The sequence below is a fragment of the Mixophyes fleayi genome, chromosome 4 (genome assembly GCF_038048845.1).
Source record: "Mixophyes fleayi isolate aMixFle1 chromosome 4, aMixFle1.hap1, whole genome shotgun sequence".
NCBI lineage: Eukaryota > Metazoa > Chordata > Amphibia > Anura > Limnodynastidae > Mixophyes > Mixophyes fleayi.
The window spans coordinates 206,630,108-206,702,196 of NC_134405.1; positions in this window are offsets into that span (position 1 = coordinate 206,630,108).

Sequence of the window (72,089 nt, forward strand, 5' to 3'; positions counted from 1 at the left end):
TTGTGCCTTGCTACCTAGGGGCACTAGCCCCTGCCTACTTAGGCCTTGTGGCCTCCCTAACTCTGCCTAGCTACTAGGGCTTTGTGCCCTTTATAGTCTATGGGCTATCAGCCCCCTACCCAGGCCCTGTGGCCTCTCCTATGGCCTCTAGGCCACTACCTAACTAAGGGCCTTGTGCCCTTATACACCTGGGGCCTCTAGCCCCCTACCTAACTAACTAACATTTATCACAATTGGGCTACTTGCCCGCTACCTAATAGGAGCCTAGTGCCCAACTCCTGGGCCTTGGGCCCCTAATACATGTCCCACGGGCCTTATGCCCGACCGTGGCCACGGGCCTAGTGCCCGACCTTACCTGCTCTTCGCAGGAAACTCATCTTGCCACGCCGTCTTCTCCCTTCTTTTCCGGGTCTTCCAGACCCTCCATCCAGAGGCGCCTCTTCTCCCGTTCGGCGTGGGCTCTGCTGCTGCTCCGGAGGAGGGGACGCTCTCAGCCCTTGCAAGGGCTCCCCGGCGGCGATTCCGCGGTGAGTGATTACAAGTGGCAGGGTCGTTCCTAGCCCTTACAAGGGCTCCCTGCCACTTCCGGCGTTCTGTTGCTTGAAGTCTTCTTCTGGTCTTGGTCCGCCGCTCCTGACGTCCCACGACGTCCTTCTCTCTGCTCCGCCGGACTTCTTCTGCCAAGATGGCGCCAGTCGGCGACTTATATAGTCGCCGGCGTGGCGACATCACCAGATGTCTCCGCGAGTGCTGATTGGCTCGCCCGCGGCGCCAATCTTTCAAACGGCCAGGCGCGAGCCGCGATTTGTCTCGCGTATCCGGCCGCTGATTGGCCAGCGGAGAAAGGTGAGCCCTGATTGGCTCAATCTTCCTCCGCTGACAGGACCTGAAAGGAAGAAGCGATACTCACCGCTGGAATGCTGGATCGGTGAGTAGGCTCCCCTCTTCTCCTTCTTCACCCGCTTGAAGGGCACAGCCCTCAGGAACATCTTCAGCCCCTCCAGGGGCACAGCAACGCCGGGCATCTTCGCTCTCTTCTCGGGCACCGAATCCGGGGACATCTCCACACAGAGCAGGATTGTTTGGAGGATGGAAAAAGCACCTACATCAACTGCCAAACAGATTCCCGCTGTCCTTCATACCCATGGTGCGACAGTTATATCTAGAAACATACGTCGCAACTCAATTTAAAGGGATTATATGCTAATAGGCCCAGGAGGGACGTAAGACGAGTCATAATAAAGCGTAACTGTAGTTTACCAAAACACACCTGCCAAGCCAAATTCCTTCTGAGAGAATTTCCTTTGGACAGATGAGACCAAATTAGAGCCTTTGGGTTGAATCACACCATCCCATGCTTACAGAAAGCAAAATGAAGCTTTCAAATAAACAACTATTTCCTTACAGTTAAACATGTAAGAGGTGCCTTGTGTTCATGCATCATGAAATCTGGAGATTATCAGGCCATTTTGAAGTGCAGTCATGGACCTTCCAGCCGGACAATGACCCCAAACACACTTCAAAAAGCGTCCAGGAATGGTAATTTGGTAATTTCAACTTTTGTGTAATTATTATTTAAAAAGAGTGTAAGGGTGCCAATATTTTTGGCCACGACTGTATATGCACCGTTCATTTGTTTATTACAAATCAGGAATATTGAAAATACGAATTCGATCACAAAATTTTACACATTTACAAATCTGTTACCCATCTTAGAGTGCTTCTATATGCAGGGTGTTTCAAAAAGGTGAAACCAATTTGAAATTGCTATGTCTATGCAACCACAAACTGCCCATGAATAATACTCTTACCACTTGAAAGGGCAGGGCATAAAATTTCAAATGACTAGCGTACCAACAGCCACTAGCTTCAATCATTCGCAAGATGACAACCCCACAACAAAAGGTGGTTTGCGTTCTGCAGTTCAGCAAGACTGAATCCGTAATTGCGGTGCATCATGCGTTTCAACGCATTTTGGTATTGATCCGCCAATGCCAAAAAGCATTAGTCATTAGTTCCGACACTTTGAGGAAACAGGCTATTTATATAAGGAGAACAGCACATGGCGACCACGAACTTCAGAGGAAAATGTGAGAAGAATTCAAGAGAGTTTTCTGCGTTGCTGGCCCCTAAGATCCTCAGACATTACATCCTGCAACTTTTTCTTGTGGGGATATCTAAAAAAATTTGTTTTTGTGCCACCATTATCAAAATGAATGACCTCAAAAACAAAATCACGGCAGCAGTGATTTCAGTGGTAGAAGACACTCTGAGAGCCGCTTAGGACCTCGATGTTGTCCATACAACAATTGAAGGACATATAGAGCATTTATAAAATGGTTAGTAAAATTTAATAACTCTTTAAACTGTTTGTAACTTTATAAATAAATGGTGATGATGATGATGATGATGATGATGATGAACTTTTTGTGTAATTGTAACATGTTGTCATCGTGAAATATATTGCTTTGAAATTGGGTCCATCTTTTTGAAACACCCTGTATTTTAAGGCAGATCTGTAGTCTACATGCTTTACTCAATTTCCAGTCCCTTGCAATGCCCCCTTCATTGAAACATTGCCAGAATATGCATTTTCTCAAACCTTTCTCACTCTGCATATTACCAAAACACTAACTACTGCGACCTCCTGCTATCTGACCTTCCCCTCACCCGTCTATATCCCCTGTGAGAATACCGGGTTTAACGCAACCTTCTGCGCCACACAGCTGCCTACCAGGTACCTACCCAAGGTTCAAAATCACCAAGGCAAATATCCGAAATAAAACAAACAAGTTTATTTAACAAAATGGTAGCACCAAACAGCAGTAAACATATTTCAATAATAACTTGAAAAACTACAGTCTGGCACAGACAACATACAGGGTATAATGAAAACAACTTACCAGTATCCTTGTCACTTTCAGGGACTGCTGTCTATCAATCCAAGCTTCCTTCCCTCTCTCCTTTAAGGCTACCCAGCAAAGGTAGCGGCCCTGAGTCACTGTCACTCAGCTTTCAGCGGACACATAGCTTCCCAAGACCTGGAGAGGTAGATAAGGGCAATGGCAGTAATCCAGGGTCCAATTGTCCCTTTCCTGTCAGTGGCAGAGATCTATTTCTCAACACTATACTGACTTCAGCTATCACTTGGTAGTGAACGCCAATTTGCTGTCCTCTGGAGCTTTCTTTTAAGCCTAAAAATGACCTCATCAGCAATTTCAGGACCTGCCTGATTGGTCCTTTTCTGTGCTTACTTTTTCACAGGTAAACATACAGACAAATGGATAGCAGATGAGTCACTTCTGATTTAATTAGGGACAGGTATTGTTCTATGGCTATACAATAGAGTTTGTTTAAACAGGAGAGATCACAATCCATACACATTTACATTTAAATACACAATGCAGTCCTCTGTAATTTAACATAGAGTCTGTTTGTGGGCCTTTTCCCTATGCTAGCACACACAAACTCACAGCTAAACAAAGACAAGAGACCCCCTGGTGGGATGTACATTCATACAGGACTGGTGGACAATAATCCTTTTTGCCTCGGCTGAAACAATGGACTGCAAGATAACAATACATGCTGGCAGACATTTTAACTACTTTCAAAATAGAATATATACAAGCTTAAATATGACTGAGAAATATGGGAACCAGAGGGCTAGAAAATTATATGTTTTTATAGTCCGCAGTTTGTGAAAAACAAGGTGCAGACAGGTTGAGGTGATATTAACACCTTGGTTCCCCACATCCGCTATAATCCATCCTTAATGCTACAGCAAGACTGACCTTTCTTCATAACCACTGCACCACAAGCACCTGATCCTTCATACGTGGTGAAGTGATATCCTGCCTCTCGCCCTCTTAGGCCTGCCTGTGACCTGTGCCTCGCCTCTCCTCTGTTGTTATAGATAGATTTCTCTCATATTGCTCCCCACTTATGGGAAACCCTATCCCACCTGACCAAACTCTCCATCAACCTTCAATCTTACAAGTTTTGCCATTCCACAAAATGTCATTCTGCACTGTATTTTTAAATTTCCATTTCATTGAATGAATAGAGGTGGGCCGAGTATGGTCAATCTTTTCTTCTGTGTGGTGTGGTTGGGGAAGGAGTGGAAACACTTAAGACCAAATTCTGCTGGCAAAACAAGTTCAATTTTGTAACTATGAGTCACTCATCTTATAACCCGGCGGTTCCCAAACTGTGCGCCGCGGCTCCCAGGGGTGCCGCGGCGCTCACTGGGGTGCCGCGGGCCAAGCATTGAAAAAAAGAAAAAGCACAGAAATTTACCAATCCGCCGGGCGCCGGGACCCAGAAGACTCCTCTCTCCCGCAGCTGTCACTGAATATCGACGTCAGTAACAAGAGAGGAGGCTGCTGGGTCCCGGCGCCCGGAGGATTGGTAAGTTTCTGTGCTTTTTCTTTTTTTTCTATGGCTGGTGCGCGGCAGAGGAGAGAGGGAGCGTGACAGTGGGGAAGAGAGGGTGACAGCTGGGGCAGAGAGGGTGACAGCGGGGAAGAGAGGGTGACAGCTGGGGCAGAGAGGGCGACAGCGGGGAAGAGAGGGTGACAGCTGGGTCAGAGAGCGTGACAGCGGGGAAGAGAGGGTGACAGCTGGGGCAGAGAGCATGACAGCGGGGAAGAGAGGATACAGCTGGGGCAGAGAGGGTGACAGCGGGGAAGAGAGGGTGACAGCTGGGGCAGAGAGCGTGACAGCGGGGAAGAGAGGGTGACAGCTGGGGCAGAGAGCGTGACAGCGGGGAAGAGAGGATACAGCTGGGGCAGAGAGCGTGACAGCGGGGAAGAGAGGGTGACAGCTGGGGCAGAGAGAGTGACAGCGGGGAAGAGAGGGTGACAGCTGGGGCAGAGAGCGGGACAGCGGGGTAGAGAGGGTGACAGCTGGGGCAGAGAGGGTGACAGCTGGGGCAGAGAGGGTGACAGCGGGGCAGAGAGGGTGACAGCTGGGGCACAACGGGGCAGAGGAGTGTAACGGGGCAGAGAGGGTGACAGCTGGGGCACAACGGGGCAGAGGAGTGTAACAGGGGCAGAGAGGGTGACAGCTGGGGCAGAGGAGAGTAACAGGGGGCAGAGGAGGGTGACAGCTGGGGCACTACGGGGCAGAGGAGTGTGACAGAGGGCAGAGGAGGTTGACAGCTGGGGCACAACAGGGCAGAGGAGTGTAACAGGAGCAGAGAGGGTGACAGCTGGGGCACAACAGGGGCTGGGGCACAACGGGGCAGAGGAGTGTAACAGGGGCAGAGAGGGTGACAGCTGGGGCACAACGGGGCAGAGGAGTGTCACAGGGGCAGAGGAGAGTAACAGGGGGCAGAGGAGAGTAACAGGGGGCAGAGGAGTGTGACAGCTGGGGCACAACGGGGCACAGGGAGTGTAACAGAGGGCAGAGGAGTGTAACAAGGGCAGAGGAGTGTGACAGAGGGCAGAGGAGGGGGACAGCGTGAGAGAGGGCAGAGGAGGGGGGACATCGTGAGAGAGGGCAGAGGAGGGGGGACATCGTGAGAGAGGGCAGAGGAGGGGGGACATCGTGAGAGAGGCCAGAGGAGGGGGACAGCGTGACAGAGGGCAGAGGGGGCAGTGTGAGAGAGGGCAGTGTGTCTGGATGCAGAGGGGGCAGTGTGTCTGTATGCAGAGGAGGCAGTGTGTCTGGATGCAGAGGGGACAGAGTGCCTGAGGGCAGAGTGTCTGGATGCAGAGGGGGCATTTTTGCATACAACTAAATAAGTATTTCTGTCCTGACCTAAATACTACTTCTAAAACAGGACTGCTCAATAATTATTTTGGAGGGGTGCCTTGAAAAAATTTGGAGACTCTAAGGGAGCCGCGAACTGCAAAAGTTTGGGAACCACTGTTATAACCATTAATATACCATGTAAGTGAGCCTCAAATGTGATCCAATCTGCTAATTGTACAGAGAGCTTCTGGAAAAAGAAAGGGAAAAAACAATCAAACATGAAAACACCCTTTAACATAACAATGTGCCCTAAATGTACAAGATATAGAAAACCAAAATACTGATAGTTTTTAATTAGTGAAGTGCACACATTTCCCGAATTCTACTGTAGCTATTCATCCAATCAGAGATGAACAGTGCAAACTTCCTTTCTGGTGTCAATTTCTACAACAATTCTACAGCTGAAACACATTTCCCTAGTCTTTATATAGTTTTAGGAACAGGCTGTTTAAAGCAAAATGTGGGCAAATGCTCCTTTAAATGTTGTTTTACAATGTCATAAAATAATAGATTTCTAGTACATATAAACTGAGTTGCATATAAAATATAAATAAAACAATTTTTTTTTTAAATCAATTTACCACTGACAGGTTCAATAACCCAAAATTATTGGCCAACTATGCAGAACAATAATCCACTTGCTGATTTTAGATTGTCATTAATCAAAAGCTGCAGCAAATACCTAATTACATACTGCTAAAAGCAAAGGCTGATATGAACTGATGTGTGAATATCAGTTTCCTCCACTCCTCTGAAGCGTTCTCTAACTCATCCTTTCACTTGCTTCTCTGTGATAACTGTTGCTGATAGTAACTCATCCTTGCATAAGTGTTTCATACCTTTCATGCAGGAAAATCGAGGATCACGTCATGACACCTCCCATGCCCCCGACTTTCACACCCTCAAAAATGAGTCCCTTCAGACAGATTTATAGATTGTAACCTGAGGCAAAATATCTAGAAACTTTTGATTTTGTTCATTTCTGTGCACAAACTACGGTTTCCACAAGTTTTTTTCTACTGCAGACATTTCATGTTATGTGTATTTGTTGTTTTACTCCATTATTCTATCTTTTGTTTTTCAATCTGGTCACTTTCAATTTACAAGTAGGTGTCCGCTTTGCAATTTGACAAGTGTCCACTGACAGGGCCAGTGTCACCATTATTCAAACCTAGACCATAGTTGCCAACATTGGCAGGTTAAGTTCCGGGAGGTCCGGGGGTCAGGTGGGCGTGTGGGGGCGGGGCTCGAAGAATCGCGCAGTTAGCCCTGCCCCCAAAGCTGTCACCACTTTTTCCGTCCAATAAAACAAGGGGGCGGGGCCACAATGATGCGCCCGTGACGTCGATAAGCCCCGCCTCCCCATTCAATTTCCACCGTCGCCCGGGAATCGGGAGAATTGCCCTTTCTCCCGGGAGCCCGGGAGCCTGATCCAGATTTCGGGAGTCTCCCGGATATTCCGGGAGAGTTGGCAAGTATGACCTAGACTGATCTAGTGTTTTGAATGTCTTTGCTGTGTCCCAACACAGTGCTGACTGCTGACATGAAGGAAAAGGCGCGGCAGCTTCTTACATGTGAAGCTGATGACTTTTGCTCCTCAATGCCAGTGTTACGATGGGAGTGTGGCGCTTGGCTATGATGCCACAGCCAATCATCACAATCACAGTCTTAGAAGGAAGGGATGCCAATACCACTCCCTGCTTTCCTAAGAAAGAATCAGCGAGAGTGGCGGTACTGCTTCAGAAATGGGTGAGGGTGACACCACCAGTTTATGCACCAGCCCTGCACATTGTACTCAACTGCAGTTTGGCCTTTGTACAGTTTGTACTCGCAGTTTGGCCTTTGTACAGTTTGTACTCGCAGTTTGGCCTTTGTACAGTTTGTACTCGCAGTTTGGCCTTTGTACAGTTTGTACTCGCAGTTTGGCCTTTGTACAGTTTGTACTCGCAGTTTGGCCTTTAATAAAACTAAAGTTTTCCAAACCACACATAAAATTCTTGACAAAACCTGCAGTTATTATACTTGAGTTGGACAATGTCTGTCACGCTTCAGCTACCAGCCAGATGCAGTTTTTGATCACTAAATAAGTAAAGAAACAAACAGCCAAACAAGAAAACAAACAGTAACAGTAATTAGAGGAGTAGTTTATCTAAATCATATGCAGTGCATATCTTCGAATTAAGAATCCTTGCGCATGGAGAGGCAGTACAGGGGAGGGACGGTAAGTAAGGGATTTTACAATAAGGGTATGTTCATGTAATTTTAGCTCAATTAGATGTAGACACAGATATATGACTATCAGAAGGCATATCTCTTGCGGGTGCTGGAGGGCTGGTGCAAACATTCAAATTGATGATGACTATTAACAATACTATCTAGCATCTTCTGATTGGTTGCGGATTGACCTACAGCTGATGGTACTTTATTCATTAGCCTTGTGGTTATACTAGATCAGTTAATTCAACTAATTGGTGGATATTTTTTTTCCATTATTTGTCATTTCCATACCAACTGCTGCAGGAACGACAATTTCCAGTTATTTTTTAAAATGATAAATAACAAGACTGTGTGCTGTATTTAACTGTTGTTATATATTTTAAAAGAGTCTCGCTTCTATTAATAAGACATTATTTGCTCTTGTTTATCTGATCATATTACCCTATTTGTACAAAACATAGTAATGTATTAAAATATATCTTTACTTTATTGGGTTATGTACAAATAGGGTAATGCCTCTTCTGCATTGAGCACACATATCAGTGTAATGTTAGCGTATTGTGTGCTCCCGTCAGACACATTTACACACACCTAGTGTAAGTACTACATTGTTGTAGTTTACTATATAGTTGTTTGCATGGCAAACGACATAAGGATGCAGCATTACTGTGCCTGAATGTTCCATTATTTTTTTAAATTTGTTTGGTGCATGTGAAGTTTTAATGTTATATATTAGTTTGAGAAGGATGTTAGATGTGTATAAAATAGTTAATTTGCCCAGTACTGCTTCTGGAACGGCTATAATTCTCAGCAGGTATTCCTATGCTGTATGTCTGAACAATAGCACAGAACCACTATTATTGTTCAGTACGCAATTCAGTCTAAAACAGTCCCTGAAGTAGACTTGGCATATGGAACAGCTGTTAACAGACCAAAAGGCTTCAATAAGAGATCAGATGGTATCCATCATATTTTAACAACCACTGTCCCTTCCAGTATAAAACTGAAATAAAAACAGAAACTACTTCCTAAACCTGACAAGAACTATAGTCAGCGATGGTCAAATGGCTCCCAGAGCTCCTGTCAGCTTGCATTAGCAAACATAAGTATGTGAGGGCCAAAAGAAATTTGGCCAGCAATACACTATGCAGATATTTGTACTGAAGGCTGCATGCACACAGTTAACAGTTCTGTATTAACTTATGCTTGACACCACACAGTCTTCCATGGTTATATACTGTCTATACACAGTCAGGTTAAATAGACACCTACATGTCACGTTGGTGGTTGAAAAGGACATAGTTAATTTACAAAAGTTTAGTCATGCTATACTTTTATGTAACGTCTTGTGCTTAGGTTTCCACAAATACACCTGGTTTTATGGCTAAGTACATTAATTTGCTGGATAAGATGATGACTCATCGTTGGTGCAAAATGACCTGGTGGATTAAGAGTATGAAAATACTCTCCAGTCACATGCTAAAATAAGATTTTATTTTTCAGGATGAGATTATTTCAAATGAGGTAGAGGGGTGAAAGGGAATCATTAAGGGGGACTAAACCGCTTAGTAAGAGGGCAAACAGCCTTTTTTTGATTGCAAAATTACATTTTAATACTACATTCAGGGTGGCAGAAAGTGTGGCTGGTATTTTAAAAGGGATTGAATTTGTGTTTTCCACACTTCTGTGGAAAAGTGACCCGTAATTCAGGGCCCCGGTACAACAAATTCATGGGGCCCCCCCTTATAGTCGAGTATGGTAAAGAAAAATTAACAGCGCAAACTTTTTCGGGTACGTGGTCATGCATTTGGGGGTGTGGCAAATGCACCATTGGGGTGTGGCTAACACATCAAAATCACTAGGCTCTCAATTCACCGGAGCGTCACATATGTCCAAACACTCCTGACTTTTAGGACATCTAGCACCACAGTGTAGTATAGAAACAATGCAGTGTGTACACACAGAGTTCAGTCTTGGCCTGCACCTTACATTGGGCACAAAACTCACCAAAAATTGCCATTGTCCCTACTAGAATCACAACATTTCACATACTGTCCTGCTCTCTCCTACCTGTTCTTCTCAATTTCACCACCTGTGGCTGCATGTTTCTTTAGTTTCTGGCTTGTCTGGATCCTGGAATGCTGGGGGCCCTATTTGGAAAAAAATGGCTACATTTAGATAATTCCAAACAACCCTGGCGTTAAATCACTACCACCCACGATTAATAATTAGGCTTTCCTCCAGCTCCAACATTACAATAATGTGCCCCTTCATCATCGCCATGCCTTATGATCACACTGCGCCCTCCATGCTGCTTTTGCCCCCTTCACCTGGCTCCCCTTCATCACACTATACTATGCTGCTCCCCACCTTTTCAATCCCACTGTGCCATGCCTCCCCCCTTTTTAATCCCACTGTGCCATGCTGCCACCCGGTTTTTAACCCCACCGTGCCATGCTGCCCCCGTTTTTTAACCCCACTGTGCCATGCTGACCCCTCTTTTTTAACCCCAGTGTGCTATGCTGCCCCAATGTTTTTTAACCCCTCTGTGCCATGCTGCCCCCTCTTTTTTAACCCCAGTGTGCCATGCTGCCACCCGGTTTTTAACCCCACTGTGCCATGCTGCCCCCGTTTTTTAACCCCACTGTGCCATGCTGACCCCTCTTTTTTAACCCCAGTGTGCTATGCTGCCCCCCTGTTTTTTAACCCCTCTGTGCCATGCCCCCCCATTTATTAACCCCTCTGTGCCATGCTGCCCCCCTCCCCGTTTTTTTAGCCCCTCTGTGTCATGCTGCCCCCCCATTTTTTAACCCCTCTGTGTCATGCTGCCGCCCCTGTTTTTTAACCCCTCTGTGCCATGCTGCCCCCCTCATTTTTTAACCCCTTTGTGTCATGCTGCCCCCCTGTTTTTTAACCCCTCTGTGTCATGCTGCCCCCCCTGTTTTTTAACCCCTCTGTGTCATGCTGCCCCCCCTTGTTTTTTAACCCCTCTATGCCCCCCTCTTTTTTTAACCCCTCTGTGCCCCCCCTCATTTTTTAACCCCTCTGTGCCCCCCAGTTTTCCTCTATTCACTTACCTTTTCTTCTCTCTTCTTTCTTGGTCTTCTCTGCTGCTCTGTGCTCCATTGCTCCAGACTGACTGAATGTTGGGCATGACATGATGACGTCACACCCGGCATTCAGACAGTCTGAATGGAGCACAGAGCAGCAAAGAGGAGGGACGCCGGCGCCACGATCACGCATGTTTTTTTTTTTTAACTACCCTGCTCCCCCCACCAATGACTGAGCCCCCCCAAACCCCCCCCGCCGCAAAAAAATAAATAAAAAATGTAGTTTGAAAAAAAAAAATGACGCAAGGGCCCGGGCCGGGCCTCCAGACATGCCTGGATCCGGGTAATTAGTACCCACCCCCCCTCTCAGCGGCCCTGCCCGTAATAAAGACAATCCAATAGCCCCTCACTGCCCTGATTAATTTAACACATAAATGAAGATAAACAGTATTTAGGGAGAAATATAGTACAGTTTAAATAAATCAAGGTACTAAAATATAGAAGTAACAAAGTAGGTTTGGCTTTTCATTTCATTTTTTCTACCACGTACAGTTTAAATCTACAGACCCACAAAATAAGGTGAAGATTGCTTTTTCGGGGCCAATTCCATGTTCTGGGAAGTATTTACCTTGTAATGAACAAGGCTTCTGTATACTGTATTCTGCACTTCTAAAGTAGGCACATTTTCTCAAAGAAATAGTACGTGTCCATATTTTTTGTGGTTCATAAGTTAGCCTCTCTGTTTCAGCTTACCACACCTGACTGCTGCCTATAGGTTGGACAGGGTAGGCTTGAAGAAGGACCTGGATAGCTCATAGGAGTTAGCAGGAACATTTCAACTCAACATGAATATCTTCATTCACCGTTAGCTTCCTCTGCCTGGTAGGAAGAAAAAGCACAATTCCTCCTAACAGGCACATGCATGGGTCTGATGAAGATATAGGGGTAGAGCGCTCTCAATGGGTTTATAATGCTGCTCTTTATAAATTATCAATATCATACAGAGAAAAGAGCACAAATATGATACTATACTGATCAATATATAGCACCAAGTAATTTAAATAAAAATAAAATGGAGACTATTTAAAGGAAAAATAAAATAAAAACAAAAATAAATATAAAGGGTAAAAATAAAAATAAAAATAAATATGGCAATAAAATAAAACAAAAATAAATAAAATAGAATGGATGTTCTTTTCATGCCTGCATTGACTTTCTCCAAGCACTTCAGTCTCCTCCCATAGTTCAAAAAGTTTGGTTAACTGGATGCTGAAAAAATGTATATTTAGACGGTAAGCACCAAAAGGGCAGGAATAGATGTGAATGATTAACTGTTCTCTGTAAAACACTGCATACTATGGTGTTACTATATAAGTAAAGAATAATTATAGTGATATTAGAGCTGACATTATATAGGAAGACTGTGAAAGAGCAAAGCAAAGATTTATGTCTGTGACCAATTTCTATGAGTTGGTGAAGTAATGGTTCAAAGCTCTACAGCTCAAGAATCCCTGGAGTCAAGGATGGGATTTAAGGGCATTTGAAGGTCAAGTTTTTATATTTAGCAATAATTTTTCACCGAAAGGTTCTACTGCTTTCTGTGAACAGGATTTGACAACTTTTCTTTCTTTTCTCTCTTGATCAAAGCAGGTAGTCCATATGCATTTTCCAACGGCCACTCAAGTGTTTTCCCACAATAGATACTTGTGAATTAAATGTGAAATTGAAATGAATGGAATACGCTTAGAGATTTTAAAGCATTGATGATGAAATTACTTTTTTTAAAATTATATGGAAATCTCTACGAATTGCATGAATTTGAAAGAAAATCTGTTTATTATATTGGTGAGTTTGGGCAGTGAATTCCCTTTTTCATGACTTCTATCAATTTAAAATGCTGGCACAAACTATTGTATTTTCCCACTTGGTGTTATCTTATCCATGAGCCCTATTCAGCCCTTAAGTGTCCACTAGATATGTGTCTTCACTTTGTGAGTCATTTTACTGTAATAGAGCTCTGCAGGAGTCTTTGTCTCGACTCCTGCAAGTGCCTTGTTTTTATTCCACACATGTCTATGAAGATGTGACAATCCTCTCTAAATGATTCTCCTATGGCTGTCTTGGCACAAAATGTTCTGGGAATTTCTACAGTCTTAAAATCATTTCAGTTTTATTAATTGAGTGCTGGGAGTTAAGATTTGAATCATTCAAATTTCAGGTCTCATGATTATTAGAATATATGGATTTGCCGTTTTGAGGTTTCTGTCTTCTAAGCTCAGAGCAGCAACGCTGTCCTAGATTTCCCTGTTGTGACTCTTTAGCTGAAGGCTATAAATGAAGCTGAAGCCTGCAGGCAGTTATCTCTTCACAAGAGCTTATTTGGGACATTTATGCTACATTTGGTCAACTCAATCTTCATGTGCTGTGCTGTTTTCAATGCTAAAGAGAGTTCATGAATTTTAATACCCAGTTACTTCAAGTGGGTTCTTTTTATTCAGATTAATTAACTAAAACTCCCAGATGATTTATCACATGGAAGCTGAGAACAAATACATTTGGTGTGAGGTTGCTGATGGTGAAATGTACTTACATTGTGTGGACAATGAGTTATAGCACCATTCCTTCTAGGTTCTCCACCAGGAGCGGCACTCACAAAAACAGTGTGGTTAGTATGGTATAGTTTTTAAAATTAAAAAAATCCATATTTTAAAAAAAGCAATGCAATGTAGAAATTATACTCAAACAGAAAAAAAGACGGAATAATAATTATTTCCTTAAATGTGGTAGATTTCCTATAAGTAATAACTAAATATTTTAATCCTTATTGGGACAATGATAAATGTGGAAAGCTTCATAGTTTCTAAAATTACAATTTAAATGTTAGGAAAAACCAAATGTGACTTTCTGTAAGTATATAACTCAGCAGATAAATAGCATATTTTTAGTAGAAATGGAGCTTCCAAAATAATTTGACCTTTATTACAATAGTAATAAAGAGTAAAATTAATCAGCTTCAGTTAGCTTTTTAGAAGTACTAGAAAAATATAATATCTTGTAGCCTATTTTTCCCCGCGGATCCATTAGGTTAGACTAGGCGTTGCCAGTGGTTAGTGGGTGGCTAAAACACTGGATGAGTGACATAATGTCACTTATCCAGTGTTTTAATACTCTTGTCACATCCCTGTCTTTTAACATATCTTCATACTCTCCTAGAGCTGTATATGCTGTAAAACAAATAATAGCATATATTATTGCAGCCATGGGCACAAAATGGCATTGTGGGTCCCCTAGCAAATTTTGGTGATGTCAGTCCACCCTCCTGAAGCCCCCAAATGTGGCTTAACTGCACATGCCTTGGCCCCATGCATGCTCAGAAGAGTAGGATGGGGACCTTATTTCATGAGCACATAGCAGCCCACCCCTAAATGCTGTAGTTCCACCATTGCTCATAGCATAACATGTGGTGGTACTGCGATAAAAAAAAATAATTGATTATTTCATTGTAGGCAGAACATGTTCTGGAGTAGACTGACACCACAGCGATAGCATGGTTTAGGGAGAATTTCAACTATAGCTGTTTTTAATACAATGTAATGTAAGCAGCATAACAGATACTTCCAATCCACAATTTAAATGAATAGTGTTTCTAGACAGTTGTTTCTCAGCTTGTCTCTGGAAATGTAAGGCTTCAGTGCAATTCCTGTTCAATTGAATGTATGGCCTCTAAGGCATATATTAATCAAATGAGTAATTGACAAGATGTTGCAGGACAGGGGAGTTTTTTCTCTCTAGATGTCAATGTGTATTACTTTGTATCTTAGATCAGAATCTCTTCTCATTGTTAGGTTCCAATAATTGATAGACGTGGCTCAAAGGTAAAAGTGGGATTGCATTTATTCTTATTCAATAGATGGCAGAATTCAATGACAGAAGTATTAAATTGCTTGGGGCTGCTGGAATCAAACATTTTACTTATAATATATACTGAATGAACAGATAATTTTGACACATAAAATTAGTAAAAGATAAATGAAAGTGACATTGACTTTTGGCAAACATTTGTTAATATTATATACCTACAGTGGAGGCAGACATTTTGTGCAATAAACCATAGTTAATAAGAATACAGCCTATGAATTCAAATATAATTAAAGGCATCCCAGTAACTACAAGCACCAGCATACCCATGGAAGCCAGGGCATGCTGTCAGTTGGAGAACCACAAGTGCCACCTAGGGCCTGCTGAGACATGTAGTACCCCAAATATAAAATGTTAAATAAACCACAACACCCTCATTATTACCAGATTACTTTAATAAAAATAATTAAACCCCTAAAATAAAACACAACTCCCTCTTTATAACCACATCATTTTAATAAAAATTAAAACACTCCAAATATTTACCATCAGATGTCTTCATCTGTTCTTCTAAGCTTGCAATCCAATTATGCTTGTAACCATGTCCAAATAAAACCATAGTATTCCAATGGTCCTGTAGCTGTCCAAATAACATTGTATTCCAAAAGTCCATGGAAACCATCTACTTGTCTTCAGTCCAAACACCCCTTTTTAAATGATATAGCCGCCAGACCAGCTCGCATTGCCCCCTTAATGCAGGCAGTGTGACTGTCCCCATTTTCAATGTAATCACACTGTCAGCATTTTCTTACATATAGGCATTTTGGGTTTTGGAATTAATTGCAGGTCACGGTTTATAACATGGTATTTGTTTATTGTCACTATTTTATGTGTCGCCATTTTACTGTCACTCTTATTGGCGTCAGCACCTTCATAGTACGAATTTCGAGCCCATCCCTTCTCAACATCACAAATAATATCCATAATATCTTTCTTTTTTTAATTCTTTCTCCCATAGCCTGACTCACTATCAACACACATATAATTCATATTTGCCTGCTCTGGCAGAATATCCAGGAGACTCTTGAATTTCGGGTAGTTACCCAGGATCCACATGAGAGCAGGCCATTCTACAGGATCCCGCGCACTTCCTAGAGAAGTAGGAGGTACAGGGGCTACAATGGCGCTATTTTTTGGTGCCAGCATTTTGTCATGGGCGACAAGGACAAATTAATGCCACGCCCCAATGCACTTGCTACTTGACTCCCGAAAGGAAGGTTTTTAAAGTGGGCAAGTATGATCTTATTTCTCTCAGATCACAAGAGTCTCTGTTGTTATGAGCTGAGAGAAAATAAGCCAAATACACAATTTCTTTTTCTTTTCCTTTCATAAATGTAACTAGGGGTAGGGGATCTGTCAGTTATTAATATTCAGTTTCTAACCTTCCGGCTGTCCTCAGTCTTAGAGATCCTTGGAATATCCACATGAGCAAAGTGCATGTTGGGAAGGAGTGTGTTGATCTTTTGGAGGGCAGCAATCTGTCCACTTGCCTATATTGCCCTGGTATACGTTCACTGACTTAATATTGATCAGTAGACAATCATGATATTTTTAGCAGACACTGGCTGGCTCATGAACACAACGCTTTGTATTTTTAGTTTGGCATTTGCAAAAATCTTAAATATTAAAGCAGTGTTTCTGACCGTGATCCTCCTCCTCGTCACTTATGTAAAAGTTTCCACAAATCTTTGCAACTCCGGACACTTGTTACAATAAATCATACAAAAACAAATCATACATAGAAACAGAACAAGGACATACGAGGTTGACAGAGAGGGTGCAGACATAAGACAGAGGGTAGAGAGGGCTCTGCTTATAAGAGCTTACAATGAAGGCCTGATTCATTGAGACACTTAAATGGCGTATTTGTTTCTGGACTCTGCGCATGTCCAGAAACAAACTATATGCCAGAGAATATAGCAGCATCCAATTCGTCTTCAAGCACAAAGGACCCTTACTACAGCTTACGGTTCCAGGGGAGGAATGGGGAGGGGACCAGTTGTACACATGTAGTTAATGTTCAGGTAGGGACGTGCCAAGCTGGAGCACACACAGCAGCATCCGATTTACACTTTGGGCATCTCAAATGTACACTTTTTTAGCCGTATCAGTTACATCAGCTGCAGGTCTGGTGGAAGTACCGATTTCTAATCATGACGGTCACATATGCATGCAAGAAAATGTGTTTGTAATCAGGAGCAATTGTAAAAATGCATTTTATGTTCAGTAGACATTAATCACATCCTAATTAATGTATTTTATGGAAATAAATTTAAGCAAAGAAAACTTATATTTTTTAATGCTTTGTCATTGATGACTATATTATTACCAGGTGACGTTGATTGTATAGTTTTTCATTTTCTGTGCATTCTTTTGTGACTTTATATTCCACATGTGTATTGAAAGTATCCTGCAGTGTATTGTCTGATAGAAGAGATCGGACCTAGACCTGCATTCATCATTAAAAGTATCTTTACATCATCTCCTTATTGAATATGAATGTGTGTGAGGCCAATTTATGTGTGTTTTTTTTTTTAAAAAAACCCTCACAATACGTTCGTTTAGCGTGCCTTAATAAACAGAGGGTAGAGAGGGCCCAGGACCTGACAGATTACTAGTTTTAAGAATGACATGCTGAAAAATCTGATCAGCTGATGACTATGTGTGTGTGTTTCCAAACTGGACAGAGATTTAGACTGGCTGGATATGCACGTATACTTTTAAACATGACAATTTTACTGTTTAACCACGTTAGACCCTGCATAATGTTTTCATTTGTGTCAAAATAAACTGATTAGTCATTTACTATGAAATGGGCCACACGAAAAGTGATATTTCAGAATTTTAGACGGTGGCAGACAGTTTATTATGGTGGGAATCATAGATTACACACTGCTTTAATGTCATTTACTGATACATTATAACTCTTTCCATCTGTTATTTTACACAACATTCTGTAGTCTCTGCTTCCATATGAAACAATAAAAATAAACAGAGATTTCTAAACAACTTAGTTAACATCTGTGCATGACTCCCCAGGCCTTTCAAAGTTATGATACATGTAATAGCAAAAAACAATTCTATCAATTTCCAAGGGAATTTGCCTAATGATGGTGACCACACGAAATCCAGTCTCAAAAGAAAGCTTTTAAATGTTTGATCACATAAAAAATTCACAATCTATGCAATCTTACATTCTACACAGCGACACAGCTGCCACTTTCCTAGCACACTCCCTGTTGTCATCTTTTGAATCTTCACCATCAGTTGCAGGGCTCACATAATGCTTCTTCTCAAGTGACAGCTGGTAATGAAGTTGTCCCACATGAGAGAACAGCTTATATTGGGAAGCTTTAAAATGGGGAAAACAAAAATTAGTATAGCACTTTCTAACAAGGAAAATATACATAATTTTGTGCCAAAGTATACATAAGTAGTTGATTTTGTGCACAATATAGCTATATTGCCAACATCAAGGTATCTCCTATAGGTGAGACCGTAACCTGTGTAACAAGTGTACTCAGGGTGTCACAGTTAAAGCCTTCCTAAGTTTCCATTTATAAATTATGCAGCACCTATGAAGGGAGGACTCTGACTCCCAAAAACAAGGATATTTAACTTATTTCTAATGGCGGACCCTTTTATGAATGCATTTTTTCCTCAAGTAAATAAGCTGGTAATTCATATGTTTTTCATATGTTCGGATACTTTCCATGTTCCACTTTCTCTTATAATTGTATGGACTCCTTAGAGTCTAGTAATACTGCTTTGTCCAAATCATTTATGCATTTGTTTTCACGCATGGAATATGAGAGGCTCATATGAAGCAAGTAGTATAGGGTAAAAATAGGATTGCAATATTGGGTCTGGGGTGGATTTTCACAATTGTAACAGATTGGCGGTTGCTTACTCTGGATCAATTTCAAATATAAGTGCAGGATCACAGGAGAATAGGTTGAACTTGATGGACTGGTGTCTTTTTTCAACCTCATCAACTATGTTATTATGTTACTAGTACACATAGGGTGCTGGACTGTTACTCTATATAATAATTGTGACAGTATCCCCTTGCTGGGCACCAGGGCTACTACCTTCAGATTAGGGTTGCTGTGGATCGTTCTCCCTGGCCTATCACACTGGCCAGAACTGCAGGGTAGCGGGCAGAACGTTGTTATTAGACACTGGATCCCAACCTCAGAACAGCCGGATAATGGATTAGAGTGGTCTAATCCGTAGGTCACAAGAATTACAGCAGGTAAGTAGGCATTAAATAGGATCTTGATGCAGTGATGTTTATTAGCTCAAAAAGTCCTTATAAAGGACAGTTATGCACTAGTTAATGGGACTAGTGATCTTCAGAAGCTCAGATACTATAATACATAACATTGTCAAACAAGGCTTTTTTATATAGTTTCTGACACACATGACAGGTGGTAACCCAGCCCCCTGATCCTAGCTGGCACCACAATTTCTGAGATATTACATTACATCAGATGTTTACCCTACAAATGTAATATTCTCTAGATTTGGAGATAACAATTTACATTTAACAACATTTACATCAATCTGTGATTTCCCAAATCACTTGCTGTTCTATTATTCAGGCAGGTTCTAAGACAAAGTATGAAAAACTACACAGGATAAAAAGTTAATGACGCCCCCGCTGTGCATTCAGACTAGAGATGCTCACTGACCCCTGTGTTTTAGTTTTGGTTTTGGATCTGGATTACTGTCGTGTTTTGGTTTTGGTTTTGCCAAACTGTGACTGCATGTTTTGGTTTTGGTTTTGTTTGGTTTTGTTTTGCTATTTTGTGGAAAAATCAATGTTTTTGGGCCCAAAATTGCCAAATTTAGTGCTCCACCTGTTTCTTGGATTAGTAATGTAATTGTAAAGCTAATAAATTATCCAAAAAACAGTTTAATTCCTGGTAGGCCTTCATTAATTCTACGCACAGACCAGATTGTCTTCCTCTCCATCTGTGAATATTGGCAATGCAGCCATCATCTTTGGATGTATATTACACCCTACACTTATACTTAAATATGTAAAGAAATGGACAAAGGCAGTTTAGATTCTGTCTCTCTAGGCCCCCCTCCAGTTGTAGAAAATGCAAAAAAATGCAGCCGTTATAGACTGTACAATATTAATTGAAATGGAGAAAGCCAGTTTGGTTTCTGTCTCTCTAGACTCCCCTCCAGTTGTATAAAATACCCAAAAATTCAGTCGTTATAGACTGTACAATATTAATTGAAATGGAGAAAGCCAGTTTGGTTTCTGTCTCTCTAGGCCCCCCTCCACTTGTCTAAAATACCAAAAAATTCAGCCATTATAGACTGTACAATATTAAGAGAAATGGACAAAGACAATTTGGGGTCACTCTGTGTATGACACCCTACCCTTAAGGAGAAATTGGCCAAACAGCAGCCTTTCAAGACGGTACGTGATAAGTCCCTTTCCTCTTTGGGGGTAGATTGCACCCTACACCTACATAGAAAGTTTTAAAAAGATGTTATCATCATGATCTTCAGCTTCATCCTCACCCTCATCAGTGTGTAAGTCATCATCACAGACTATCAATTCATCGCTGCTTGAATCCGCCATGATAGAACAGTCAGTGCTTGGATATCTAGGATGGTGAAGGCCTTCCTCGTGGAAAATGTAGTTAACTTTTATAAACATCATTTTCTCCACATTTTTGGGAAGTAACCTTCTACGGAGATCACTGACTAAGTTCCCTGCTGTGCTGAACACTCGTTCAGAGTACACACTGTAGGGTGGGCAGCTTAAGTATTGCAAAGCAAGTTTGTACATGGGTTTCCAAATGGCCTGCTTTTCTTCCCAGTAAGGAAAGGGACTGTCTGACATTTCCATATTAATTACCTCTTGAAAGTAATCCTCCACCATCCTTTGCATGTTAATACTCATATTGGATGGAGTTATGGGCAAGGTCACACATTTTTTTGAAAAATCCTTCAAACCAGCCCAGATGTTAAACTGTTCTGGTCTGCCCTCTGCGTCCTCCCTGCTTTTTTTTTTGGAAAATTCAATTTTTTACGAGCAGCAGCTGCTTGAGAAACTGAAGGAGGACACGTCATCAAGCCAAGGCCCAGTTCAGCGGACAACCTGCTGAGCAATAGCACCTTGCAAAAGTTCTCATCTCGTTCATTTTGAAGCAAAGACTCGATGTAGGTCTTAAGCCTTCGATCAAGCACAGTGGCCAAAACGTACTGATCCGAGCTCAAGATCTTAATAACTCAAGGATCATTGTGAAGCGAATTAAGTACTTGATCGACAAGGCCAACATACTTTGCGGAATTGCTTGCTTTCATCTCCTCCCTCAGTTTCTCAAGCTGCTTTTCCAATAGTCTAATTAAAGGAATGACTTGGCTCAAACTAGCAGAATCTGCACTCACTTCACACATCAAAACTTCAAATGGTTTCAGCACCTTGCACAGCACTGAAAGGATTCCCCACTGTGCAAGAGTGAAATACATGCCCCCTCCTTTCTCAATGTCATGGCTTGTGCAATACGCTTGGATGGCTTTGCGCTGTTCCTCCATCCTCTGCAGCATGTACAGGGGGGAATTCCACCTAGTTACCACCTCCTGCTTAAGTTGGTGGCAGGGCAAGTTAAACTGCTCTTGGAGCTGCTGCAATCTCCTACATGCTGTGGCCGAATGCCTGAAATGGCCTGAAATCTTACGGGCCACTGAAAGCATCTCATGCACCTCACGGTTATTTCATAGGAAGCTATGCAACACCAAGTTGATGGTGTGAGCAAAACAGGGAATGTGCTGGAAATCACCCAGCTGTAATGCTCGCACTATATTGTTGGCGTTATCAGAAATGACATACCCTGGGGAGAGTCCAAGTGGTATAAGCCATGTATTAATCACATCTCTTAGTTTGCGTAACAAATTATCAGCTGTGTGCCTGTTAGTGAAGCCGGTGATACAAAGAGTGGCCTGCCTGTGACAAATGTTACGTAGTGGTGTAAATGCTGCTGCTGTTCCTGCTGGTGAAGGTGAATGACCAACCCAGTGGGCTGTCACAGTCATATAGTCTTTGGTTTGACCACTTCCACTTGTCCACATATCTGTGGTTGAGTGGACAGTGGACAGAATGGCATTTTTCAGCGCAATCTCTACATTTGTACACACTTTTTGGTATAGTTGTGGAATAGCTTTACAGGAAAAATGGTGTCGCAATGTAATTCTGTAACACAGACACAAAACCTCAATTAACTGTGAAAAACCAGCTGCGTTTATTGTGGATATTGGACGCAGATCTAACACTAACATGGCAGCCATGGCGTCTGTGATCCGCTTTGGGACTGGGTTACTGCTCTCATATTTGCTCCCCCTAGCAAATGATTGTTTCACAGTTAATTGTTGAAATGTCGGACTGCTCTTTTTCTTAGCCTTCCTCTGGGCTGATGATTCACCCCCAGCAACAGCAACAGCAGTGGGACTAACGCTTTCTTCAGAGGAATCAATAATGGTGCAGGAGTCATCCAGCCTTAATAATTGGGATGCAGGGCTAACTCCGAGCGCTACTGAGGATATTGATGAGGATGGTGTGGTGCGTGTATTTCGTAGCCGTCGGGATGTCGGTGAGCGGAGGGTCCTAGCTGATGATGGAGTGCTTGTAATTTTTTTGGAAGAACTTTCAGCTTTTCCCAACACTTTGCCATGAACTCTCGTCAAATGGCGTAACATAGACGAGGTTCCAAGATGGTTAAGGTCCCTCCCTCGACTGACTGTGGCTTGACATACACTACAAAAGGCTTTACTGTTGTTGTCTGGATTGGGGTAGAAATAATTCCACACATAAGAAGTAGATTTTTTGGGTTTTATGGCCTGGCATGACAATGGCCTTTTTCTTGTCACGTGCCAGAACTGCTGCCACTGGTGCTAGACTAGACAAACAACCTCATCCTCATCAACATCCTCATTAGTGCCCTCGTCACCTCCACAAATCTCCCCCTCATCCTCTTTTATTTCCAAAGTGGCATCCTAAATTTGTGTATCACCAGCTACACTCGGGCTGTTCAGGCACACATCAGCAGAACTGCTGAAAGGGTCCCTCTTTATGGGTACACTAACAGAATGCTCACGATTAGACATCCCACTGTTGGATGGACTCTTCACAGGGATTGTGTCATTTGTGATTCAGAGCAAACATTATTCTCTAATGCCTTACTGTTATCTTGCAGCTCGGCTTTGACGCGTAACAGTAGTTGTGCACCACTTGTAGGCTCGGTAACATTTTTTGATCTGCCACTAATAGACAAAGATGAAGGCCTCATTTTCTCTTTGCCACTGCGTATATAGAATGGCATGTTGGCAATTTTTTTTTTATCGGCACTTAACCTTTCCTCAGTTACACTTCTTTTGCGCTTCAACATGGTAAAAAAATTTTTGGTGTGTGTTTTTTTTACTGATTTCAAAAGGCTGTGTAGTTTGACATCGCCTTTCCCAGATGACGTACTGGGAACACTAGCATCAGGACTGGTGACAGAACCTGGTTGCTGATTCTGATCATATGTGGACTGCTTAGAATCCATTATGAGCCCAACGCTCTTGTAGTGCTACAAATTGTTTTAGATACTGCTGACAAATATGACTTTTGACAGCCACAAAAATTAATGTAAAAGAATGGGGGACACCCCAAAAGCACTTGGGAGTGCTAAAAACTATTTTTCAGACTGCTGACAAACAGGACTTTTGACAGCCAGAAATATTAATGCAAAAGAGTGGGGGACACCCCAAAAGCACTTGGGAGTGCTAAAAATTATTTTTCATATTGCTGACAAACAGGACTTTTGACAGCCACAAAAATTAATGTAAAAGAATGGGGGACACCCCAAAAGCACTTGGGAGTGCTAAATATTATATTTTTAGTCTGCTGACAAATAGGACTTTTGACAGCCAGAAATATTAATGCAAAAGAATGGGGGACACCCCAAAGTACTTGTAGTGCCAAATATTGAAAAAAAAGACTCCTCTATCCTCCTCTCTTCTCTATCAATTGTTATCAGAATTGTAATCAGAATTGTAATCAGAATTGTAATCAGAATAGTTATCAGAATTGTATTCTCTGTCCCTGCTCTAATCAACCTTTGACCTACAACCTGCTCTCTCCCTCTGTCAAATGGCGATGGATTGCTGTGGAGACAGGTATTTATAATTTTCAAATATCGCGAGAATCGAGCCCCGAGATCCGACGACGTCACAATGACGTTCGGCCTCGATTTGGAATCCGAGCGGGCGGGAGAGTACCGAGCCTGCTCGGCTCGGTACTCAGATAGGCAAAGTTCGGGTGGGTCCGGTTCTCGGGGAACCGAGCCCGCCCATCTCTAATTCAGACTATAATATATGTTGGTCACTCACATATGAAAATACTTAATTTGCATGGGAGTTCCTTTCTTAAAAAAACAAGCTTCCTCCAACATAGCATATTACCTCATAAATCAATACATGAACGCTATGAAAATAAATACATTTACACTCTCAACGCAAGGGCTTAGCCCTTTGTAGTGTTGCGTTGCGGTTACATTAAATATATATGCTACTCCTAAATCTTAGGGGTCTGTTTCTTACTTTATTCTAATTGTACACAGGAAGCAGACTTGCAACCATAGAGAATCATACTACTATCCTCTATCCAAAATATATACGACCCCCATTCTTTCTCCTTAATTGTTTGGAACCTTCTAATATTTTTACAAAATATAAAACTTTCCCAGCTGGTTCTCATTTCTTCTTCTAGTTTTTCATAGTGATACATGAAATAAAGTGTTTAATCTTTGTCACCAGGTCTCCTGTTAGCAGGTGAAATGAAAGACACTAACAAGAGAAATTTGGTATGTGAACTTTGTGTAAACAGGAAACAAAGACTTGCACTGTGTAGCAGACATCTCCATGTCAATCTCCAGTTGCATTGTGCTATGCAGGTGCGGGCTGGGAGAGGGAAGCCCGGGGGGCACGCAGGCGGCTGCATCACATGACAGGGGATGCGGCCGCTTCCCCTGTCATGTGATGCGGCCGTCTGTGCGCTGACGCGGCCGCATCCCATGTCATCAGATGCGGCCACCGGGGAAAGTGTTGGATATTGCATCCGGGGGTGGCAGGCCGGCCTACCCCCGACCCCAATAGCGGTCTGACTGAGCGGCCCGGGGGGCCGCTGCCCCCTTGCCCCCCGGGCCAGCCCGCCCCTGGTGCTATGGTACCTGGCTTACATTTTACCTTAATCCTAACCATAGCTGTGCAGTAGTCTAAGTTTTCCATAACTGCTTTGGTACACATAATTTAATTAACCCTTGAAATCATGAACAGCACTTAAAAACAAACCTTAGTGTATAAGTAAAAGGGGTTATAAAAGTTCACAGTTTTTTGTTATTTCGGTACCTTGCTTTGAATAAAAATATGTTGGTGTGATATGTAACAAAACGATCCACCGCCAAGCAACGTACACAGCTTTTTTGTGGCCAAATATTTCCTACACAAAAACACCACTAACTACTGTATAGCATTAATAAAAGGTGATTACGACATGGATGCAAGGATTTTCATAAACTGCTAAATGGTAGTCAAAATAAGCTACAGCATTTTGTTACAGCTTAAACTTTATTTGTACCTTGAAAGAAAATAAACTTTTATTCAGTGCATGGACTTGACATAACTTGTGAGTTCTATATAGTGGTCCATCAGCTTCTTTGCCTGCTTGATGTAAAGTGAAGGGATATCTCCGGGCCTTTCCTCTCAGTGCCCTCCGACTCTAGTTCCATAGACCCTGTGATGGATGGGTTATTTCTCACAGTCTGATAGGTATCGCTCTTGTTTTTTCCATATCTCCTGCTGTCAGTATGGTAATGTTTCTTTTTCTTGCTTCAGGTTTTCCCTTTCTCAGCAGAAGGGTGAATATGTTGGGAGGTGAAGCAGAAGATGGAGGTCACTGAGTGCAGAAGTTAGGGAGGGTAGAGGAAGAAACAAGTGCTATTTCTTTTATGGGTCTTCCTTAGTAATATTTTCCCAATGTAGTATTATTTTGTTCAATGTTCTAAAGACATAAATTAATTTACACTACTAATACATTAAAAAGTCAGTATTTGACCTGTATTTAAAATGTTGAATACTATGGGTCTGATTAAAGTACAGAAAATTACGGAAGGTTAGAGATCAGCAAAGTTACATATTGAATTTTGCGCAAACAATCTTTGTAGCAGAACAGGCTGTTGCAGAGATGCAAAGTTCTGATGACGCAATCTTAAAGTTCCACTTTTGCTTTGCTGTTCTGCACTATATTTGTGAATTCGCATTTTGCAGAATTTACAGGGCCTATTTATCAACCTGAAGTTCATCAAAACTGCAATTTTCAGGGTATCACTGCATTGAAATAGTAACAATGCTGTTCAATAAAGGACTGCAGCAGATATCAACGATATCTGCTGCGGTCACAGTCTCTTCAATCGCAAATCCAGTCCACATAGGTGTTTATGGGGACTTTGATTTTGCCCTATTGATCAAGATACGAAATTCAGAGATTGATCGCTGGAAGCCAATGCCATCTGAAGATGCCATTAGCTGTTTTATCCTATGGGGAGAGCAGGGCCTGATTAAGGGTTCAGGCTGCCCTAGGCTAATATACTCACAGCGCCCCCTCGCCTTTCATAACAGGTAAAAGCAAACATGTTTATGTTCCTGTGTTTTCAAAACGCAGCTCCAATTGGCTTTTTTTAAGGGTCACGACAATCTTTGTCAATCATCTTGTTTTCATTAAAATCAGAACTGTATAGAAAAAAGTAAGTGACCTACTTTCTGAGGGTGACGATATGAAGGGGTCTCTCATGTCTGCACCTGTCGCGCACTTGTGTTTTCTATTCATTTATCCACAAGCACTTCCCAAGGATGACTCATTGTCTTCAGCCTTTATAATAGGAATACGCTAAAATTAAAATCTTTCTACATTTTTCTTTCATGCTTTTTACTTTTTATACATATAGGCATTGGTAGAAGTGGAAATTTAGAAGTGATGGTATTAAAAATGTAATGGGAATGTAAGTGAATGGAATTTGATTGTTTTACCATTAAAGCGTAGGAGAAGTGGGGGTAGGGTATACCACCATATACCAGCCCACTTTGACCGCTGCATATAGGGCTTCATGTAGAGCTGGATGCAAGTCCATTTCTGTACTGTGCATGATCACAAAGAAAACTAGCGTACCCCCTGGAAATTGAAATCAGGGCCGCAAAAAAATTGCAGGCCCACCTTCTAGAATAAAACATCCATGCTGGAGACAATAGGGCTCTTTCCCTGGGGCAGTGGGTGTGGAATAATAAGCACAAAATTAAAAGAGGGGGTGAATAATAGGAACAAATACATGATTCAAATATCAAAGAAACAAAGCACGACTGTCTATGCACATGTAGTAATCAACAAAGTCCAAAAGAGTCTCTAGAAAGAAATATCAAATGATCTTCCCACTCCTTTCTGTCCACATGTATATTTACTCACAGGATCAAGGCGGGATAAGAGTTGATCATACAATTGGATCTGAAAGGCATGGCTGGAAACTTCTTATGACCCCAATCCTCCTCTCCACTATCCTCCAATGGACTCTAAGTCGAGATGATGAATGTGGCTGAAGCGGACGTCTGATATAATCACAGTAGCACTACCATTGAGCAACTTTGTGGTTACCTCTAGGGATGGAAAATATCTCTCCCAGATGTTTAACCAGACAAATAGTGATATAATTCCAGGCACATACGATAAAAGTAAACGAAATATAGTGTAATCCTGGTAAAATTTAATAAAATCTCCATTTAATATTTATTATACAAAATCAAATATATTCATAAAACCACAATCTCTGTGAAATATAGGCTCGTACTAGATGATATAAGACATGAAGCTTGCACAATCCAAAACGACACACACCAGGAATGCAGCCTCTATTGCAGGCTTCTCACGAGCCCAAATTGACAGTTCACTTAATACTCCCCTGCTACACACTGACGCGTTTCAAACCATAGAGTCTTTCTCATCACCTTGAGAAAGACTCTTTGGGGTACATTTACTAACCTGCGGGTTTGAAAAAATGGAGTTGTTGCCTATATCAACCAATCAGATTCTAGCTATCATTTATTTAGTACATTCTACAAAATGACAGCTAGAATCTGATTGGTTGCTATAGGCAACATCTCCACTTTATCAAATCCGCAGTTTAGTAAATACACCCATATGAGTGGAAGCTTCATATCAGTTACACCCAAACTGTTTTAGCATTTTGGGTTGAGAAATGTGATTCTGATAATCTGATGCTATCTTGTTGCCTTTCAATCATTTTGTTCTTTTATAGTTTAAAGACAGCTTAAATGCAGCTAGTTTGTAGAAGTTATTCCTTATTATCTTGTAGGTTTGCAAGAAGCTGTGCCCATGACCTTGGATATGTCAGACAGGAGATAAATCACCAACCCCCCCTTGGGAGGATTCCTGTGAGAATGTTGCAAGGCTTCTGTAAGGAAAACATGCACAATGAGTGGTTACAACCTTTTGGGGTGTAGTTTGCTGAAATACGTAATTTTGTATAATCAGAGTGCTATAAAAAATATGAACTTGTAAACAATAAAGCAGAGTATATTGAAAACTCAGAAATTGTAGTGTCTCTTATTCTCTCCAGCTGATGAGCTCATAAACTGGTAAACTGACACTTACAGGTGAACTGACTGATTAGATCCAAGAGCGTTGGAGGTTCTCCCTGAGACTGCTGACCTAAGCCAAAACAGACGATTGGAGGTCGCACTGGACACAGGACTCTGGCTTTCATCCACAGTGAGTTGCTTTCTACTCATTAGACTCCTCTGTTTAGAGCTGCCTCATGTCCATCAAAGGTGTCAGGCACGCAGATGTGTAAGTCTCCAATTTATGCAGTAATTACTAACTCTGTTTTGTCCAAGATGAGCAAATAGAAAAAAATCAGGCGCTAGTATAAACACTTCACAGTAGTTTAATTAAAATGCAAATATAAATAAAATGATCAGATATATGGCCATATATACCAGGGGAGAACAGCAATCTTTGCACATTGAACTATCTCTAACAAAGAGAGATTGTCTGAACAGATACAACTACATCGGAAAAAATGATTCAGTAACCATTGCTATATATGGATGAGGATATGCACATCAGTGTACACATTAAAAATCCGGTGGAGTGGAACCCATAAAGGAACAGGTAAAAGACAATGAATTGCAAAGGTATAAACAGCCTAAGGGAGGCTTAATGCAGAAAAACTGTAATTAATTTCTTTGGCATAAACGGGACTTCAAAGATATATCACAGTCATTCACTTATCTCCAGCCTGTGGAATAATGGGAAAATAAAACAAGTATCCCTCTTTGTGATGTATTGAAATGTCCCACTGTTGTTGCCAGTATAGCGATAGAATTGTTTCAAGTAAACCATTTTCTTTTATAATACAGTTTCAATCTGCATAGAGATGTATGCGGCAATGGAATGTGCTTCAAATCTGCATTATCTAGCGAGACTATATAGATGTATAGCGGTCACGCTGACAGGATATCACATATATAATGTCCAACTAAGCCAGTAGAAAAAGGTGTATGTCACCTGTTCACTTGTGCGGCTATACGATCCAGCCTGAATAGGGTAATCACCTGTATTGCACCATGCGAGGTGCGGTACGTAGCAAATCGAATACGCACTGTAAAAAATCCCCGCGGTCTTTTGGCCAATACGGACTTGAAAGCCTGGGTAAAAACTTCCTAGGTAAGAGCTTGACGCATTTCTCGGCAATAGCCGTTTCATCCGAAGCGGATTGAATCTGCAGAGATGCCGGAGGTGTTTAAATACTCCCACGAATATCCAATTACTCGTTTAATTGCATTCAGTCCCCAATAATCACCTGACTTATCCAGCTTGTATCTCCAGAATCCAAAAGATGGTACAAAATCTTCTATATTGTGCGTACTGTTATGTAATTGATCAATGGTCTCTGTCTATATGATATCTTAATAAAGTAACATTCATCATAATCAGTTGTTATACAGAAGCAGATGTATTTCTACAGCACCTTAGCTAAAAGATATACAGTGTATGCATTATACAATATATACTAGTGAAAATGGCCAATGTCCAATATGAAGTATGCTTGATGTATGAACGTTTCTGTATCTGTTATATGATGTATAAAGGGAAAATGATTGTATAAGGTACCCAATCAAAGACTGCACTTCTCACTTTCAATTAGAGTCTTGTCTGGTGAGAACTGTGACCACTGGGTCGGGTAATCTTAGAGTCTCCTAGCTCATATGAGGATTGAGAAAAGGGACGGCTAATAAACACGGTAAAAGTGTGATAAAGTCATTGATTTTGGCCAGGGTCCTCTGTGTTTTTAGTACCCATATGAAGCACCAGAAACCAGGGGATCTCTGTGTTTTTCTTGTACATTTTGCTGCTTTCCAACACTACTACCTCATGGACATGGAAATAGAGATTTGCCTGATAGTATTAGTTGCAGTTCTAGTTATAATTGGGGTTTTGTACATATTGTGGAAAACTCGCAGCGGTATTGAAGGCATAAGGGACTTTTAGGTAACCTATATGTTCCTTTTTTTCATGCAAATGGTGTAAATGTCTGCTGATTTTACAGAAAGAAAGGGTCTTCTTAAGTCCAGAATTGATAGCAGTCACAGATAGTAGCCTGCAAGGGGGTATATATTATAGATTTTACTCCGAACACAACTACAGAGATTTTACTGCTCTAATAGGTTGTCAAATTGAAAGGAAATACATTGATACACGGGTAGGAGAACATTGCGTGAACATTTTGGAAACCATCCCCAGAAATATATCTAGGAAGGGAGATTTTGTAATCTCCCTTCTCTCGCCCAAAGATTAAAAGACTTTTGCAGACCTTCGTCCCAGATACTGTCAAAGAAGCTGTTTTGCACGGACATCCACTACAAGGAGTCCACAGAACCGGACATCCACAATAAGGAGTCCACAGAACCGGACATCCGCTACAAGGAGTTCAAAGAAACTATATCAGAGTCCCTGCTTCGACTCAATAGAATACTGTCAATATGTGAAATATAAATAGTAAACAGATAAATGACAGCAACTCCCCCATAGACATGATATGGAAAATTTTAGGTAATAGGGGAGTAGAAGGTCTGCCGTAATTATTCAAAGGAGCGGGGATAGGTAAAAAAGGGACATGAGATCCCATAAGGATACAATAGATACACAAGTCATATCACTCTTTTTTATACAGAAACACAGACTCGAAGGTAAACTCCTAAATTGGTTGAAGGTCTCTGAACAAATCCTACTGGAACAAGAGACACAAGAAATAGAGGAAAGTTTCAATGCATTTGCCCTAAGTCAGCACTGTGACACTGAGGCACATCCCAGCACATCTGGTTCTAAAAATCAGACGAGGGAGAGGAGATGGAGATGCCCCAATTATGATTGTCAGTACTGTAATTCAGCAGAGGATCAGTTGTGTGTAATATGTGGCTCCCTATGGACAGTAACCTGTATACCCTGTTACACCACACAGCCACCCACAGGACCAAAGACAGACTTAAGGGGATATAAAGACAATGCAGGGAAAATAATACACATGACCAAGAAAAGTACCTGGAGGTGTAATTGTCCACAAATACATTTGTGGAGATATTCTGCCTGCACCATGTGTAAGGCAACAAAATTTGATATGGTACTAGCCCCGACAGCATCTCCGCCTTCATATGAAGGCACAGCTGTACAAAAGCTGCAAACACCCCCGGTTATGGGACTGTACCCTGTATACAGTCAGACCACACCAGGTAGACCTGCGGAAGGTGGTAACCAAGCGATCCCTGACCGGATGGTCAATTTGGTCACCCACTGATCAAATGCAATTAGCAAGAGATGTCCCTAACGTTGACAAAAACTCTATGGGATTTGCCAGATATATGGAACATTTACAGACATTTTATAATGCCACCTGGTTAGATCTAGACCAAATGACAAAGGTTACTGTGGGGAATTATACAGCAGCACAAATAGCTGAAACCCTAGCCCAGCATAATGCTGCAAATATACCTGTACCCACAGAAGCACAGAAAAAGGAAGATATTAGTGGTGAGTGGCGGATGGCAATATGCATGGTATTCTGTGAAGGGAAATTTAGGGATATGCCCTCACAAGATGTGCCACAGGGGAAAAATCAACCAGTGACAGAATATTTCACACAATGCCGAGAGAGACTTGAGGATTATGAGTTTGGACATGCCACTGCTAGGGATATACGCATAATCAAAAATGCATTTTTGGGAGGCTTAAATCCTGACCTTCTTAAGACTCTTAAAGTCAGTTGACCTGAATATGCAACTTTAACCCCTTATGTCTTACTGACAGTATTGAGATCCAGTGAGGAAGATAGGAAGGAGAAACAGGACAGAAAGAAGATGACACAGCCCATATATGTGGTAAAGCCTGTTGTTACACACACCCTAGGCATCCACAATTCAAGCCAAGACAGAGCAAAGAGACACCTGAGACCGCTAAGGTAAAATTAAGCCTCAGGTCCCAGGAATGTGTGAAAAAGGGACTGTGTTTTCATTGCCTTCATAAACAACACTTAAAAAGAGATTGTCCAAGTGCAGCTGAAATCAGAGCTGAACTCAAAGGGAAGGCAGCATAGGAACACGGCCACCAGAGTCACATACTCCCCAGTTAATCAGTCACTTCTGGTCCACAATGTACAGTACTGTTAAAAATAAGGGGACTATTGGAAACCACAGCACTATAAGATTCTGGGGCTGCCACTTCAGTTTTGCAATCTAAACAGGTACCACACAATTTAATCTCCTCCCCAGTGGTGCCAGCCACAGGGTTAGATGGAAAGATACAATTGCTACATAAGACAACACCCTTGCATGTACAAGTAAATGACGCTCTAGTAATAGACAAGCAGTTTTTGGTGTCTGACAGTTGCCCCATGAACCTACTAGGAGCTGATTTACTGTCAGCCCTTAATGCCACCATACAATATAAAAATGGGGAGGTAACTCTTATGCCTACACCAGGCAGCTTAGACCTCCTTGCCTTTGACATTTTTGATGTAAAACAAGAGGTAGATTTAAAGTTTATTTGTCAGCAGGTCCATCCTGGATGTAGGCCTTATGTCAGTACAAGCCATACAAATTAAACTGAAACCAGGGGCACAGCCAGTAAAAGTTAAACAAAACTGCCTAAGGCCTGATCCAACAGAAGCCATAAGTAAGCATATAGGGGACTACTTAAAAGCTGAGGTACTTAAAAAGAGTCTATCCAATTGCATTTCACTCTTTTTCCCAATCTAGAAGAAGTCTCTCAATACAGATGGGATGCCATATTTTAGGATGATACACGATCTAAGGGAGATCAACAAATGTATCATCATAAATTCGCCCATTGTGACAAACCACACACAATGTTGAACCAAATTTCCCCTACATCACAATGAGTCATGGTGATAGACCTTTCAAATGTTTTTTTCTCTGTCCCCATCACAGAAGACAATCAGCAGTATTTTGCATTTGCACATCAGGACAAACAATACATTTGGACAAGATTACCACAAGGTTGCGCTAGCAGTCCAAGTGAATACTCAGAAGCCATAGCACTTGTATTAAAAGACTGATTGCCATGCCACACCTCCACCGTAGTCATACAGTATGTGGATGATCTTTTACTTTGTGCAGATACTCACAATAACTCATAATTGCCTAATTGCCTACTCTCCCGAATTTCTGGGAGACCTCCCGGACTCCTGGGAGAGCAGGGCAACCTCCCGCATTCTACCCACTTCATAAGTGAAATGGATTGGATTGAGGCTTACAGTAGTGATTCACAGGGTCCTGGGGGCGTGGTCACATGGAATGCATCATTATGGCCCCGCCCCCTGCTAAAATAGGCTGAAAATGGTGATGGACAGCAGACGGTCGAGGCCTGATGATGCGGGCCACATGGCCACGCCCCCAGGAATCGTCAGCGAGATCTCCCCTCTCCCGGAGGGGAGATGTCAAAAGTTGGCAACTATGCACTAACTGTGTGCAAGACACAATCTCACTTTTGCAGTTTCTATATGGCAAAAACTGTAACGTTTCAAAAGACAAATTGCAGCCAGTTATACAGTAGGTAGAATTTTTAGGACACTGCATTTCACACCAGGCAAAGCATCTGACAGAACAGAGAAAAGAAGTTATACTAAAAGTCAATATACCACGAACATATAAAGAGTTAAGAGCATTTTTGGGCCTACTGACATATTGTAGAGAATGGATTCCAGCAGCATCCAGCAAACTGCAAACGTTATATGAGGTTTTGAAAGGACCAACACAGCAGGGTCCCATTACGCTCACAGAAACACAAAAACAGGTGTTTCAATAGTTAAAGCATGACATACTTAATGCCCCAGCACTGGCCTTGTTGGACTATGATAAGCCTTTCACATTAGTTTGTAATGAAGTCAGTGCACATACACAAGTGGTACTGACACAGATACATGGCCACAAACAGAGGCCACTTGAATACTACTCTGCACAATTAGACCAGATCATACAACCAGCACCTACTTGTGTTAAAGCAGTAGCTGCAGCTGCCGTAGTGCTAAGAAAAGTACAGATATTCTGCTAGGACACCCAGTAACCATAATGGTGCCACATGCAGTAACAGAAATTTTAAATCAAGCACAAACAAAACACCTTTCAGCAGCCAGACTTACCAAATATGAAGTAGCACTGCTAACTCATTTTAATGTTACACTTAAGCGGTACACAATGTTGAATCTTGCTACCTTATTGCCGCATGATTCAATAGATGGGAGGACCTGGACACATCAGGAAGGAACCCCTGGGGATCTGGAGGAATCCCAGTTTGAACATGAAGAAAAATTGCAAGCACAAAATTTTTCTGAACATGATTGTGTAGAGCTAATGAGACAAGAATGTTTGGTTGTATCTGACATTAAAGATACACAGCTACCAGATGCAGACATCACTCTTTTTGTAGATGGTTCACGCTACTATATATATGGAGTAGTGTTGCTCAGGCTCAGTTCCCCGAGAACCAAACACACCCAAACTTAGCAGATCCAAGTACCAAGCTGAGCCGACTCGGTGCTTTCGTGCACCCTCGGAATTGAAAACGAGGCAAAACATCATTGTTACGTTTTCAGATCTCGGATCTTGCGAGTTTTGGATTGAATAAGTACTGCCCTCCACGGCGATCCAGTGCCATTTCACAGAGGGACACAGAAGGGGTAGCACAGTTCTTGGTAGTCTCTCGTGCAGTTGGGCAGTGTCATAGGTAGAAAAGAAAGACGAGGGGTAGCAGTGTTCTCTAAAGTCTCCAGTGACATTCAGGAGAGCTTCATTGCTCCATTGCTAATTGTCATTGCTGAAATACAACTAATGGGCAATTTTTTTAGACCAGACCAAATGTCAAAATGTTGTGCAGGCTCATCTGCATCACCATGTGGTGCCCTGGGAAAGTTAAGTTTTTTTCCTAGCAGCAATTTCCAGAGAAACTGAAGGAGGAGACGTCATTGTGTCATGTACCACTTGAACTGTCACCTTGCTGACCAGAAGCTCATTGCATCTTTTGAGATCTGGGTCAGTTGGAAAGAAAGAAAAGACATAGCTCTTAAACCTATGATCAAGCACAGTTGCCAAAAATTAATGATCCGATTTCAAGATGTTGATAACTCTTGGATCCTGACGAAGCAAATAAATTACTTAATCTATAAGTCCAACATAATTACCAGAATTGCTTTGTTTCATTTCCTCCTTCAATTTCTCTGGCTACTTTTCAAAAAGTCTAATTAACTTGACTCAAGCTAACAGTGTCTGCACTTTCTTCACAGGTGACTACTTTGAGAGGTTTCAGTACCGTGCACAAAACGGAAAGTATTCTCCACTGCGCTGGACTAAAGTACATTGCCCCTAATCTTCTTACAGCTGCTGCATTCTCCTACATGCTGTTGCAGAATCCTGAAAATTACCCTAAATATCTCTGGACACAGACATCATCTCCTGCATGTCATTGTCATGTTTTAAAAAGTTCTGTACTACCAAGTTGATTGTGTATGCAAAATAAGGAATGTGATGGAATTCCCCCCACTGTAATGCTCTAACAATATTGGTAACGTTATCAGAAATCACATATCCTCAGGAGAGTCCAAGCAGGATAAGCCATGTTGCAATGACATCCCTTGGTTTTTCAAACAGGCTGTCACCTGTTTTACCTCTGACCTGCACCTTGTCTCGTCTCTGATAACTATCTCCCAATCTCCACTCTGAGCCATGCTTGCTCCTCTTGTTACAACTGTGCCCTCTTCCCTTTAGAATGCAAGCTCTCTAATGAGCAGGGTCCTCCATACCCTTTGTTTTCATGTCTCCATTCATTTTGTCTGCCTTCTCTGTTCTTGTTTTATGTATGTTCTTCTCTTCCCTACTGTACAGCACTGTGGTGCCTTGCAAAGATATGATAATAATGATGATAATAATAATAATAATATTAATAATAATAATAATAATATGCCTCTTAGTGATGCAGATGATATACAGAGTATCCTGCCTCTGAAAAATGTGACGTTCTTGGGTACATGCTGCTGCTGTCCCTGCTGGTGAGGGAAAATCACCAACCCAGTGAGATGTCACAATCATATAATCTTTAGTTTGACCAGTTCCACTTGTCCACATATCTGTGGTTAAGTGTACAGTGGGTAGAATGGCATTTTGTAGCCCAATAATTACATTTTTACGAACCTTCTGGTAGAGGTGAGGAATAGCTTTTCTAGTAAAATGGTGTTGTGATGGAATTTGGTAAATGGGACAGAAGACCTCAAATAACTGTCTAAAATCAGCTGCATTAATAGTGGATATTGGACGCAGATCTAATACTAGCATATTCACCATGGTGTCTGGTGCCGGTTTGCGACTGGTTGACAGCTTTCATACTTGCTTCCTCTTGCAAAGGATTGTTTAACAGTCAACTGTTGTAAACTACTAGTAGTCTTCTTCTTGGTCTGCTTCTGGGATGCAGATTCACCCCCAGCAGCAGCAGCAGCAGTGGGACTAACGCTCAAGAATTCTTCTGAGGAATCCAGGATAGTGGAGGAGTCATCTAGCCTTAGCAACTTGGATGCAGGACTAACTCCATTAGAGAAGGGAGGTAGCTGATGCTGGACTGCTTGTTGTTATTTTTTAGCATAAGTTTTTGATTTTCACAAAAGCTTTCCATGAACTCGCTTCAAATCGCGTAACATAGATGAGGATCCTAGATGGTTAAGGTCCCTACCTCTACTGACTGTGGCTTTACAATGCTACAAATGGCTAGACAACTGTTGTCAGGATTTGGATAAAAATAATTCCACACATAAGAGATGGATTTTTTGGTCTTATGCCCAGGCATGACAATGGCCTTCTTCTTATCACTGGCAAGAACTGCTGCAGTCTTTGTTTGAAAGAGTATGAAAATAATATTGTCAAAATTGACTGTGAATTACTTGTGCAGGATCGCAGGAGATCCAAAATAGGTTGAACTTGATGGACTGGTGTCTTTTTTCAACCTCATCAACTATGTTACTATATTACTATGTAAATTAGTGTTATTGAGGTTAATAATAGTGTAAGAGAAAAAAAAAGGCAAAATTATGTGATTTTAGCAAAAAAATAAGGATTTTTGAAAAAAAAAAAAAAAAATAGGGATCCAAAACCAAAACCAAAACACAAAGTTAATACAGATCCAAAACCAAAACCAGAACATGAGGGTCAGTGAACATCTCTTATATGGAGTCCCTTATACAGGGTGTGCTGTAACCACACACATAGAAATAGTGATTCAACAGACTCTACCGAGTCACATGTCAGCACAAGAAGCTGAACTAAAGGCCCTGACACTTGCATGCATATATGCAGAAGGGCAAAGAGTAAACATTTACACTGATTCAAGGTATTTGGAATTGCACATGACTATGGCCCTATATGGAAGAGCAGGGGCTTTATGGGTTCAGGAGCCAAACCAGTCAAGCATGCAGAACACATTAGGGCACTGTTCACTGCATTTCAGCTGCCCTCCAAACTGTCAGTGATGAAAGTGAAGGCACACACAGAGACACTACCCCCGAGGCTGAGGGAAATAGACTTGTAGATCAGGCTGCACGAGATGCCGCCATAGCCGCATTACCCCAAGGGTAATGGGGCTATGGCGCGCTAAAGCATGGAGCAATAGAAGTGCAAGGAGAATGGTGTAAAGGACGGCGCTTGTGTCTGCCAAAAGCACTTTATTCCATTATGGCCGATATAACACACGGAAAAGTGCATCTGGGGAAAGATGCAATGGTTGCACTCACTAGCAGGTTATGGATAGCACCAGGGTTTGTCCAAGCAGCACAGGCGTTAGTGGCAGAATGCTTAATCTGTGCATAGAATAACCCAGTTAAGTCTGTCCCAAATCCACAGAAAAGCACGTCCCAGACACTGTATCCCTTATACAGATAGACTTTATACAACTTCCTAAATGCTCAGGCTATGAGTATGTGCTTGTCTGTGTCAACCTCTTCGTTGGACAGAGCCGTGGGCATGCAGGAAGGCAAATGCTAAGACAGTAGCCAAGAAAATTATGAGTGAGATAATCTGCAGCTATGGGGTACCAGAGGTCATTGAAAGTGACAGAGGGACACACTTTACAGGGCAAGGATTCCAGGAACTGTTAAAAGACATGGGAATCATACCTGCCCTCCACAACCCCTACAGGCCCCAAAGTTTGGGATGTGTAGAGCGCCTTAATGGTACTCTGCATTTGAAAATACAGAAAATAATTGCTGAAACAGGGTTACCGTGGATTTCATGCCTACCCATTGCCCTGAACTCAGTAAGAAATATACCCAGGAAGGATACAGGGCTCACACCATATGAGACTCTGTTAGCACACAAGACAGGCTGCTATTTTCCACAGCAACTAGAGCATCACATGGTGAATTGCTGAATTATGTAACTCAACTAAATAAAATACATGGTCAAGTGTTTTCTTCCATTCCAGACCCTATCTTTGATACAGGAACCAGTAACCTGCAGCCTGGAGACTGGGTGGTTGTGAGAAAGCATGTCAGGAGAAATCTCAAACCCAGATACGAGGGTCCTTATCAAGTTCTATTAACAACTCCCACTTCAGCAAAACTCGAGGGGAAAGACACCTGAATTCACGCATCCCACTGCAAAATTGTTGCACAAGGGAAGTCAAGGGAATATCTTGCTTAGGGCCCCATGAGGTCTAAATCCGGCTCTGGGAAGAAGGCTTATAAGTGATTGCCTTTCGAGTACACAGGAATACATTTGTTAGGCTTACTGCACAGACAACGGTATTGATACCACATTAGGAGTTGAACATTTTAGTTTCTAAAGAATCAAGTCTTATGCATCACTACCGAGGTAGAAGGGAAATTAAGGGTGCCTCAAAGACAGAGGGAAAGTACCAGGACCTTTTCCACCCAAGGATTTGGAGGAAGGTAGGGCTATCTCTAGGAAACATTGTGGCATGTGTTACAGCAGGAACAGCCTATTCCCTTAAATAAATTAAAGATCTAGCACGACTGTTAGATAATGTTACAGAGATTTATGAAGAGAAATTCAGATGTGTGGGTAAAGAGTTGAAAATAATACATAAGCAGCTTGCACAGCTTCAAATGATTTTAGATTATCTCATAGCACAAAAAGGTGGATATTTCTTGACCCTTTTCACACACACAGGATCTGTCTGTGCACCTATTTTACTGATAATAGCACTGCAGATCCGGAAGATGTTATTATACAACATATGGATGAGATTAGTGAGTTTAAGAAGAAGTTTTCTGAGGAGCATGCAAAGCCATGGTGGGAATTATATATTAATGGCCTATCCTGGCTCAATCCCACCAATTGGTTTGAAAGGTTAGGTGAATGGATATCTGGTATATTATCACTAAATGCAAAAGAATTATCTTATTATTATTATTATTTTATATCATAGTGAAACTTGTAATATGGTTGATAAGGAAGTTACTAAGACTTAAATGTTGTTCTTTTAAGAAACAAATGACAACGTTGAAATCTGCAGAGACTCTCATGATCGCAGATATATGTGAAGATCTGTCATCTGAGCAAACTAGCAAATTCTGGATGCTGCAGCTAGCAGAAGGATCATCTAGATGTACCATCTGTTAGAAACTACTGAAACCAACTGAGAAAAGAACATGCAGTGGATGCAAGACGTTTGTCGACTCATTGACCATCTATTAATATCAGCTAGGCAAGGGATCATGGACTTGCTATTTGGTGGAAGATGGGTTGTTCTATGTATCCAGTTTTAGGCATCCCTATTCTATTAGAAGGGTGTATGTGTATAAGTACTCATTGAAAGCGACAGCAAGAATGTGATCTCTGATAGGTAGTATTAGGGCAAATAATGAATAAAAAGATGGGGAAGGAGAAATGTGATTCTGCTAAGCTGATGCCATCTTGTTGCCTTTCAGTCATTTTGTTCTTTTATAGTTTAAAGACAGTTTAAATGCAGCTAGTTTGTCGAAGTTATTCATTAGTATCTTGTTGTTTGCAAGAAGCTGTGCCCATGATCTTGGATACAGCAGACAGGAGATAAATCACCAACCCCCCCTTGGGAGAATTCCTGTGAGAATGAAGCAAGGTTTGTGTGAAGAAAACATGCACAATGAGTGGTTAAAACATTTTGAGGCGTAGTTTGCTGAAATACGTAAATTTGTATAATCAGAGTGCTAAAAAATATGAACTTGTAAACAATAAAGCAGAGAATATTGAAAACTCAGAACTTGTAGTGTTTCTTATTCTCTCCAGCTGATGAGCTCATAAACAGGTAACCTGACACTTACAGGTGAAATGACTGATTGTATCCAACAGTGTGTAACTGCATTGGGGGAGAAACAGGCAGGATCTTTTTGGCACGCTGTTATGATTCTTTTCAAAAAATAATTCCTTATAATTATAGCCACGGAGCCAGAAATGTGATAAAAACATTAAACTGTTTATTGCAGCAAAAACACAGTTCAGGTAGAAAATAAAGAGAGGCCAGTTCAGGCTTGATGAATCAACAGACATCCAGGTATAGCAAAAATAGCAGATAAATGATAATGAGAATACAGCAGGTAACTTAGCTGAAGCCAGATGACAGCAAAAGCCAGGAGTTCTCAGGAAATATAAGTTAGTGGTGTGTGACAGACATCAGGTAGGTTTTCAGGAGATAAGGTACAGGTGAGTAGCAGGAGCTGTCTTAAACAAGGCTATCCAAAGAAAAAACAAATAACAAAGCAGGTAGTTCAGGGACATCAATTACCAGCAAAGGATACTGGAACTGTCAGGCATATATAAGACACAGTCAGGTGTGGATGACTAATTAGCTGTGATAGTTAACCACTGGTAGTGGGAAAGGCAGAACAGCAGCACCTCTTGAGGATCATAGGTACTGCAGGGTAATATAAACACAGAGACACAAGGCAGATCAAAATATTATCCCCCACCCCAATTACAGGAGCGGATTCCAGATGCTCCAAAAAAAGGTTTTTTTAGGCATTTCTCTTCTTCTGCTTTCTCTTCTTCTGGGATTTTCTAGGAGACATAATTGAGCCCTTCTCCAATGGAGTGCAGACAAAGCCCAATTCTTTGAAAACACAAGGAAAATTGTCAAGTTCATCCACTAAGTCTCTAGAAGTATCAAGTTCAGTCTCAGAGTATGAGTCCCAACCTAAAGTCGGAACAGGACGATTTATTTTATGACAAGATGGTGATACACCAATGAAGCCGGCAACTAAGGTTTGTATCTGTTTTTAATGATGCTGACGGGGAACAGGTTTTTCCTTATTGTTCTCTTCATTTTTAGAAGATATAGATTGAGCAATGGAAGCAACATGCATAGAAGATTTGTGAATAAACTCAGGAACAGATACAGTGTTTGGAATGAAAACAGGATAGCTCTGACCAGGAGATTTGACTGTAGATGGAGTGTATTTCTGATAATTTCTGATGGCATTAATAAAGTCCATGGTATTTTGAGTAATGGGGTAATTGGAATTAAGTAATGAGAAGGCCCATGTGTCAGGCGCCGTCTCCGCACTGACACTTGGTGCAGGAGACGGACGCCTGCACCTTCTCAGCAACCACGTCCTGTTGCCTAGCACCAGGACGCTATCTCTGCTCACCTGTCTGCAGCCAGCATGTCTTACCGCCAAAATCTCCCTAACCCAATCAGGAGGCACCTTAGGGTATATAAAGCAGCCTCTGACACTTGTCTAGTGCCAGAGAATTTGGTCTTCAGCCTTGCTCCAGCGTTTGTTCCTGTGTTGCTGTTATTTGGATTCTGACCCGGCTTGTTCCTGACTTCTCCTTTGGTTCCTGATTCTTAGAGTGATATTTGGTATTTACCCGGCTTCCTGACCATTCGTCTGCTTCTGATTTGGCTATATCTGTTTCTCTGGTTTTACCCGGCTTGCTGACTACTCTTCCATCCTGCTTCCTGGTGGGCAGTCACCGCTGCCACAATTGTTACCTCGCCAGCTGACTGACACTGAGGGCCGCGACCTGCACGTCCCTTGCAGCAAAGTTCATACCTCCTTGCGGGGGTTCCTGGTGAAAACCAGGGGCGTGTTAGACTCCGCACCTCAGTACTCCGTAGCGCCAACTGCTAGCAGGTATCATCAATTCCACCTAGTGATTCTGACACCATGTTTGTGGCTACCCTTTGGAACTCATGATTATTAATCCCACTTGATTAACTTGGTCAGCAAAGTAATCTGGAGATTCTTGGAACAGTTTGATACAAAGTTCAAGTACTGTAGTCAATTGTTTGAGGTCACCGTCAAAGAAGACTGAAGAAGTGTCTGATGATTCAGAATAGGTTTCTGGGCGCTCTGGCTCAATAGCAGACTCTGGAGAGTCCCTGACTGGGATGACAGAGCAGGAGTCCCCCAGCTGGGACGGCAAGCTGGGCACACCACTCAGACTGCACAGCAGAAGCCTGTGAGAAGCCTCAGAGGAGACAGCACTTTGAGAAGCCTCAGAGCAGACAGCACTGTGAGAAGCCTCAGAGCAGACAGCACTGTGAGAAGCCTCAGAGCAGACAGTACCAAGTGGCAACTCGGGTTGAACCACATGGAGTGGCAACTTGGGCTCAACTGCATGGAGTGGCAACTCGGACTAAACCACATGAAGTGGCAATGTATCTGGAGCAGACTGAATGGATAGGGCCCCCTCTGGAACAGGCTGTAAGAGCAGCGCCCCCTCTGGAACAGGCTGTAAGGGCATCACCCCCTCTGGAACAGGATGTAAGGGCATCACCCCCTCTGGAACAGGCTGTAAGGGCAGCGCCCTCTCTGGAATGGACTCTAAGGGCAGCGCCCTCTCTGGAACAGACTCTAAGGGCAGTGTCCCCTCTGGAATAGACTCTAAGGGCAGCGCCCTCTCGGGAACAGACTCTAAGGGCAGCGCCCCCTCGGAAGCAGGCTGTAAGGGTAGCGCCTTCTCGGAAGCAGGCTATATCTCTAAAATGGAGACAGAAATTTGCTACTCGAACTGGAGACAAAAGCTGAAGACTTGGGACCGTAAACAGAGGCTGGAGGCTCAAGATCGGAGACAGTGGCTAGAGACTCAGCACTGGAGACAATGGCAGGAGAATCCGCACTGGACACAATGGCAGGAGACTCTGCACTGGAGACCGAGGCTGGCACCTTGGAACTGGATGGCAACTTGAAACTGGATAGCAAACAGGAACTGGAAGCAGAGGATGGCACCTTGTCACGGGCACTAGGAGTTCTTCCCAGGATTCACCAGTTGATAATGCTTACCAGAGGGGCGGGGTTTACACTGCGGTCCTCTGGCAGTAGGGTGAACAGTAGGAACGTATATAACAGCAGATGGAGAGAGAATGCCAATGGAATAGATGAGAGTCAGTGACTTGCAGCTATACTGGTAGGAGAGTCAGCGACTTGAAGCTGTACTGGTAGGAGAGTAGAGTGGACGTGAACAGGTGAAGGAGGGTAATGGGAGAGTCAGTGGTCTTCGGATAGCAAGTTGTACCACTGCTGTGAAGGAAGACTTGTCCAGGTGCAGGTAGGTAGCGGGAGAGTCAGTGGTCTGCGTATAGCAAGTTGTACCACTGTTGTGAAGGGAAGACTTGTCCAGGTGCAGGTAGGTAGCGGGAGAGTCAAAGGTCTGCGTATAGCAAGTTGTACCACTGCTGTGAAGGGAAGACTTGTCCAGGTGCAGGTAGGTAGCGGGAGAGTCAGTGGTCTGCGTATAGCAAGTTGTACCACTGCTGTGAAGGGAAGACTTGTCCGGGTGTAGGTAGGTAGCGGGAGAGTCAGTGGTCTGCGTATAGCAAGTTGTACCACTGCTGTGATGAGGTGAGGACTTGTCCAGGTGCGGATAAGTGGAGGAGTGATAAGAGTCTATTACTGTATAACTACAATTGGAGAGCAGAGGAGCTAGTCCCAAACAGATATGCAGCGTTACAGCTAATAGTCTATAGCGGGTATGTATACCGCTGCTGAGTAGAGAGGCTTGTCCAAAGCGGATATGTAGGATAACAACTGATAGTCAATAACAAGTATGCATATCGCTGCTGAGTAGGAAAGTTTGTTCAAACAGATATGCAGCTCAACGGCTAATAGTCTATAGCGGGTATGGATACCGCTGCTGAGTAGAGAAGCTTGTCCAAAGCGGATATGCAGGATAACAGCTGATAGTCAATAACAAGTATGCATACCGCTGCTGAGTAGAGAAGCTTGTCCAACGAGGATATGCAGGCACAGCAGGAGAGCTGAGAGACTGTAGCAGGTATGGGAACCGCAGGTGAGCAGAGCAGGTAATCCAGCAGACAGCTGAAGACACGAGCAGGACACAGGAGTCAGTAGCGGGTATGGGAACAGCCGATGAGCAGAGCAGGTAATCCAGCAGGAAACTGAAGATACGAGCAGGACACAGGAGACACCTTTAGAGACTCACAGGGAATGAGACTCAAGATCAGGCAACGATACCATGGCCACAGGTGCCTTAAATTGGGAGAGGTGATTGATCCACCAATTAGGTTAAAAGCAAGGTCATAAGAGTTCATGGATGCTGCGCATGCGCAGTCCATCCAGATGGCGGACGGCCGCGGCTCAGGACAGGCGCCGGCAGGGAGGTTAGAGAACCACGCACCAGCGCAGAGGCACTCACGGTCCGGTGAGTGACACACCTCAGAGCTGGAGGCAGAGGATGGCACCTCAGAGCTGGATGCAGAGGATGGCACCTCAGGACATGCAATAGAGACTGGCGCCTTGAGACAGACAGCTGAAACTGGCACCTCTGGACTGGTGGCCGAAACTGGCACCTCGAGACAAGTGGTTAGATCTAGCGCCACAGGACAGGCGGCTAGAACTGTGCCTCAGGACAGACAGCCGGAACTGATGGGCTAGGCCTCATCCCAGGGAGCAGAACAGGTTGATATGTAGAAACAGGATGTGAAGCGCAAACAAATCCAGAATTAGAAGGAGAATGAACAGGAGATTGTTCTTACACTGTCGCGGTCTGCGGAGTCGACAGTCTTGTAAAAAGTGTACATTACTGGCACCTTAAAGACATAATTTGTTAGTCCTCCTGCGTTGCCGCTCCTCTTTGGTCAGATGGAGGCATGGACCACCTGCTACCCTGGAGTTTGTTACACAGTAGATCTTACTTAAATGCAAATTTGTAATAGCATTATAAGAGGTGCTCTTTGCACGGATTCTTCAGCAGACAAAGTTGGTTGAGGCAAATCAACAGTATTTGAATTGTGAGAAACAAAGTCTGACATATTCCTGAGTGGGTCTGAAAGTAAACCAAAACACTGAGCCAGCTGTGAACGTAACAAAATTATATCTGTTTGTAGAATCTGTAGAACAGGCAATTCAGTCATTTGTAAGGCAGACATGTTGCAGGAGAAAACAAATGGAAACAATTGTAGTAAGAGTCCCAGAAATAAAAATCTGAAGCATAATCTTTCACACGGCTCCAAAGCTGTTTTTTAGGCAGGTCATTCTGTTATGACTCTTTTCAAAATTCCTTATAATTATAGCCATGAAGCCAGAAATGTGATATAAACATTAAACTGTTTATTGCAGCAAAAACACAGTCCAGGTGCAAAATAAAGAAAGACTATTTCAGGCTTGAAATATCAACAGACTTCCAGGTATAGCAAAAATAACAGATAAATGATAATGAGAATACAGCAGGTAATTTAGCTGAAGCCGGATGACAGCAATAGCCAGGAGTTCTCAGGTATTATAAGTTAGTGGTGTGTCCAGGCATGGGACAGACATCAGGTAACTTTCCAGGAGATAAGGTACAGGTGAGCATCAGGAGCTGGCTAAAACAAGGATATCCACAGAAACAACAAATAATAAAGCAGGTGGTCCAGGGACAAACAAACATAGCAGGCTCAGGAACATCAATGACCAACAAAGGATACTGGAATAGGTGGACATATATAAGACACAGTCAGGTGTGGATGATTAGCTAGCTTTACCAGTTAACCCCTGGTAGTGGAAAAGGCAGAACTGCAGCACCTCTGGAGGATCACAGGTACTGCAGGGTAATATAAGCACAGAGACACAAGGCAGATCATAACACATGCCGGTTGATTCTGTTCATTTATTTTTTATTTGTGGGATAATAAGGTTTAATTGGTTAAATCAGTAAAACATCCTTTATTAAAGATAAAAACACCCCCCACACTCTCGTATTTCTCACCTAATCCCTAGGGGGGAATTATCTTCTTTCTTGCAGTTTGTAAATCCCTTTGGAAAAAGAAAAATATAATATGTATCAGTGTACTGTAGCTCATTTTTTCTGGGCCCAGTTCCTTTAAGGAATTCAGTTCTGTGCTGAGCAGGCTAGGGATGGTTGGCATTATGTCAGGAGGACCCTATACTGTGGGTTTCCCAGTTATAGTGTCACCAGCTCAGCCTGCCATAGCCTTGTGTTGGTAGCAACCTTTTTAAGGGAACCCCAAGCTGTTCATCCTGAAATTGCTGCTTCTAGCCAATACTGTGAGGTATGGTAGCACTTTTAGGGAAACTTGCTGTCTTGTTACATATGTATTTTCTTCCTTTATTTTTCAACATTAAGGGGCCAGTCATCATCATCAACTTGATGACGATGACTGGCATCTCTACCTCTTGATGATATGCTCAAAACTTATCATATGCTTCAGACGTAATTTCATGCAGCAGATACATTTTACTTATCACACATATCTTATGTACATGCAGCTCTGTGTACACACATAAATGCTTATTAATGCTTTTAATGCCTGCTTCTTTTTAGTTAAATAGTCAATAGTAAGATGCAATTGTACAGTTAACATTGCATAATAAATTACTGTTACGTGACCAAGGGATATGAGTTACGGGATTAAACAAAGAGCCTTGATATCCACATTTTACCATACGCATGTTTCATTGAGATAATATATAATTTGTTTTCCATAGAGGTATGTGCCATACATGACTTTTAATGACTGGTGTTGAAGGATTTTGAGGGTTTTTCCAATTTTTGACTATGAGGCTTTTGGCAGACACTAGAAAATGGGACATCAGATTTTTGAGTGCTAGTTTTATAACATCTGCGTTTTTTACAGAAGAGGCATTCAACTCTATATGAGGCCTACATTGTTGAATATACTTATCAGTCATACCAACCAGTTGGAGTGAAAGTTTTAACATGTTAATCTTTTCAAAAAAATTTATTTGTCACAAACTTGATTGGTTCAACAAAAGGGAACGGCAGTTTACAAATGCCCTCCATCATTTGCCATTGACAGTCAGTGCTGGTTTTTCTTTACTCATTCAGTCTGTCAAATATAGCCAAACTAGAATTGCATTTAGTTGGATGATCACATATGAGGCAATGTTGTGGCAAATTGTTTTGTCTTTGTAATGTGGAATTTCTTGCATAATATGTTTTTTTTTTTTAAATCTTTTAATTTGATTTTTTGAGACACATACAAAACAGAAAATACAACAGATCAAACAATATACAGATAAGACATCTTAGAAATGTAATGCTTCCCAGTTTACAATTGCAAATCACAGAGGAAATAAAACTGTTATAGTGCTTTTCACAGTAATCCGATTAGTCCAATTTCCAAGATATACATGAAAGTATTTTGGTAGAATAAGAAAAATGGTTCACCACAAAAAAGAATGATATAGTACAATTCCAGACCATTACACGGACTGGGTCATCCAGCCTAAACTCCTCTCCCCAACCTCCCCAACCTCCATAACACATCTTAATCAGAGTATACCAAATCATCAGAGCAAGCTCGATATCTAGATGAATAGCACCTGGACCAAATTTTTGGAAATTTTGATTTAGCATTTCTACTTGTTTCTGCTTGTGTACATCTATCTTTCATGCTGCACCAACTGGCATTAACCAGCGACCTCCACTTATGAAAGTCCGGAGGGTCAGGTGCTAACCAAACCCTGGAAATCACCACCTTAGCGACTGTCATTAGATTGAAAATATATATAGCAGCATATTTATTCAATAAATCTTCTAGAGAAATGCCAAATAAGCAACACTTAGGATTCATGAATGGAGCAAGTGAAACAGTATTAAGAACACAATCCGAAACCATTCACCAAAATGCATTTACAATAGGACACTCCCATAACGTGCCAAAAATCAGCAGACCGTGCATAACATTTTGGACAGGATGAGTCAGCTCTCCGTTCCATTTTACTAAGGTATACTCTATGCAGCACATATAGATGTATCTGTTGATAGCGAAGACACTATGTGGCCCTGCAGAGACTTTTAAGCATATGAGACCACTCTTCATCTAATAATAAACCTAAGTCCACTTTCCACTTGGCTTTCAATGAATCCAAGTCATTCGGAGCAAGTGAACTGTTAAGGTTTGAATAGAGTTGGGATATTGTGTTCCTCGTACCTACATTTTGCAGGAGAATTTTGAGGGGCGAAGCCTGAATTTGTGGGGGGAGGCAGAAAACTGCGTGGTAAGAGAGTGCCTTAGTTGAAGATAGTAAAATGCTGAGTTAGGTATTTCCCTTTCCTGCGTTAGTTGTGCAAAGAATTTCAAGGAGCCCGATTGATACAACTGACCAATATTCATTATACCATATTTCCGCCATATGTTATAATCTCTTAGTTTATTAAGTCCAGGGAAGGCGGGATTATGCCACAGAGGAGTACAAGGGTCATAACCTTGGCCTGCCATTATATTATGCGAGATACGCCAAATCTCCACAGCCTGCTTAACTATTGGGGCCACCAGAGTCTGTCATTTTCCCATCAGCAATATCCCTAGGTAATAGAAGTGTATTTCCAGAAGCATATGACTCCGCCTGCTCTCCCAGAAAACCCAACAAATCTAAAGGGATTTGATTTCCCACCCAACCAATTAGGTGTGTAAGTTTAGCTGCGTAATATAAGCTCAGGTTTGAAAGGGCTAACCCTCCATCAGCCTTAGATCTACGTAATGCAGCTAAACAAATACAGGCCCTACCCTCTCCCCATATAAACGAAAAGATGAGTTTATCTATCTTATGAAATATCGCCCTTGGAAGGTATAGTAGAGAGTGCTGGAGAATATATATAGGAATTTTGGTTGCACAATCATTTTAAAAAAATTGATCTTTCCTGTGACCGTAAGGGGGAGTTTCTTCCACGTATGAGATTTTGCTTTAAAATATTCAACAACCAGGTTAATGTTAAGGGACAAAAACTCACATTAAAGCTTAGATATCCAAATCCTGAGGTATTTAAAACATTTGCTCCATTTAAGAGAATATCTATTTTCGCTGTCAGAGGGGATTACACCATGAAGTGGAAAAATATAAGATTTACCCCAGTTAATCAATAGGCCCAAAAAATATCCAAGGTAATTAACTACCTCTAATAGGTTATCAAGGGAGGCGTTAGAATCAGAAAGAAACAGCAACATGTCATCAGCATAAAGAGCTATAGTATCTTGTGTTTTCCCAACTGGAAGCCCAACTATTTGTGGATGGTCTCTAATTAAACAGGCTAAGGGCTCTATGGCCAACGCAAATAGTGTCGGAGACAAGGGAGAATCCTGCCTTTTCCCCATCTCTAATTTAAAAGATGGGGATGTATGTCCATTTACCATAACCCTTGCCGCTCAGAATAGAACAGCCTAATTAATTTAATAAACACTTCTCCCAGCCCAAATCTACATAGCACTTATCATAGATACTCCCACTCAACCGAGTCGAAGGCCCTGGCAGCATCCAAAGACACCACCACCGCTCCCTCCTCAGTCGAGTGAGGCAATTGAATATGAGTATAAAGTCGTCTAAAATATGAAATGGTGGATTTCCCTGGCATGAATTCTGCCTATTTGGGATGTACAATCTCCGAAATAACCAAATTTAATCTGGAGGCAAGAATTTTAGCCAACATTTTAACATATGTACAGAGGAGCGAAATGGGTCTATAGGACTCAGTATAAAGAGGATCCTTCCCAGGCTTCGGCAAGACCATTATCAGCGCCTCCGACATCGAAGAAGGTAGAGAACCCAAATCCAATAAACTGTTAAACACATATAATAAATGTGGGACAAAAAAATCTCTTCCAAACTGGTCATTAGGTCCACCCCAATACCCATTGCATCCAACCAATATGGGTTTAACTTCCAGAATCTCACCCCTCTATCCCCTGTCAGTTCTATACACATGAGGATTGGGGAGTGATCTGAAATACCCCTAGAAAGGTATTCAATAACAGTAACATATGGCAAAAAAGATAGGGAGGTCAAATCTCCAATGGTTCGGTTGTCTGTGGGAGCCCTCCATACGGAGGAACTCTCCTTTTACCTAATTACCTGTCCCTCTGCTCCGTTGATTCTGGGGTATCCTTGGCTTCGCAGTCATAATCCCCTTATTGACTGGAAAAGAGGGGAAATTATCCGTTGGAGTCCCAGGTGCTCTACATCTTGCTTGACCCTGCCTCTCAGAATCCTACAGCCTAGTCCAGAATTGTTGCCAGCACCCTACCAGGACCTCAGTGATGTATTCTGCAAAAAGAAAGCTGATTCACTTCCACCACAACGAGAATATGACTGCGCAATTGATCTAGTACCAGGTTCCAAGTTGCCCAAAGGGTGTTTATATTCCTTATCCATCCCTGAGACTCAGGCCATGGAACAATACGTAGAGGAAAACCTGAAGAAAGGATTCATTCGCCCTTCTAAATCTCCCGTAGGTGCAGGTTGCTTTTTCGTTTCTAAAAAAGATGGCAGCCTTAGGCCTTGCATCGATTTCCGTGGACTGAATAACATCACTATTAAGAACATATATCCCTTACCATTGATTTCTGTTCTATTCGATCAACTGAAAACAGACACTATATTTTCGAAGATTGACCTCCGAGGGGCCTACAATCTTATCTGAATCAAGAAGGGGGATGAGTGGAAGACTGCCTTCAATACTCAGTCGGGACATTACGAGTATCTCGTAATGCCATTTGGTTTTTGCCATGTTCCGGCAGTCTTTCAGGAGCCGATCAATGATGTATTGCGAGAGTTCCTGGGGAAAACAGTCGTTGTTTATTTGGATGACATATTAATCTATTCCGAATCCTTATCTCAGCATCGTCAGCATGTCCGCCAGGTTTTATTGAAATTGCGGGAACATCACCTGTACGCAATACGGGAGAAATGCGAATTCAAGGTGTCCACAGTGGCATTCCTGGAGTACATCATCTCCTCATCAGGATTTGCAATGGATCCCGCCAAAGTTCAGGCAATTCAAGATTAGGTCCTCCCTACTAACTTGAAGGCGATCCAAAGATTCCTTAGGTTCGCCAATTATTACCAAAGGTTTATTGGCTCATTTTCCTCATTAGTGGCTCCTATCACTGCCCTCACCCGAAAAGGAGCTAACCCAACGGAGTGGTCCTCAGAAGCATTGGCAAGTTTCTCAGCTCTCAAAGTTGCCTTTATTTCCGCTCCAGTCCTTAGACACCCTGACCCAGGACTTCCATTCATTGTGGAGGTGGACGCTTCGGATGTCGGTGCTGGTGCCATTCTCTCACAGAAGGACCCACAGAGTGAAAAGTTACATCCTTGTGCTTTTTTCTCTAGAAATTTTATGCCTGCTGAATGTAATTACGATGTCGGAAACCGTGAATTATTGGCCATTAAGTTAGCATTGGAGGAATGGCGACATTGGTTGGAGGGAGCTGTACATACCATTGCCATCTTCACGGACCATAAAAACCTCCAATATATCCAGACCGCAAAAACTCTGAATCCCAGGCAGGCCCGCTGGGCCCTATTCTTCACCAGATTTAGGTTCATCATTACATTCCGTCCAGGTTCAAATAATATTAAGGCTGATTCTTTGTCCCGAAGTTTTTCGGCCCATCATCCTCAGTCTCCTGACTCGCTGCCTATTGTTCCTTCAACCTCCATTCATCTCGGACTCACCCAGGATCTGGGAGCCACTATCCGACACTTCCAGAAAATTGCTCCAGTTCAGACACCGGCCAACAAATTATTTGTCCCGGTTCACCTAAGGAAACCTGTCCTCATAGAGGGTCACAACAACCACTCTGCTGGTCATCCAGGAATTCATAGGACTATCGAAATTCTTTCTTGCTGGCTTTTGTGGCCCACCTTATCGGATGATGTGGAGACTTACGTCCGTGCCTGTCCTGAATGTGCCAGAAATAAATCTGCTAGAAACCGTCCTTCTGGTCTACTGTTACCCTTGCCTGCTCCAAGCAGGCCGTGGACCCATCTTTTGATGGATTTTATTGTTGACCTTCCAGTATCCGCGGGTCATAACACCATTTGGGTAGTCGTGGACCGATTCAGTAAGATGGCACATTTTATATCCTTACCCAAACTACCTGATGCCAGGACCTTGGCTACCTTGTTTCTGACACATATCTTTCGTCTCCACGGTCTTCCTGAAGACATCGTCTCGGACCGAGGATCTCAGTTTATTGCACGATTTTGGAGATCTTTTTGTAAGTCCATTGGGATCAGTATCAGTTTGTCCTCGGCGTATCACCCTCAGTTGAATGGACAGACAGAAAGAACCAACCAGTCCTTGGAACAGTTCCTACGCATCTATGTTTCTAAATTCCACGATAACTGGTCCTCTCTCTTGCCTTGGGCGGAATTCGCTTACAACAATTCCTGCCATTCCACAATACACACACATCCCCGTTCTTCTGCAACCTCAGGTTCCACCCGAAATCCAATTCTTTCTCTACTGCTGTTCCCAGTGGGGATTCCGGAACACCTGCTTTTACTGCCAGGTTGAGATCTGTCTAGAAAAAGGTGCACTCTGCACTAGGTCAAGCCTCCCAAAAATCCAAGGTCTTCGCTGACCGCCATCGTGCGCCATGTTCTTTGAAAGTGGGGGATCGGGTTTGGTTGTCCACACGGAACATCAAGTTATGGCAACCTTGCAGAAAGCTGGGGCCCCGATACATTGGACCATTTTTAATCAAGTAAAAGATAAATCCAGTGGCATTCAGGCTGAGACTACCACCTTCTTTAAAAATACCTTCAACATTCCATTGTTCTCTTCTAAAGAAAGCCACTGCCCCCAGCAAATTCAGTCAGCCTTCCTCTAACAGGCCTAGGCCTTTGATTGTGAATGGAGACCAGGAATATGTCATCGAAAAAATCCTTGACTCAAGGAAGGTTCAATGCCAAGTTCAATTCCTTGTACATTGGAAGGGTTATGGCCCTGAGGAGCGATGTTGGATACCGCAGAGGCGTCTCCACGCTGGAAGACTCGTTAAAATTTTTTTCAAGAAGTTCCCCACGAAGCCTGGATGTCAGGGTTCCTTGACCCCTCCTCAAGGGGGGGTACTGTTAGTGGTCGCAGCGGCTCCGGGCACCGCCGCGACTCTCCTGCTGCTCCTAGTGATGTCCCGGCCTTTGCTACGGCAACCAGGGCGTCACTTCCGGTTTCTGTGTCCCGGTTGCCTGGGCAACAACCGGGACGCCTTGGTCTCACTGACTTCGCGCCCGGCCAGCTGTCAAACAGCCAGGCGCGTGCGCATAAGTGTAGGTAGGGCCAGCCCTGCATGTCTTTCAAGTTCAGCCAATCAAGGCTGATTTTGGCTTCATTACTGCTGGCACTCTCTAGACATGATTGGCTGCAGGCTCTGCATATCCATTATACTGCAGCTGAGGACACATTCTGAACTGGGTTCTGATTGTCCATCTGTACTATTTAAGGCAGTGAGGTCTGCAGCCTCACTGCCGGTTATAGCGTCCTGTTCTCAGTTCTGCTGCCTGCTTGTTCACTCTCTGCTTGGTGTTTATACCTTTGACTGACTTCCCGTGTATGACCTTTGCTTGTTCCTGGACCTTTGAACCTACGCTTCTGACCCTGACCATTTGCCTGAAATCCGGTTTCTGCTCCTCCGCTAGTGCTCTTGACCTTTCGCTTGTCCCTGAATTCCGAACCTGTGCTTGTGTCCTCTGACCTTGGTTTTCTCTGACTGAACCCCACGCTGCTGTCCACCAATCACTCTACTCCTGGGTTCTCCTTAAGCCAGTATACGATTCTCGACCCTCTGTCAGCCTGCGGCCAAGTCTGTCACCACCACTAGGGGCTCCAGCGAACACCAGGCTTTCAGAGTAGACTCTGAGTTTCATTGTGCTGGCTTGGGAGTTCCTAGCACATCTACATTGTATTTTTTGAGCTGGGATAGCACTAGAGAACGTTTATTCTTTTCATTTAAACCCCTAATATTCCATGCTAACAGGCGGAGAACCCCAAGCATTGGTTTCTTACAGGCATGAAGAATCATGCAAAGTTGGAGTGCTACAAACATAAGATAGAAGGAAAGAGCAAACTGCTGGAGAGGAGAGTCTGGAGACCAGTCACATGCACACAAATAACGGTCAAATAACTGAGTCGCAAGTAAATATAAATGCTTTGTGGGTAAGACATAAAAGACAACAAAAAAACTAATTTCTAACAACCCCGTATACCCCCAACAAATTAACTAAGGTATACGTCATCCCTAAACAAATCTTTGAACACTATAACTGTAGAACAGAAAATTATGAGGAGGAACTATATAATCCTAGCTGTACCTAGCTTGAACCCTCCTATGGAAAAGATTGCAGCCAAATCTCCGCCGACAGACCTGTACAAATAAAACAGCAGGACCAACAACATAGGAGCATTTAGTGGATCATAATAACATGAACTCTCACTGAGTCGTCATCACAATTGCAGTTTTTAAGGCACATTTCTTGCTCTCTCACGTGCAGGTCTTTCCAACCACACCATGGCCTCCTGTGGTGTGAAGAAGAAGTGGTGTTGTGCTTGTGCTTTCACGCGAAGTTTGGTCGGGAATACATAAATTATGGCATGTTAAACTTAGGGATGTGCACCGGCGACTTTTGGTGTCTCGTGTTTTGTGTTTTGGATTCGGATTTTCGTGATGTTTTGGGTTTGGATTTGTTTCGCAAAACACCTGCCGAAAGGTTTTGGTTCGGATTTAAGGTTTTGGATTCGGATTTTTTTTGAAAAAAGCATAAAAAGTTCAAAAATCAAGTTTTTGGGCTTATTTTCACTCCTACGCTATTATTAACCTAAATAACATTCAATAACAAGCATTTCCACTAGTTTACAGTGTATTCTGAACACCTCACAATATAGTTATTAGTCCAAAACGTTGCAACGAGGTATCTTTCTGGACTGCGTAGTGGAGTGGTCCCCACAATATAATAAGAAAACCATCAACTGGTCTTAATCGCACCAAAAAATGTACCTGGACTGCGTAGAGGAGTGGTCACCACAATATAATTTAAAAACCCTGAACTTGTATGATTCGCACCAATAAATGTATCTGGATTGCGTAGAGGAGTGGCCACCACAATATAATTTAAAAACCCTGAACTTGTATGATTCGCACCAATAAATGTATCTGGACTGCGTACAGGAGTGGTCACCACAATATAAATTAAAAACCTTGAACTTGTATGAATCGCACCAATAAATGTATCTGGACTGCGTAGAGGAGTGGTCACCACAATATATATAATAAGAAAACCATCAACTGGTCTGAATCGCTCCAAAAAATGTACCTGGACTGCGTAGAATAGTGGGTCACCACAATATAAATTGAAAACCCTGAACTTGTATGATTCGCACCAATAAATGTATCTGGACTGCATAGAGGAGTGGTCACCACAATATATATAATAAGAAAACCATCAACTGGTCTGAATTGCACCAAAAAATGTACCTGGACTGCGTAGAATAGTGGGTCACCACAATATAAATTAAAAACCCTGAACTTGTATGAATCGCACCAATAAATGTATCTGGACTGAGTAGAGGAGTGGTCACCACAATATATATAATTAGAAAACCATCAACTGGTCTGAATCGCACCAAAAAATGTACCTGGACTGCGTAGAATACTGGGTCACCACAATATAAATTAAAAACCCTGAACTTGTATGAATCGCACCAATAAATGTATCTGGACTGCGTAGAGGAGTGGTCACCACAATATATATAATAAGAAAACCATCAACTGGTCTGAATCGCACCAAAAAATGTTTTTAATTTTTTTTTTAATTATTTTTTTTGTATTTTTTTTTATAACTTTTTTTAAATTTTTTAAACACTTGGGAATAATGGGGAAATAACTATGCCCTTAGAAGCACAGAGCACAGGACACAGCACCACTGGACTGAACAGGACACAGCACAGGACCCAGCAGCACCACTGAACTTAAAATTGACAGAGCACAGCACACAGCACCACTGGACTGATACTGCAGAACACAGCACAGCACAGCACAGCACAGCACAGCACTGCACAGCACAGAACTAAACAGCACAGCACAGAACTAGACAGCACAGCACGAGATCTACCAGGACAGAGGACCACCTAACACACCCTCCCTCTACCCTGATCAATGCCCGAGTGAAGATGGCGGCGACTAGCGGGGAATTTATAGGATCCGAGTATCGCGAGATCCGACAGCGGGATTATGACTCAGAGCCTCGGTTTCAAGTTTTCATTTGGCGCCAATACCCGGATCTGTCTCGGATCCGACTCGGATCGGAAAGGTTCGGGTGGGCTCGGATTCACAAAATCCGAGTGCGCTCATCTCTAGTTAAACTCTAAGTAATTTTTGTTTAACTGAAGAAAACTGAGCTCTGGATTTCTGGACATCTAATGCAAAGTCTGGAAATACAGAGACACTGGCGTTGTCAAATTTAAGAGGGCCTTTTTGACGAATTAGCCTGGATTTAGAGCTGCAACTCCTCAGCAGAGGAGGTATAGGATTGGCCAGCAAATTGCTCAAGCTTTGCCGCAGGTGTCTGACCATATTTCCCCATGTTTAGGCAAATTATGAAGCAAAGCCCAGAACAGTGTCACCTTCTTTGGCCAAACTGTTATGCGCTGTATTTTTTCCAGCTCCATAGTAGCCAAACAGAATGCCCAGATAAATAGATTTCAACTCCAGATGGGTGCAGATAGTATACAGAGTTGTTCATTATAGCAATCTTTTATTGCACTCTAAGAGCCTGGACTTATGTTAATTTGAATGCAGCAGTGATGCCAGGCTTAACAGACAGTCACACACCAGCACTTATCAAAAGATGGGAACTCCAACCAATGTGCCTTTACTCATTAATCGCCAACACACTGGAGGGTGGGTGTTTCTCCAAGTGTATTTCCAATTACTAGTGCAATTCAAATAGACACTTCACCTCGAGTGCTATATACAGAATCAGGAAGCTCAGAATAAAAAAATGGCGGTCGCTCCGCCGCCGGAGCACGCAAAACAAAATGACAGCAGAACACGTCTTTCAGGCTGCAGTCACCCCCCCAGACCAGCCTGAGGAGGTAAGTGAAGGTACCGTCTCAATTTACCTCTTTTCGAGGACTGACAAATGAATATTGCTGTTCACTCACTTATGGAGTCTGCTTCACCCAGCTCATGTCAGCATATGTAAGTAGAATGCTTGATATCATAGGGCATTTAACGTTGTTCCCTTTGTTGGTATTCTCTTCTGTATATAGAAGGGGTGATCTCGGGACCACCGCGCTGACAGGCCTCTATTTGCGGGCTAGTGTACAAAATTTAGCTCCTGGCATTTGGAGAAGTGTAGGTCCCGTTAAGCAGCCCGGCAAAAAGACCACACAGAGGCTATCCCCCTTCTATATTTTCCTCCGCAAATGGTCCAGAGTATACAGCCTGCCTTCCACACACAGTAGGGAGGGTCTGGGCAGCGAGAATCAGCCACAAACAGGATAAATAATCAGATCTCGGAGGAGAGGAGAAACAAGATGTCCTACTCCATGCTATTCCAAGCCAGGCCCCTTGCATAATATGTTTAGATAAAATGGGCATATGTCTTTCTCGACATTGCTAATATGTTTCTAATGTCTTGGCAAGTGCAGAACAAACTTTGTACAATAAGATTAAGAAAGCAAGTACCGTATTTCTCCATGTATAAGACGCACCAATGTATAAGACGCACCTTATATTTGGGTCCCAAAATTTGAAATAAAAATGTATTACATAAAGTTATTGAACTCAAGTTATTACCAGTGTCTGACACGAGATTGCAAATCTGGATGTGAAACTGTTAATTCCAACGTCTGACAGGAGATTACAAATGTGCATGTGAAACTGTTAATACCAGCGTCTGACAGGAAGGCAGCACTTCTGCACACCATTGTTGACAAGAGACAAGTCACGTGACTTGTCTCATCGGAACTCTCGGTCAGGTGATTTACAGCTCCGAGGGAGGAGAAGAGAAGTGCGGGAGGCTGAGTTTCTTTCAGCAATGTCATGCTGCATCCCAGGGTGATCATTCTGGACATTCTGGAATAAGGTAAATACTGCTGGCACTGTATAAGACGCACCCAGTTTTCAGACCCCAAATTTTTGGGAAAAAGGTGCGTCTTATACATGGGGAAATACTGTATGTGAGCAAAATATGGAATGTGTCGTATTTACCCTGACTGCAAGCAGCAATGCTTCTCAGGCTATTGTCAGATGTAATATTTCGAGCCTTTAGTTGTGTGGAGGACAACTTGTGTTCAATTGGATTTTTATGCAAGCCAGGATTTTGTTAGATGTAGGATATTTTGCATCAGTGCATTGCACGGAACACGCCAGTTGTGTTAGCAGGCAATCTATTGCCTGGTTATTTGAACACCTATATGTGTAATGACAAGTAGAGAAACAGCGTGTTTTTGATTTTTTAAAGCACTGAATGAAATAAAAGGGATGGGAGTGTGAGCTTATGGACAAATTGAACAAATTTACAATTGTACATTATCTGCTCTTGCTCCTCGCTCCACCACACACCTTTCCATCCATCCCGTACTTCTAATCCTGCCAATATTTTTCACATATCTCCGCTCTCTTCCCTTCTCCTGTGCACACTGGAACACCAAGGGGTAAATGTATCAAAGTGCGAGTTTGCAACTCCAGCGATTTTCTCAGGAGAGTTGAAACTCGCCGATGTATGAAGCTGAGTTTTCATACAAAATCGCCAAAGTTCTGCTTCTGTCAAAATCGCTACTTGCAAAATCGCCAGAGATCAAACTCACCACTGTTTGCCACTGCAGCTATACAAGTCTCCAATGTATGAAGCTGCGAGTTAGCAAACTCGGGAGAGTTTGCTTCTAAACACGCCAGATACAACACGCTGCTTGATAGCAGCGTGTTGTATCAACACATCACTGTTACACTGCCCTGGCAGTGTTAAAAAGTTAAAGAATAGATAAAAGTTTAAAAAAAAAAAGCGTGAGGTCCCCCCACTATTTATGCTTAACCCTAGTGCTGCCTGACTAGGTCCCGTGAAAATCGGGGAAAATTTTTGCATGGGGTCCCCCCGATTTTCACTTTACCAGCACTAGGCAAACCAGCCAGGGTTGGCGGCACTATAGCAGGGGGATGCACGGCAGGGGTCCCCCTGCCATAATGACTAACCAACCCTAGACTGTTCAGCGCTGGGCTGGAATCCCTAGGGAGCGGGGTCCGCTGAAACAAACGAGCGCCCCCCCACCCCTAGAAAGAACCAGCCCAGTGCTGATAGCACTAGGGCTCTTCCTACTACCCCGGGGCTGTGGGTAGTAGGGTAATACGGCGAGAAAGTGTTAAAAAATCAAACTGACACCAATTTTTTTTGTGGAACTACAAGTTCCAGCCAGCCAGGTTGCCCTAAAAACTGTGGCCATGCTGTTGCTTGTATAACTACAAGCACCAGCATACCCACGGCAGCCAGGGCATGTTGGCACTTGGAGAACCACAAGTGCCAACATGCCCTGACATCCCTGGCTTGCTGGGACCTGTAGTTCCACAAAGAAAAAAGGTAAATAAATAACAACACCCTCTTAAAAACCACATAAATTTATTAAAAATAAAAACTCCACAATAAATACACTAACCACCCTCTTTTTAACCACATCTATTTATTAAAAATAAAAACACCCCAAATACTCACCAAAGATGTCTTTTTTCTTCTTCCAAACGTCCAGGCTTGCCCCAGTCCCTTAATATTTATACCTCCAATCTTGCCAGCTTGCCCCAGTCCCAGCCATTTTGTACCTCCAAAGACGATTGAAGAAAAGCAGGAACACTTCGGCCAGAAGGGCCCCATATTTGTAAGACTCTGTGTACTTGCTTGAAGAAAAATAAAAACACTCCTTCCCCGCCGCAAACACCTCCTACCTAGTAGGAGGTCCGAATCGCAATGACCCTACCTTTAAGTTTAAAGTACAGTATAATGTGATCTTACCACGCTAGTGGGGAAATCACCTAATACTGTACCTAGAGCTTACGCAAGTAATGTAGCTCATTGCGCATGCGCTACTTGCGTAAGCTGTAATACAGTAAATACAGCTTTCTAGGGGGGAAGCCCGCTCGTTTTTTTCAGCAGACCAAACTCCCTAGGGAATCCAGCCCAGCGCTGAACAGTCTAAGGTTGGTTAGTCATTGTGGCAGGGGGACCCCTGCCGCGCACCCCCCTGCTATAGTGCTGCCAACCCTGGCTGGTTTGCCTAGTGCTGGTAAAGTGAAAATCGGGGGGACCCCACGAAAAATTTTCCCCGATTTTCACGGGACCAGCACTAGTCAGGCAGCACTAGGGTTAAGCATAAATGGCGGTGGGACCCCACGCTTTTTTTTTTTTTTAACTTTTATCTATTCTTTAACTACTTTTAACCAGGGCCAGTGTAACAGTGATGTGTTGACAACTCACTGTTACAACACAGGCAAGTTTGCCAAACACAGGAGAGTTTGCTAAACTCGAGAGTGTTTACATCGCTCAAAATCGCCAGAGATGACCAGCGATTTTGTCTCAAGATCGCAGCTTGATACATTTCCATTTTTTTTTTTTTAAAACTCGCGATTTGCCGCGATTTAAACACGCTGGCAAACTCGCACTTTGATACATTTACCCCCAGATCTGTTTGCAACAATCTTACATCCATCCATGATCTATTCATTTCTAAATCCCTCAACCTCATTGCTATTACAGAAACTTGGCTAACCTCCTCTTACACTACATCCCCTGCAGCTCTCTCCTATGGGGCACTCTCCCTCAGCCACTCTCCCAAACCAGGAAAGAGACAAGGTGGTGGAGTAGGCATTCTACTTTCTCCAAGCTGCACCACCCAAGTCATACCCACTGAACCCTCCTTTTCATTCTCTTAATTTGAAGTCCACACTATCTGTTTATTTTATCATCTCCACCTTTGTGTTTATTTTCATTTATTGTCCCCCAGGTCCAGTTCCCCAATTCTTTGACAACTTTGCAGCCTGGCTCACTTATTTCCTATTTGCCTATCTCATACTAGGCAATTTCAACATTCCCATTGATAATCCCACTGTTTCTTCTGCCACTAAACTTCTTTCACTTCTTTACTCTTTTGGTCTCTCCCAATGGACCTCATCTTCCACCCACTGTGATGGGTACTCCCTTGAACTTGTCTTTTCCCACTACTGCTCCATCTCTAGTTTCTCCAATTAGCCTTCCCACTATCCAACAACAACTGTCACGAATCAATGTAGGAATACAGCCAAGGAGCCATGGATAAGGTGAAAAAACATACAATGTTTATTGCTGGAGAGTATGAACAGATGATGTAATAATGAGCTTGCAGAAATTACCAGATATACAGCAGTTGCAGGTAAATAGGAGGTGAGGAAAGATTCCAGGCAGCAAATACAGGAAATGCACAGGTAAGTCCCAAGTTCACATATGAAACAGGTCAGCAGAATGTATGTTGAGATAGAGCTCAAGCAGCATAAATCCAGGAGCACAACAGGAGGAAGTGACCACAGAGTATAATATCAATAACCAGCCATGTGGGCTGGGAGTGACAGGTATATATAAGTGAAATGAGAACACACCCAGGTGCATGGGATAATTGGAGAACGGGTTAACCCCTAATGCAACATGAAAGGCATGATAGCAGCACCTCTGGTGATCAGAGGTACTGCTGCAAAAACACACTAATAAAGTCTAATAGGAGCTGCCAGGCAAAGCAGTATGCACTGCAAGGGGCTTGCAGGCAGATCCTGACAACAACCTCCTTTCCTTCAGCCTCACCTTACCTCTTACCCCCTCTGCTCTCAAATCCACATGTACACAACAAAAACGAAGTACTCTTAACACAATCCACTTCTCATTGTCACTAAAACAACTATTTTCTCCAATGGCTGCATTGTCCTGTCCTAATCAGGCTGCCTCTTTCTATAACAAAACACTCACTTCAGCCCTAGACAATGCAGCTCCAGCTACTACATATATTCTCTGATGATCGAAACCTCAACCATAACACATCAAACAGACCTGCTACCTGCAAAAGTGCTCCTTTTCCTCCAAACTACATGAGCAATTATTGTACAAATGTCTGTCTCACTTTCTCTCCTCTCATTCAATTCTCGACTCACTACAATCAGTCTTCTGAACCCAACATTTCACTTAAACTGCTCTCACAAAAGTGATCAATGATCTACTTACTGCAAAGTCTAAGGGTCATTTCTCCTTACTCATTTTCCTGGACCTCTCTGCTGCTTTTAACACCCTCTTCTCCTACACAACCATCACTTCATTGGCCTTCCTGACTCAGTTCTTTCCTGGTTGACTTCCTATCGAACCGCTCCTTTAGTGTTTTTACTTCTGGCACAAACTCCCGCCCACTCCAACTATCTGTTGGGGTTCCACAAGGCTCTGTTCTTGGCACTTTAATTTTCTCATTGTATGACAAAAAATTCACGAAACTCACTTGGCCGAATCCTAATAAATGCTGACTGACCTTAAGAATGACAAAACAAGTCCCCGACAGTGTGTTAAGAAACCACGATCATCAGTAATAACAGCAGTCTGTTTTCACGTCATTTTAAATTGCCACAACTATATCAGTATTTTAAAAGTGGCAATGGCAGGTTCCTAATACTAACCTTATTCCTAATCCTAACCCTAACCCTAAGTCTAATAGTTATCTCCGATGAGAACCGGCATTGTCGCTTTAAAAATAGTGATATAGAGGTCGCAATTTAAAATGACGTGAAAACAGGCTGCCGTTATCCCCTGATGTCTCTCCTTTTGTACTATATCGTGTAGCCAACTGTCTTTCTGCTATCTCCACATGAATATTCTACTGCTACCTAAAGCTCAATATGTCCTAAACAAAGCTTATTATCTTCCCTCCTGCCAGAGTCACTACCTGCTCTCAAATCTTTTTCAATGTCAATAACACCACAATTTCTTCTGTCTCCAAAGCCTGCTGCCTTGGTGTCACACTTGACTCCGCCCTCTGCTTTATTCCTCACATCCAGACTCTCTCCTAGTCCTGTTGACTCCACCTTAATAACATTGCCAGAATATGGCCTTTTCTTACTCAACAAAACTCTTATACATTCTCTCGTCATCTCCCGTCTTGACTATTACAACCTCCTGCCATCTAGTATTCCTGACACCCATATATCCACACTTCAATCCATCCTGAATGCTGCTGCAAAATTGATCTCCTCTCTCACCGCTCCACATCTGCTCCACCACTTTGCAAATCCCTACACTGGCTTCCTGTGTACTGCAGAATCAAATTCAATTTACTCACCCTTACCTACAAAGCTCTCAACTACACTACCCCTGCATACATCTCAAATCTCATATAAAAATACTCTCCCTCCCACCCTCTTCGATCTACGTCTGACCTGCGCCTTGTCTCATCTCTGTTAACCACCTCTTACTCCTGCCTACTAGACTGCTCCCATGCAGCTCCCCACTTATGGAATTCCCCACCCTGCTGCTGGTTTTTCAACTTTCTAATCTTCCTTTAAAATGTGCCCTGCTCGCAACGTTAATGGTATACATTAATTTAATTAATGGAATACCCACTGTAATTTGTCATATTATATAAAAAGTAGAACAGACAATATGTGAACATCAACAATTATGGGCAATAATAATGTATTCTGACAGTCAGAAAAATAGTAAAGTTAGGGGATTATATTGAAAAGAAAAGAATAAATACATTTCTATGTGCCAGATATGAGCATATGGGAATAGGAAATATAAGTGAGATTTTAAAAAAAGTTATATATATATATATATTGTATAATCAATGGTTTAAATGGAATATTACTGAGGGGATAGAGGGGGAAAAAATGAAATGTCACAGTAGAGAATGTATTTTGGGAGAGAATAAAAAGGATGATAAGTTCATATCTGACACGTGCTCTAATTATGGATTACAGGGCAGGAACAAGTAAAGCACAAACATCAATATTTTATTCGTTCCATTTCTCTATGCATAATTACAAGCTCATGTTTTATTTTATCATTTATTATGTGCAGAAATTCTCTGAATAGAAAAGTGAATTGGCCTAGCCAACACCATGCTTGTAATATGCTGACTGCATTTTGCAGGGTAAGATGAGTTTCTGTCTTGTGAACATAAAATGTTGAAGTCAAATTTAACAATTAGCAGGAGAAAGTGTCTGATGAGTTCAGTTTACAAAAGCCAATAGAACTGAGTAGAGGCATAACTTACAATCATTAGGTGCGATAGCAAACTTTCAGGGGAGGGATGGATTCCAACAATGCATAGCTACACCAAACTGGAAGCCTTTGCTCTGCTCCTCTGAGGATATGTAGGGTCGACGCATGCACAATGGAGCCCTACTTGGGCTTTTACTTCCATTGAGGCCATTACCACTTTCAGTTTACAAGAAAATTCCCTCAGCAAGTTTTCTACAACTGCATTGACTGTGATTGAATGGGGCACAATTATTATTATTATTATTATTATTATCTTTTATTTATAAGGTGCCAGAAAGGGTCCGCAGTGCCGTACATGACACATACAAAAAGCAGTGATCCATAACACACAACATGATACATGAAGCACAAAATATAAATACCAAACATACTGAATGAATAAAAATACAAGTAACATGGTAATGCAGACTGAATTATTTGCGGGACAGTGAGTGAGAGTGATGGCAGTAACCAGCGGGAACTAGGCCTAAGCTTAAAAATACAGTGCTAGGGAAGCAGGCCAAGAGGTACAAAGGGTGAAGGAATATTAGAAGAAGAACACAAGGAAAGAGGGCCCTACTTGTGAGAGCTTACATCCTAAAAGGAAAGGGGGAGACACAAATATGGTGGTACCGACTGGGGGAGTGGGGGTGAAAACCGGGACAAGGGAGTTAGGAGTTTGGCTGATAGGCTTCAATTAAGAAATGAGTCTTAAAGGCATGCTTGAAGTCTTTGAGGCTAACTTGGAACGTGGAAGATCATTCCACAGCTGGAGAGCAGCCCAGGAAAAGTCCTGGAGGCGGAAATGGGAAGAGGTGATCAGTGAAGTAGTGAGGCGACTGTCATTGGCAGAGCAGAGGGGACGGCAAGGAGAGTAGGTAGAGATGAGGTTGGAGATGTATGGGAGGAGGACGGTTGATTGAGCACTTTGAAGTGTGAAGAGTTTAAATTTTATTCTGTTGGCCATGGGGAGCCAATTAGGAACTGGAGGAGGGGGACTGCAGAGATAAAGTGGCGGAAGAGAAAAATAAGTCGGGCAGCAGCATTCAGGATAGACAAGAGGGGAAAGGTGAGAGTCAGGTAGGCCAGAAAGAAGGAGGTTCCAGTGGCCAAGGCAGCAGATTACAACAGAGTGAATAAGAGTTTTGGTGGCTTATGTGGTGAGAAAGGGACATATCTTGGATATATTCAGGAGGTAGAAAGAGCAGAGAGGGACAGAATGTGAGGTTTGAAGTAAAGGGAGGAGTCGAGGATGACCCCAAGTGATCGGACTTGAGGGACAGAAAGGAGGGTAGTATTATTAACAGAAATAAAAAGGAGGGGAGATGGGATAGCCCTGGATGTGGGGTAAGATGATTGGAACACTCTTAGAAATATTGAGTTTAAGAAAGCACTGGGACATCCAAGATGAGATGGCCGAGAGACAGTAGGAGGCATGAGACATAATAGAGGGGAAGTGTCACGGTCACAAACAGGAGTACAGCTAGGAGTCACGAATAAGGTGAAAACACTCTGTTTATTTGCAGAAAAGTATAAATAGCAGGTAATTGAGAGCAGTAGTAAATACCAGGTGCAAGCTGATGCAGGAAATGATACGAATGTTCAGAAACCAGCAGGTAAGCAGCTAATGCAGTGAAGCAGGAAGTATGAACAGGTTCCAAGCAGGCATGAACCAGAGGAGCAAGGCAGGAGGAAGAATCCACAGGTTGCAACAAGGATATGACATCACAGGATGGGACAACAATAACCAGCCATGTATGCTGGGAGTGACAGGTTTAAGAAGGGACACACCCAGGTGCAAGGAATAATTACAGGGCAGGTTAACCCCTGATACAAACAAGTAGGGCACAATAGCAGCACCTCTGGTGAATGAAGGTACTGCTGCAACACACAAAAAGAACAAATAATAAAGTCCAAAAGTCCAGGAGGCAGGAGCTGCCAGGCAAAGCAGTAAGCTGTAAGCAGATTGTTACAGGAAGAGGTCAGAGGATGAAAGATAGATTTGGGTATCATCAGTATACAGTTGGTACTGGCCAAAGAAGTGGATGAAGGCACAAAGGGAGGAGATGTAGAGGGAAAAGAGCAGGGGGCCAAGAATGAAGTCTTGGGGAACTCTGACAGGCAAGGAAAGAGGGGGAAATGTGAAGTCATATGTATAGAATGAAAAGGAGCTATTGGTGAGGTAAAAGGAAAACCAGGACCAGATAGTGTAACAGAGGCCTACAGATTTGAGAGTTTGTAATAGGAGGGAGGGGACAATGGAATCAAAGGCAGCAAAGTGGTCGAGAAAATACGTAGGGAGAAATGTCCTTTAGATATAAGAGACGGTCATTAGTGACCTTAGTGATGGCAGTTTTGGTGGAGTGGAGGGGGCGAAAACTGTACTGGAGTGGGTCAAGGAGTGAGTGGGAAGAGAGAAAAAGGTGAGACAGATGTAGACAACCCATTTGAGAAGTTTGGAGGCAAAAGCGAGGAGCGAAATAAGGTGGCAATTAGAGAGAGAGGCAGGGTTAAGGGATGATATCTTGATTATGGGTGAAACAAGAGCATGTTTAAAGGAGTAGGGGAAGATTTCAGAGCAGAGGGATAGGTTGAGGAGGTGAGCAAGGTAGGAGCATGCCTCGAGAGAAAGGGAGAGGAGCCGGTGGGAGGGGAGGGGGTCCTTTGGACAGGTGGAGAGGGGTGAGAAGGAGAGTGTGCAGACTTCATTTGTAGAAAAGCAATATTATAGAAATGTTGTGTCCTGATGGTAAACATTCAGTAGAAAACCTCATATAGTGGCACCGCTGGTAACAATGCAAAAAGGTGTAAAACCTCTCCAGGCTGAGTTATGCAGAGGCTGCATGAAGCACCTGGATTGGTTAGAGTGGCTGGAGTCTGGATTACCTTCTGCCAGGGTGTCTGTGTAAATCTGTATAAAAAGTGGACTGCTTGACCATGTAATGTATTATTCCATCTGTAACTCTTGGAAGATCACTAGTACCACAAACTGGTGTTTAACTGTCCTCATTAAGACACTTTAGCTAATAAAACATCACTGCTTCAAGAACCTGCTTTGACGACTACCTACTCTGCTGTAATTCCTGTGACCTGCAGATTAGACCAAATCTAATCTGTTAACCGGCTGTTCTGAGGTTGGGACCAAGCACTCCAGTACCAAGGCTTTGCTTGCTACCCACAGCTCTGTCCAGTGTGATATGCTAGGGGGAATCATCCGCAGCACTCCTGATCTGAAGGCAAGAGGCCAGGTGTGCCATCACAGGTGTATCAGCAAAGGGGTACACTATCAGCGAGAGTTACCGAGAAGGATGCGGTTCTGGGTTCCGCAAAGGAGTCCAGTGGTGGCAGCAGCATAAACCCCTCCTACTGCTGTTAGAGGGCGCATTTGGGCTAAAGAAAAGAGGACAGTGGCAAGACCAGTTTTGCCTTTCATATTCTATATATATATTGTAGGAATTGACAAATGAGTGACTCCTGACGCCAGTCTTCTTAACAAGTTGCTGTTTTATTATATCACAACAACACTGTAGCAAAATCATCAAATGTTCCACGGCTTCCTGACACTAGCTAAGTCCACCAGCCCTAGATATGGTTAATTCATCTATTTATATTCGGAAGCCCTACCTGACCAGATCCCACAATCCTTTTACTTCCAAAATTCACACCACAGCAATCACACCCATGCCATGCACCTGTAAGTAAAATCCTTCCATAAGGTAAAAGCAGGATCCTTAACTCTGTCCATATCTTTCCTTGGGGAATGGATCCAAGGTGGTCCAGTTGGATCCTGGCTAGGTTTTACGGTGGTTAGGGTCGCTGTCGGACCTCCCATTGGTGTATGCTGAGCAGAAGTCCAACCCAGGGAGCCTGTTCTAAACTTGCATTCAGACACCCCTACACCGTTTGGGATAAAACCAACACAAGGTGTTCCAGTAGGATTCTAGGCAGGTTGGGGGGTCCCAGTCCCAGTCAATATATATATATATATATATATATATATATATATATATATATACACAAGTTAACCCGTGCATGATACTCATGCATTCTAGTCAAATCAAGCTACTTAAGGTGTCAAAAAGGTTCTTGTCATGCATTTGGGCCATAGCCCAGGCCTCCTCAGGGGAAGAGCGTTACTTCCCGACGTAAGCGCCCTTTTTTAACGTGGTTTTGTCCACATGTCACCACCTCATCATTTTTCTCCATCACCTCATCCTTCATCTTTATCGCCACATCTATCCAGATGTCTATCCAGAAACAGGGATCTCTCTCAGCGGTCCTGAGTATCACACTCCTCTTGCTCTGTCACCCCCGGCAACCACCAACCACTCCCCACTGTCACCCCTGGCAACCACCAACCACTCCCAACTGTCACTTCTCCTTCAAGAAATATATATATATATATATATATTTTAAATCTTTATAAACACTTTTAACAATTAACAAATTAAATTAACAAATTAAAAACATCTTAGTATACCAAATTTCAGCCCTTTCTGAATTTTTTTTTCCACACACACTAAGAATTTAGTAGGTCAGTGTATAACTCCGCCCAGCAGGTGGCGCTGCAGCTTGGTTTTATTTTTTCCACACACACACAGACAGACTAACACACGCCACTAAGCATTTATATTATAGATATATACATACCTACACACACATGCACCACACACACACACACACACACATACACACACACACACACACACACACACAAATAAACACAAACACACACAGAGTATATGTTGTACAAATACTGCATACAGCAGAGACAGCAAATATTAGTTATGTTTCCTGTTCTTGGAAAGGTATCAAATCTCACTTCTCCAACGAACTTCAGCAGGGGTCAGCATATCTAGGCATACTCAAGACAAAGTAGTAAACAGCTTCACGCATATCTCTTCAATTTCATAATTTAATTAAGCCAACAATTGTTAGGATATTGGAACGGCCTCTGGTGAGTATGATTCACTGACTGTGTTTGTTTTCATTACCTCTTCAGCTGAGGTGAGTCATTGCACACGTCTTATTCATTTAGGGTGTGTTTCTCTCCTAACCTGATTGGATCTTTGGAGTTTAAAACTCCCTCCTGTTCTATGCATTCTTTGTGAGTGATAGAAGTTACTCTTTGCTCTGGGCTCCTGAACAGCCTGCTCTTCAGATACTAGCTTCTGCTTCATCTGTGGCTCTGTATCTTGACACACAGCACTACTACTCCAAGATTTTTTGCCATCCAGCTTTCTTTGAATACTTCTGTGATACTGTAGCTTGACCATAGGACTGTTTATATAAAACAATTATCTGCTAGCTAGAAAACAAATATTTCTACATTACTCTGCCTGATGATACTGCACTCTTTGCTCATGTTAGCTGTGCTTAGACTTTTGCTGTTTTCATCTGATCAGGAATATTAAATCCATTTACAAGATTCTCTATTTCCAAGATTGCATTTGTGAGTACTATTGTCTACTATAAGAACTGTTATTATACTGTTTCAAGTATTATAAACTACCAGTGTCTCTGAAGATCTTTAATTACTATAACTGTTTGAGACTACCATAATTAGTGACTTTTTTCTGTGCTCATTAATCAAGCTGTGTTTCCTCTGTATCTGATCATCAGTTGCTCTGAATGTTTTCTACATGTTCAAAATAAATTCACAGTTGTTGAACTTCTCTATTGCCTCTATCTTGCATTGACTTACCTTTTAAAGATAAGGCTAATATTTTAGGAGAAAAATAGAAGTACCACCCTTTTTAGTTGGATAGAGGTGAATGTTGAATAAACATTCATAAATAATATACTGATAAACTGATATTTTCTTCTGTCTCGGCAGAGAGGCGTCATTCACCTTGATGTGTGCTGGGCAGAACATCGAGTGGCAGTGGTGTATTGTGGGGGGAAATTGTTGGACTTCCTAAATAAGCTCCAAAGTATTTGCTAGGGATATTGCAAATGTCATACCTCCTTAGGGAAACCTGCTTGCCAATCAATTCCTGTACTGTGAAACATTTTGTCTGTCTGAGGTGCTTTAATAACATAGAGAGGCAGCACACTAGGGATCAGTAAAGCTGGCTGCTGCAGATTTTTTTCCATTCACAGACTAGTAGCCCTAGGTTACATAATGGCAAAGAGAACATAACAATGTTATTTAAAAAAGGACTGTGATTAGTGAAATAAATATAACAGGAAATGGGAGCTAAATACTGATGTAACTAGTTACATTCAAATAGAGTAATTTATAAATAGGCTATCTCATATTTCTTGAGGATAGTGAGAGAAGATGATTGTTTTTTCCTTATGCAGAAATCTATAGCCCCAAGTAATGCTCAGGGCTACTATAACCATCCATGCCTAGAAAGGAAAATGAGCGCTTGATAATCAAAGGCCTGCACTTGCCCAGGGATATATTTTACACTTACTATGGTTAAATGCATGGTGTTTGCTTGATTTAAAATAAACTGATCTGAAATTTCAGCACCTTTTGGGATTCAACCATACAATCACAAGAATCTTACCAATCCAAACATATTTAAATTTTTCAGGACAAAATCAGACAATCACGATCTCTGTGCAATCACCGACTAATGTATTGGGCCCAATGTGATCCAAACATGTGGCCAATTGGCCACATGTCTGCATTACCAATCCACTGATATTGGCAGGGCCAGATTAAGGGAATGGAGGCCCCTGGGCTAGAAGGGCCTCCATTCCCCTGTGAGAACTCCCTGTGAGATGACCCCCCCCCCCCCCCCGTTAGCCACCCACCACCCCCCCAAGTGCTTACCTCCTTCTCCTGTCACTGTAGTCCTTCTGCGGTGCGCTGTAAGCTCCTTACTGCGGAGATCTCGTGAGAGTGAGACTCATAGTCTCGCTCTCACAAGATCTTCTCAGTTAGGAGATCACTGAGAGCCTGGGAAGGACTATAGTAACAGGCTCACCGACCAATAATGCTGCTGAGCACTTTCAAGGGCCCCCTGGATGCCTGAGACCCTTGGGCTGTAGCCCAGTTAGA